General features: G+C 41.7%; 4 protein-coding genes across 10 annotated transcripts in view; 1 reads left to right on the top strand and 3 right to left on the bottom strand.

Moving 5' to 3' along the window:
• The window catches only part of LOC306924014 (semaphorin-4E-like), a gene marked incomplete at both ends in the record, with an annotated part of 5,346 nt that extends 4,362 nt beyond the window's left edge, over nucleotides 1-984 (top strand). The window contains 2 exons of the mRNA XM_079502357.1: nucleotides 1-706; nucleotides 958-984. The exon at nucleotides 1-706 is cut by the window's left edge and continues 975 nt beyond it. Coding sequence (XP_079358483.1) covers nucleotides 1-706; nucleotides 958-984 — 733 coding nt within the window. The remainder of the gene's footprint in view (nucleotides 707-957) is intronic.
• A 3,656-nt stretch (nucleotides 985-4,640) lies between these two features.
• Nucleotides 4,641-7,216, bottom strand: LOC306923337 (zinc finger MYND domain-containing protein 11-like). Of its 5 annotated transcripts, none has more exons than XR_013790040.1 (3): nucleotides 6,187-6,671; nucleotides 5,963-6,053; nucleotides 4,641-5,775 (listed from the first exon to the last, which is right to left on the bottom strand). XR_013790040.1 is itself a non-coding variant. In XM_079501388.1 (3 exons), exons 1-3 carry the CDS (start codon nucleotides 7,199-7,201, stop codon nucleotides 5,518-5,520), a joined length of 366 nt encoding a protein of 121 aa, XP_079357514.1. In that variant the 5' UTR covers nucleotides 7,202-7,216; the 3' UTR covers nucleotides 4,641-5,517. The 5 variants fall into 5 exon arrangements, 1 of the variants encoding a protein (XP_079357514.1); XR_013790041.1 differs by having other exon boundaries at nucleotides 6,195-6,671; XR_013790042.1 differs by having other exon boundaries at nucleotides 6,191-6,343.
• An 8,144-nt stretch (nucleotides 7,217-15,360) lies between these two features.
• On the bottom strand, nucleotides 15,361-21,485 carry LOC306923112 (DBH-like monooxygenase protein 2 homolog). 3 transcript variants are annotated; one of them, XM_079501133.1, is made up of 14 exons: nucleotides 21,378-21,485; nucleotides 21,025-21,242; nucleotides 20,661-20,807; nucleotides 19,818-19,970; nucleotides 19,354-19,437; nucleotides 18,774-18,929; nucleotides 18,309-18,411; nucleotides 18,023-18,195; nucleotides 17,617-17,708; nucleotides 17,420-17,516; nucleotides 17,280-17,339; nucleotides 16,597-16,724; nucleotides 16,097-16,181; nucleotides 15,361-15,796 (listed from the first exon to the last, which is right to left on the bottom strand). In XM_079501133.1, the coding sequence occupies exons 2-14, from the start codon at nucleotides 21,220-21,222 to the stop codon at nucleotides 15,695-15,697; spliced, it is 1,578 nt and encodes a 525-aa protein (XP_079357259.1). In that variant the 5' UTR covers nucleotides 21,223-21,242; nucleotides 21,378-21,485; the 3' UTR covers nucleotides 15,361-15,694. The 3 variants fall into 3 exon arrangements, with proteins under 3 accessions (XP_079357259.1, XP_079357258.1, XP_079357260.1); XM_079501132.1 differs by having other exon boundaries at nucleotides 21,025-21,436; XM_079501134.1 differs by lacking the exon at nucleotides 18,774-18,929 and having other exon boundaries at nucleotides 21,025-21,436.
• Nucleotides 21,486-26,693: 5,208 nt separating this feature from the next.
• cry2 (cryptochrome circadian regulator 2) lies at nucleotides 26,694-68,183 on the bottom strand. Its single transcript, XM_079501961.1, has 13 exons — nucleotides 67,852-68,183; nucleotides 64,747-64,855; nucleotides 58,856-58,998; nucleotides 52,923-53,107; nucleotides 51,465-51,553; nucleotides 35,673-35,813; nucleotides 34,988-35,113; nucleotides 34,242-34,427; nucleotides 33,743-33,894; nucleotides 32,656-32,858; nucleotides 32,456-32,536; nucleotides 30,779-31,384; nucleotides 26,694-29,502 (listed from the first exon to the last, which is right to left on the bottom strand). Exons 1-13 carry the CDS (start codon nucleotides 68,007-68,009, stop codon nucleotides 29,447-29,449), a joined length of 2,235 nt encoding a protein of 744 aa, XP_079358087.1. The 5' UTR covers nucleotides 68,010-68,183; the 3' UTR covers nucleotides 26,694-29,446.
• Nucleotides 68,184-72,089: the final 3,906 nt, after the last annotated feature.

The raw sequence follows: 72,089 nt of genomic DNA, 5'->3' as shown, positions 1-72,089 counted from the left end.
GGAAAAGTGGGTGACGGTGCCGGAGGGTGATGTGCCCAAAAACAGACCAGGAGCTTGCACCAAACACTCATTGGACCAGGGAGACATTCAGCAATCCCAGATGTTCATCAAGGAAAGGCCCATCATGGATGAAACTGTTCGGCCACTCACAGGGGGCCCGCTGGTGGTGAAAGAGGGGCCCTTGATGACACGGATTGTAGTGGATACTGTGTTGGCACTAGATGGAGAGAGATACCCAGTTATGTTCATCGGCACTGAAAACGGCTACATTCAGAAGGCTGTGAACTACGCTGGGGAGATGTTCATTATTGAAGAGATTCAGCTGTATGAGGATCCTAATCCTGTCAGGACTCTACGCCTCTCTTCCAGCAGGGGCCAGCTGTACGCAGGGTCAGAGTTTGGTGCTGTTCAGATGCCACTCAGTGACTGCAGTCGCTATGAGTCCTGTGTGGACTGTGTCCTGGCCAGAGACCCTTACTGTGCCTGGGACACCTCCTCCGACCAGTGCCGCCACGTCTCCAGCTTGTCTTCCTCTGATGCTGCCATTCAGAGTCTAAAGAAGGGGGACATTTCACAATGTCTACACGCCTCAGAATCAGATGCTGGCTTGTACACCTGTGACTCCATAGAGAAGGTCAACGAGAGAGTCTACAAGAGGACCAAGGCAGTGTATCGACTACAGCCGCACACTGATGGTCGTGCTGCAGTGGGTCTTATAGTTGCCGTGGTTCTGCTGTCTTTGCTGGTTCTATGCCGCTGCAGAGGATATATTGGGAAGCCCACTACTCCCACTACAATTTGCAATTTACAATTTAGGCATTTAGGCATAACCACTACTCCCTACACATGCAACATTTAATGACACTGCTGTGAAACTGAAGGGAATGACCGTACTGAGACTATAAGGATGGTTTCCTGTCCTCATGTTTGATCCATGACCTGTTGTGAGCCTTGCAGAACTGTTGTACGACGCAGCACAAATAAGGCATTATACAGTATACAGCAGTGTGGGGTCAGGACCCATTTTTGATTGATGACAGCATTGATTTAATTGTAATGTTTTTGTTCTTATTTGTCTTTTGGGTGCTGTACAGGAATCGTATGATAATGTGTTGTATATAGCTGGACTGAAAAAATAAATAAGGATTTGTGTCTGAGCCCATGTTTTTTTATGTAGCCTACTGTACATTACAGTAATTATTTTGTTTATTTTTATAATAAAAATGCTTGTTCCAGTGAGCTGAATTGTTGTGATCTGACTTCATGCATAATGAGTTGTAGGCTACATGTCTGCATAATAGACTACTTTTACTTTTTAAGAAGCAGAATAGGGATAAAAGGTTGGTGCCTTATGAATTTTGGCTAGTAAGAAATAATAATTATTGTCTCACTGGGAAAATATAAAATGCTGCATTTTATCACAGTGCGGATGTTGACGCCCTCCTAGCATAGTGTTAGCTCCGTTATTTTTTGCCAAATTTAGAACTTCCGATGTAGCCTATACTTCCGCATTAGGAGCTGGCAAATATAAGAAATCTGGTTGCCTTCAGAATAAGGTGTTGTATTAATGTTTTTTAAAACACATACATTTATTTCAAAAATGCATTTATGATATATGTATTTTTGAATGGCTTATACAAGACTACTTATATGTGCCCTAAAAGGTTGTTACCGATTTAAAATGTCTGTACCATTAGCTTGCATTGTGGGGCGTCATTTAATAGTCTCTCGAGACAGACTCTGTTGACTTGCATCAACTAAAGCAAAAGAGGGCGCTGGTGATGGATGATGGATTCTCAGATTGCCTATATAATAAGGCAATTATTATTATAGTGGTTTTATTATAGTGGTTTTCAGTGGTCCATCAGTGGTCCTTGAGGGGGTGCCAGGTCAATTTTATTTATAGAGCAAATTTAAAAACAGCCAAGGCTGTATACCAAGAGAAAAACAAGTAACTATATACACAATATAAAATCTCAGTTCACAAAAATATCACATATTGCTCAACACATATTGGTTATAAAAAACATCAGAAAACCCAAAGAGTAATGGCAGCAAACACAATAAAAGTGAGTGCATCAAATACAATAAAAGTGAGTGCATCAAATACAATAAAAGTGAGTGCATCAGGCATAAGGCAGTAAAAAAAGGGTCCAGCCAATTTCCAAAGAAGGATTAAAAGTCCTGGGAGAACAGGTGAGTTATTTTTAGTCTGCTTTTAAAGGTGTCTAGGGAGGGTGCAGATCTGATAATTAGCGGTAGGTTGTTCCACAGATTTGGAGCGGCGACCGAAAAGGCTCGGTCACCTTTTGATTTGAGCTTAGTCCGTGGAACCTTAAGGAGCCCCTGATCAGTTGACCTACTGTAAGTGGTCTAGGGTTATCAGGGGCAGGAAGAAGCTCACGAATGTAGGGTGGTGACAGCCCATGGTGGGCTTTATAAACAAATAGTAGGATTTTAAAGTTAATTCTAAATTTAACTGGGAGCCAGTGGAGGGAGGCCAACCTTCTGGTTCCAGTCAGGAGTCTAGCTGCAGCGTTCTGGACAAGCTGCAGTCTAGAGAGGGAGGCACTTGAGATTCCGGCGTATAATGAATTGCAATAGTCTAAACTGACTTGCCGTAATTGGAAGAAGGCTCCTTTGACAACAGCATTTATTTGTTTATCAAAGGGCAGAGTCCAGGATAAGCCTATGTTTTTTACGTGAGGTTTATTTGTCAGCGGGGCGAGGGAGGTGGTGATATTATGTGTTGGGTGTGGGGAGCCAAAGAGTATGATTTTTTTTGTCGTTTAGCATAAGGAAATTATCTGACATCCAGGATTTAATGTCAGTGAGGCAGTGTAACATGGGATCCAGTGAGTGAGTGAGGTGAGGTGGTACCCAGCTAAGTGATGGAGAGTTTTGCATTTTGGCCTCCTAAACGGAGCAAAACATTAACAGAGAGTTTGCTTTCAAGCTGCGTTTAAAAACAAAAGACACCGTTTTGGAGGTTCGTCATTGAAGTCCCTGCTAAATGTGTTTACTAATACTACAGCATAAAAATCTGTACTTTAACCACTTTAACCCTATAGTCCAGGGGTGCCCACACATCTATGACGTGAGATGTACTTTCAAAATGACCAGCTCAACAAGATCTACCCACTGAAAAAATAAGTGTACCATTGCTGAAAATAGTTTAAATATATAATGTACCTGGGGGGGGGCTTTGGAATAGGGAGAAATTATGACAGGCAGTTTCTGCTGTCAAAATATGTCCCCCCCCGTATTTAACTTAAACGCCCAATGCATTCTCAATGGCAATAGCACAAACTTTGGCATGCTACTAGTCCTACATACTAGACCTACACCTAGAAACCCCATTCAAACCTATTTAGGTTCATCTTACGGTGGACATGTTTGCCTGAAAAGAAATCTTTGAAATGTTTCATAGTTTTAGAAATATAGTGTTCAAATTTGATAAATTTATAATGGGGCTCAATGGCAGCTCTATGGCACGTCAAAAAATCACTTTCACCTAGAAACTCCATTCACACATTTTATAATTCAGCTTACTGTGGAGACACATGCTGGAACTTTTTACTTTGAAATGATTTGTACTTTCTGAGTTATTTAACTTAAACGCCCAATGCATTCTCAATGGCAATAGCACAAACTTTGGCATGCTACTAGTCCTACATCAGGGGCGCCCACACATTTATGACATGAGATCTACTTTCAAAATGACCAGCTCAACAAGATCTACCCACTGAAAAAATAAGTGTACCATTGCTGAAAATAGTTTAAATAAATAATGTACCTGGGGGGGGGGCTTTGGAATAGGGAGGGGGGAGAAATTATGACAGGCAGTTTCTGCTGTCAAAATATGTCCCCCCTGTATTTAACTTAAACGCCCAATGCATTCTCAATGGCAATTACACAAACTTTGGCATGCTACTTGTCCTACATACTTACACCTAGAAACCCCATTCAAACCTATTTTAAGGGAGATTAAGTAAAAATAATGCAGAATGTGACTGCACTAAATCAATGTGACCAGAAGGTGGCAGTCATAACCAGTTTCAGAGCTTCAGAAATCATGGTTTTGCCCATGACTAGGAGACTCTCATTGGGACTAGAGTAGACAAACTAATAATTATAAAAAAGGTTATCGTACTGACAATTCACATATCTGACTTATAACACAAAGTCACATACCAGCTGAAATACAGATAATGTTCACAATCTTAAGGCAGCCTAACTGAAAATGAGTCTCCATTGATTGAACAACATTCAGTGTGCAAATTTGGCCTAAACTTCACATATTTGGCGAAGTTTGTGTTAAAGATGACATGCTTTTAAGCTAAATCGAGAGCATGGTTATCGGTTATATTTCACACGAAAGACCAAACTGAGCGTCATCAGGACAGTGTTTGCTGAACAGCAGCATTCTCAGATGAGAAGTCTGGATATCCTAAATATATATTTTTAAAAAAAAGGTATGCTTTGGAAAATAGTTTAAAATAACATCTAATTAAGGCCTAATATTGAAGTGTACATTTGTCTGATAATGTACCATGTATCCTCAAATCATTGAGCTGCACAGACTTCTCAGGTGCCCACTCTTCCAGGATCCAGGGAAACATTCCATGGACATAGATGCATTGAAAAAAGAAAAGAACAACATTGGATTTCATGACTAAGATGAATGTATCTATCATTTAATGTTGGCAGTAGAACGATTTAAAATGTCAAGACATATGAACTTCATTAATTTACACTGTACTGTATAATTTGATTGACTAAGTAATACAAACATGATTTTCACCTAAAAACCAAAAGGTTGTGACACTTAATAAAATGCAATGCAATTTCAAGGAGAAAAGAAAAAGGAGAGAAAAGAACATGCAATGCAAAAACAAACAGAAGACGGCAACACACAATGGCTATATTCCAGCATATTAATCAGTGGGAAAGTATCACATATAAACACAATTACCCTGTGTCATGTCTTAGTGTATTATTTCTGAATACAGGGCTTAAAGCCAAAACAAAGCCCAAGACTGAAAATGTTTTTTTTTGCAAATCTGCACTGATCTCATTAAATTACCTCTATGAAATCCTCAGGACTGAGAACTTAAAGCCCTGTGAATAAGGCCATTTTAAAACTGAAACGTTACCCAAATAGCTTGTTGCACTCAAGGCAAATTAATCCTAGCATGCTTTTCATAAAGATACAATTGTCACGGTGCAATACATTTATAATTATACGCTTGACAAACAAATCAACAAGCATTATGGAATAAGAGAACCAAACAAATATGACTGTTAATTCAAACGGGCAGTAGTTAAACTTAACAAAAGGTGTTACTTAAAAGTGATACATTTAAATGAACCAACTGATGGCACTTGCCAATACATGCGTAGCAAGAGAGTCCAGAGGTGGGTAATGAAGAAATGATTGAGCGGCATAAAGGATCATATAATAAACTAATTAACCATTTCTCTGTTCAACTCTTCATAACTGAGGGTTTTCCTCAGTCACAGGGATTTAACAGTTAACACGTCACACATTAATTCATACTTTGTCTTGCTCGTCATGTCCTTGACGTCGTTGAAGATCTTGGTGTACTTCTCGTGACACATGTTCCGACAGGCTCCGTTGCTGCTGGTCTGGGTGCTGCGGTGCGGTGCGAGGAGACCCCCCCCCCCCACTGGCCTTCTTGTTCTGCGTTGAAACAGACAGCTTCTCAGGCTGCTGGGGGGGATGCTCACTGCTTCCATCTCAGGCTCTGGATCCTTGGTGGGATGGAAACAAAAACGGAAATGTAGTGCGCATGTTTGACATTATCCATAACTTCGATTTGGAGTAAATAATTTTTCGACATAGTTCACATTAAGTAGTAACGTATTCCTTCAGTAATTTTATGAGTAGTTTACATGAGGTGAGCTGTAACACACATGGTCATATATGAGTTATAGTTACCATTGTGGCACTCGGTTCCCCTTTAGGTTCAACTGGTTGATTGCGACATCTCTCCTTAGCCTTGGGTTGAGCTAAGGCGCTCTTGGTTGAGCTGGACAACACAACACAGGATGACATGATTAACATTGGATGGGTTTGAGCTGAACACCACAACACAGGATAACATGATTAATCATAAACAAGAGACAGCTCTAGACTGCAATTATGATGCAACATATCCATACACACACACACACGGCTGTCCATTGATTTCGATGATGACGTTACTCCAAGCATGGGTTATTGAGGGGGGTTGCGACCATAGACATATATACATAGACGCCCCTTCCGGCTCTGAGGCGTGTGTCAAAATTGAAGGCACTATTTTCCCGACATTCCTTGCGAAGAATAGCGGAAGCAAAGCGGAAGCTTGTCAAGCTTCCGCGTGCGTAACATAAGTCCCGGAAAAGACGCGCTGTGATTGGCCAGTAGTCACTTGAGTGACAGCGAGAGACATGGAGGATTCACATGAGTGACGTCACTCGGGCAGCGACGCAGTCGCCTTCAGCAAATGCCTTCAGCACTTCTAAATAAGAAAGCTGCGGAGAACTGTTGCTTTGTGTTCACTCTTTTAATGTTTTCTGTTAGTAATCTAATCCCCCCTGGCTCTGATGTTGTATTGTTAATAACTTTGTTGTTTGTGTTTGTTTGTCTTGTTTTGTAATGTATATTGTCATGACTGTTATAAAGATTTGTTAAAAAAAAAAAAAGCCTTCAGCACTGCACTTCCGCCTTCATTGGGATACACGTCGCTCCAATGAACTGCAGCGGCAAATGAGGCGTCTATGTATATATGTCTATGGTTGCGACGGTGCCATTGCATGTGGCTATGCAGGCCAATGCGTGACTAGAGATGGGATTTATGGCTCTTTGAAGGGAGCCGGATCTCTGGGATCCGTTCCTTTCAAAGAGTCGTTCAAAAGACTGGCTCTTTTGAACGACGTTCCCGATGGGGGGGGGGGGGGGGGTGTGGGGAGGGGTGGGCGGGGGTGGAAGGGGGGCAAAAAAAAAATGTCTGCCCAGTGTCCCCCCCAGTGCCTCCCCAGTACCTCCCCAATATCTGCCCAGGGCCTCCCTAGGGACTCCCCACTCCCCAGTGCCTCCCCAGTGTCTCCCCAGTGCCCCCCCCCCCAGTTGAAACCCCCCTGCCCCCCTCCTCCTCTAAAAAGGAACGGCTCCCTACTGTGAACCGGATCCCATCGTTCCTTTCAAAGAGCCGTTCAAAAGATCCGACTCGTTCACGAACGTCACATCTCTATGCGTGAGCCGTATGGATTGCCACATGTGGGGCAGATGAAGTCCTCAGATGAGGGGAGGTCCCCTGCAGCACGCTGGTGTCGCTGTACGAGTTGCCGTTTTCTCCTCTCCGTGGTCTGCTCCTGGAGGTTTGGGAGACAGACAGACATGAAATGAAATGAAATCTATATTTACCCAGGGTATCTGGGCTAAGCTCAAGAACTTGTTTCCAGCCAGGCCCTGCTCATAGAACACATTTCATCGTAGTGGTTGATGCCTTATTCAAGGGCATTAACTCATGTCAAAACGACGTCAACATCGGACCACATATCTATTTATATGTTAATAGTGACCAGCGGTTATGGTAGGGCCAATGATCTTGAACTTTTACTCAAAGGCAACTCCTGCCAAGTTGTATGCTTAGGATTTTCTGTAGAGTCAAAACTGACTTTGGAAAACAGGCAGGGGAACAGACAAAAGAAATCGAGTTATCCTTTCAAGTACCTTGGCGCACGCGTATATCTTTTCTACGTCCGAGCATAGACATGGTAACGCCCCGCCTGCCTCTGATTGGCCTACCAACACTGCCGGCCTTACCAGAGTTTACGCTGAGGTGGAAGATACATGCTGCATAGTCTGCTGCGAGGTTACTCCGTCGTGGGAAATAAATAATACGAGAATGACAGCTATTCTAGATATTGTATTTAGATTCTTATTTTTATCACACCACCCCACTACTGAATGTCAATCTTAAAACTCTTCCACCAGAAGGTAGCGCTAATGAACAACAGAAAGGCTTTTGGTACATTTGGTACTGCCTATATCAGAAACAGTGTTTGAATGAGGATGTGCATCTCCTGGTCACCGTTTTAAGTTTAACAAGATTGAGGCAGTAATTACATAATTACAGACAAGTATTTCAAATGTTATTGAATGTTTACCAGATTTTCCATAAGATACTGCACTTTACACTCCATTTAGTAAATATGAACTGGGATCTGACTGTTATATTGTGTTTTTGCATTTTGTCTATTAACCACTTACATACTTACATAATTTTGTCCCTACGACAATTAGCAAAGATCTACAAACTTAGGACATCACATCAACCTGTTGTAAGCCTGTAGATCTGCCATTTTTTTTGGAAGAAACGTCACCTACAGTATAATGACATTAGGGATGCCAGGTTGAATGTTGTAAATTGCATAGCGGTTGTTGTTCAATGCAGCCTACAGTAAGTGTGTTTTACCAGATGGTTCCACACCAAGAGCTTTAGAGATGTAGTGAGCCTTCTCCATGTCTTTGGTGAAGACAGCATGCAGCTGCCAGGCCGTCTCTCTCCACAACCTCCTCCAATGTCTTGAACTTCAGAATCTGCTTGACTGGTCCAAATACACTCTAATTCTCAGATTCTCAGAGCCAGTTGCACCATCTCACATGAAGTTCAAACTTAACGTAGTCATAGCTTAACCCATTTAGACCAGAGGCCGTGTCTGTGTCGCCTTATAGCCTTTAACCATTATTTTAAACTTTAGCTGTTGGAGAAATAGCAGATCTACAAGCTCATAGCACAGCACTGAGTGCCGTGCTACGAGCTTGTAGATCTGCTATTTTTTGAAAATCCTGAAAACGTGTGAAAATCTTTCAGATGGAGGTCGGTGGTCGGGGGTTCTTGATATGAGAACCATGCACTGGCATAGAAAAATAGGTTCTCCTAGCATGCTCCACGGTGGTATCTCAGATACCCTTGTGGTGATTTCTGTAACACAGGTTTGTTCTATCTACGGATTGTCCTTAGTTGATCTCTTTACCGTTTAAGCTGTCCGGCATGTACCTGCGATGACCTGCTCTCTGGGTAAGAAATACATAAGCTCCTCCGCCAACGTCAAGGCGACAATCCATGGGAGGAGACCCAATTTAGTCATCGCCAATTCCCAATTGCCCCAAGTGTCCTTGAGTCCCTGTTGCTGGCACCACCACCCCCACGGTATAAACTACTGTGTGCATCCTCCCATACACACTTGCAAGTAGCTTCTGCAGTGCAGCAAAAGGGACGGTCACTTGATCCATCGCCAGATTAAGTTCCCACCCGTAAACACGGCCAATTGTGTTTGATGGCGCGCCAAGCCAAGTTGGAGGCACCGCAGTTAATGCTGCAGTGGTGGGCGAGTACTTTACCTCTTACCACACCCAGACGCCCCATAGACAGATGTTGCTAAACACTCAGGCGCAAGACGCAACCTAGAGCCTGGCCAAAGCCAGTGACCATCACAGGGTTGAAGGGCACCTCAAGCTAGCCCGCCAGACGCGAGGCCAACTGACTAGTGACGATGATCAGCACGCAGGACTCTGTCAGTAGAAACCTGTGGACAAACTAGACATAGTTAGTGCAGAAAACAGACAGGCAAACATTACTTTTTTTGTTGATACCATACTGGTCAGAATACTGCTCCATTCTGCTGCTCTGTGGAGAGAGAGGGGGTTTTATTTGTTTGTTTTATTTGCGACAATTATTACTTGATGTTAAAAGTTAAACCCTATATAGAGTAGAGAGACAGTGTCAAGTTTCTCTGTGAGGCCTAGCACATGTGGAGGAACAAGATCTATGCCTCCAAGATCCACTTCCTGCTGAAAAGGCACCAAACCAACCTGTACCAGGTCCTTAAGAGCTGCTTGTCGTCTAGGAAAGGTCACTTACCTGGTCGATCCTCTCACAAAGTACTACTAAAAGCATTCCATATTAATCAAATACAATACACAATTCTATATGTGTAAGGTATGAAATAAAAATGTCTGGCCCTCAACTTAGCTGCACGTCCAGAGATAGACGGCTCCTTGATCAACTTGATGCACCCCCGTTGTTGAGGAAAAACCCTGTGCATGCAGCTGCTACAATGAACACCGCACCCCAGGTCTGTCTGAGTTACAGTCTTAGACCAGTCTTGCTTCGAGGAGGGCCTCTGTCGATGGTCACATCGGCATTCCTCTTCAGCAATGGAGAAGGGGAAGGCGCCCCGTCACTAAAGACGAAACGCCTCCGTACCTTTTCTGCGGGGAAGCTCAAGCTACAGAACACGGACAGCTGCATCTGTCCGTCTGACCTATAGACAGTCACCCTCCACTGGTGCTGGACTGGCCCTCCGCCCAGCTCCCATGTGGCGGAGACACCTGAGATGACTCTGGCCAGCTGCTGACCGTTCACCTCCACGAGGTCATAACGGTTGCCACACCTGAAGGGGGGCGTTAGGGTTTCAGGGTGGGGCCGAGTCACCAGTGACCCAGAGAACTCTTGGAAAAGGACATTGCTCTGGGTGGTCACCACCGCGGGTGGCGGCGTGCGCCGCACTGGAACCCACGTCTTAGTACTGTGGACATAGCGAGTACAGAGACACCGTGGGACTGTCCGTATGAAAGCTGGTCTCCACTGCTTTCTACGGTGGTCATAGCGTGCACGCACCGGCCTCCACTCGTTAGTGAGGTGGTCATAGTAGCATGCACAGGGTCTCTCCTCAACAACGGGTGTGACGTCCTTCGGAGGTCTCAGGAGCTGCTTCTCAACTACTACTAGTGAGGAAACGTCACTTACCTGCTGGTTGAACTGGCGGTACAGTTCAGGGACACACGCTGTGATGATGGCCTGCAGGTCGTCCTCGGTCAGGGGGCAGTTCCTCAGGTTGTCCACGTGAACGTCTACCTGCCTTCTGGAACGAGCCCTCAACTTACCTGCACGTCCAGAGACAGACAGCATCAACCTGATGCGATACTGCTCCATTCTGTGGAGAGGTGCTGCTCTGTGGAGAGAGAGAGAGAGAGAGAGAGGTGCTGCTCTGTGCCTGTGGAGAGAGAGAGAGTACTGAGAGAGGTGCTGCTCTGTGGAGAGAGAGAGGTGCTGCTCTGTGCCTGTGGAGAGAGAGAGAACTGAGAGAGAGTACTGAGAGAGAGCTGAGGGTTGTACAAGGCGAGCTCTGATAAAACTGTGAAAGAGAAATGTAAAAAACAAAACAAAACAGATCTAACAGAGTATTACTGATGCTGCAAGTGGTTAGCTTAGGTCTGGTCTTTAACAGACGCGGTGACTGATTTGAATGACTGCAGCTATGTTGTTATAGTTTGATTCAAAATGTAATGGCCGAGCCACAATTTTAGTTAACTTTTAAATGTAGGCCGCCTAACTAACTTAAAGTTTTAAACCGAGTACAACGGCAATAATTAAGACGGGAACCTGACGGTGCAAAAAACAATTCAGACTAGTATGATGAGAGGGAGAGAGGTGGTGGAGTTAGTTTTTTGCCACCCAGTAGGGCACTGTTTTTTTGGCAAATCTAAGCTAGCAAATATAAGACTTCCGGTGGACGATCTCTTCAAAATAAGAGTACCCTCTAGAGTATTGAAAAAAAGATTAATTTGCACATTAATACTACAAATTAAGCATTTAAATGATGCTATATGATGCTATAAGACACATATTATGTTTCTGTGTAAAAATAAGTAATTAAATAACGTAAAAAAGTTATCTAAATGGATAAATGCTATTCACTGGAGTGCATGGACTTTATAAAGTGGACACTGGACAAAAGACGGCTCCGCGAGACAACTGTTGTGACATATGCACGCGTTCAGGGAGATGTCCTCTACCACACCCCACTCTCTGCTAAGCGGGAGAGGTGTAAAATTCCGAGCAGCAGACCTACTGCTGTCAAATGTAAAAATTGTGCCGTTTCCAGACCCAGAGTGGACACTGGACAAAAGACGGCTCCGCGAGGCAACTGTTGTGACATACGCACGCGTTCAGGGAGATGTCCTCTACCACACCCCACTCTCCGCTAAGCGGGAGAGGTGTAAAATTCCAAGCAGCAGACCTTCTACTGCTGTCAAATGTAAAAATTGTGCCGTTTCCAGACCCAGAGTGGACACTGGACAAAAGACGCCTCCGCGAGGCAACTGTTGTGACATACGCACGCGTTCAGGGAGATGTCCTCTACCACACCCCACTCTCCGCTAAGCGGGAGAGGTGTAAAATTCCGAGCAGCAGACCTTCTACTGCTGTCAAATGTAAAAGAAAGTGCCGTTTCCAGACCCAGAGTGGACACTGGACAAAAGACGCCTCCGCGAGGCAACTGTTGTGACATACGCACACGTTCAGGGAGATGTCCTCTACCACACCCCACTCTCCGCTAAGCGGGAGAGGTGTAAAATTCCGAGCAGCAGACCTTCTACTGCTGTCAAATGTAAAAATTGTGCCGTTTCCAGACCCAGAGTGGACACTGGACAAAAGACGGCTCCGCGAGGCAACTGTTGTGACATACGCATGCGTTCAGGGAGATGTCCTCTACCACACCCCACTCTTCGCTAAGCGGGAGAGGTGTAAATTCCAAGCAGCAGACCTTCTACTGTTTCGTAAAAGCAACACTTTTGTGTTTTTGAATGTGGCCTCAGAAATAGCTGTGCTTTTCTTACTCAGGTTTATTTGTGCAGCATAGGCTCCAGAGAATCTCTGCAAATCACCTGAGAGGAGATCTGACCATATTGGAATAGTTGAGAGCATCTTGAACAGCTTGTTTAAAATCAGTTCCCCATGGTAGGTATTTTCACCTGTGTCATTGGTGGTTTTCATTGCTTTATTGGCTTCAGTCCTTACTGTTTCAAAATGTTTTTTGAAGGGAGATGTACTTTCACTGACATCCTCAAAATCACCAAAGAAGTCATGATCAATCACAGTGTCATATAGACTGTCTTGTCGATCATGCTTTGTATCAACATTTCCTTTCTGTGGCAGATGCTGTGTCTCAGACATGATGGTGTCAAGACTGGCTTGCACCACGCTGGAGTTCCTTTTGCTACCAAGTACAATACAAGCAGCTTGTACTATTGTACTTGCTTGTTGTAGTGTTTTGGCATTAACTAAAGTGCTGAAGATGTACATAGTCAAATGATACCTCTTATCTCTGTGTATGTACTGTTGTTTGCAAATGTGACTTGCCTGTTTCATCAAATGACTCTTACATGCCCTTATGGTACAGAAGGGCATGCCTTTCCTACCACTATTCTCCAGCAGCGTAACAAGTACATACTCATGCTATCTTGATTGAAGATACGCATACTGGCTTTTAAAAGCACTATGGACCTGTCACTATTAATCTGAATCGGTGTTGTGTTTGTACCAAATATCTCCTTCTCTTTGCATCTCAATTGCGTGAGTAATTCCTCTATAGCCGATTGAGTATGTTCTTCAGAGATCATGAATGCAACAGGAGTTGATGAACTAAATGAACTTACTATAATTTCATAATACAAAATCCTTTTCTCTGTTAGTTTAGTCTTAATGATCCCCCCTGTGGCATCCCATGATGCGGCACATTGTGCCGTCGCATTGTGGCACAGTTTCACTCCTGCTTCACTAAAACATATAACCTTAAGGGGACTAACTTTAATAATTTGAATGAATCCTTTTACAACAACACTGTCTGTGTCTTTATCCTCCCATTCTTTTTTAAGGTCCATCAACGCTTTGATCTCACTGTTATCCTTCAATCCTTGTTTCCGCTGTTCATGTTTGACCTGCCTGTACAAAGAAGTGTCTTTGCCAACTCCACTACGATTTCCAGCTATTAAAGACTTTGGGTCTGCATTGTTCAATGCCTCAATGTAAGCAGTATGTGCAAATCGGTTCTTCATTGATCTACCCAAGTTTGCACACTCTGTGGTTCTAATGTATCTACCTCTCAATTTGTCCTTTGTGTGATATATGTTGATTGCCAGTGTAAGCTATATGAAATATGCCGTCTTCGAATGAATGGAGATGTATTGTGAGGGTCATCTCACATGAAGTATGCCGGCAGGCGCCATTGATTGTCAGACATGGCTTGCTTGATTTTCTAACGACAGCGGTAGAAAAGTTGTGATTAACAAAACGGATTATACAGTATGGATTAGATTCCTTGACTTTGCTGGCAAACAGCTCTTGCCATTCATACCTCTTAAAATATTTATTTCCTTTGACTCTTAAGGAGTTTACAGTGTCCCATTCTGAAGACTTCAAAGTAAAGGTAGTAGGTTCAATGGCACTGTGTTTGAAGGGTCCTAATGTAGTAATGTATGTCACAACAGTTGCCTCGCAGAGGCGTCTTTTGTCCAGTGTCGGCTGGTCCACTCTGGGTCTGGAAACGGTACAATTTTTTACATTTGACAGCAGTAGAAGGTCTGCTGCTCGGAATTTTACACCTCTCCCGCTTAGCGGAGAGTGGGGTGTGGTAGAGGACATCTCCCTGAACGCGTGCGTATGTCACAACAGTTGCCTCGCCGAGCCGTCTTTTGTCCAGTGTCCACTCTGGGTCTGGAAACGGCACAATTTTTACATTTGACAGCAGTAGAAGGTCTGCTGCTCGGAATTTTACACCTCTCCCGCTTAGCGTAGAGTGGGGTGTGGTAGAGGACATCTCCCTGAACGCGTGCGTATGTCACAACAGTTGCCTCGCGGAGGAGTCTTTTGTCCAGTGTCCACTCTGGGTCTGGAAACAGCACTTTTTTTTTTACCGTTGACACCAGTAGAAGGTCTGCTGCTCGGAATTTTACACCTCTCCCGCTTAGCGGAGAGTGGGGTGTGGTAGAGGACATCTCCCTGAACGCGTGCGTATGTCACAACAGTTGCCTCGCCGAGCCGTCTTTTGTCCAGTGTCCACTTTATAAAGTCCATGCACTCCAGTGAATAGCATTTTTATTTAGATACCTTTACGTTATTTAATTACTTATTTTTACACAGAAACATAATGTGTGTCTTTACAATAACTGTAATGTAATAATAAAATGTAATAATTATTTAATTAATGTCACTTTTATTCTGAAAGCAACCGGATGTCTTAAATTTGCTAGCTGTCAAACAGGAAGTTCTAGATTTGCCAAAAAGACGGAGCCAGCCAGCTAGCCTTCACACATTCATTCCCTGATGATAACCAACCAGCCGTTCTGTTGTTGACAGGGACATGCAATGCAAGCAAACTAAGGAGACAGCACCCCCTTGAGGAAAATCTATACATCAGGGTACTGTGTGTTACTGAAATAGGCTACAACATTTGATATTCGGGTTTATTTTAGAACTTTATTCATTATAAAACAAAAACAATAAACAAGCACCAGGCTAATATCCTCAAGCATCCTGTCTGTGCATGAATTAAACAAATCTGTTTAAATCAATTGATAAATGTGAAAGAAAAAGCAACTGGATTTGCTCAACAAGACACCCATAACCTGAATTTAGTAGTGAAATAATGTAATTTAATCTGTCTGTCTGTCTGATGTTTTTCTTATAACTAAGATCCAGTCTCATTTCTCATTGTGTGTGTTTTTGGTTGTTTTTCAAGCTGACAAACGGAATGAGCTGCCCTTCACAGCGCTGCAGTCCACAGCAGCAATAGTATTAATCCTCCAGCTGAAGTCATAACCCAGGAAGTGCTGAGTCCTCTAGGAGCCAGGCTGTTTAGAGTGGCAGGAGCGTTGCGACAACTGACCGAAGGTGTTCATCATATTTCTCACAATGCCATTAGTGTACACTTCGCTGTTACTCTGCGGAAAGGAAGAATGAACACGCTTTGAAGTGCTTGTAATACTGTCTACTACTAGGCTACTACTACATAAAACATGTATCAACAGTACCAAAACAAGAACAGTGCATGACACACAGTCTATGATGACACATGAAGAAATGATCTAGAGTAGACATCAAATCAATATCAGATCTGGAATTACACAACACATTTACAACACGATATGTTATAAAAATGGTTTTCCTTCACATAATGTTTGGATAATGGATGAAGCAAAGAAAGGAGACCATCTTTTCATACAAATTTTGCTGCCACTTACATTGTCGGAAGCCACCTGTGTTTGGGGTATACTCTTCAGCAATTCCTCATATGTAGAAATAGCATCCAGGTCCAAAGATGTGGATCTGCCAGCACCAGAAACAAGGGACTCAGGATAACTTTTTTCAACACATAATTAAAAAGGCTGTATCTTAGCTCATGTAAGATCTGGGCAGTACTTAGTTTTCTTTTTAAATAATTTTTATCCCACGATTTTTGCAACCCAGTTTTTTCACCCAGTGCCAATTATCTAATGTAATCCTGGGCGCTACACTTCCTCTGCCAACCTGGGGGGGCAGCGGACTGACCTCATGCCTCCTATGCATGCGGAGTCCAAGCTGCTTCTACTTACAGTATGTACGATTTATACTGTAAGATCTATGCAGTACTTCTATAATGCAGTACTTACTGTATAAGATATGCATAGGTTTTTCTGTAAGATCTATCTAGTGGTTCTATACGATCCAGTTAGTGTGTTGATTGTGGAGTGTAGCTTCTTACTGTTTATCTTTCTCCAACATGGCAGTCAGGTTATCCATGTTCGGATGACTCACGCAGGCATTGACATCAATTGCAGGGTAGTAATATAAAAAGACAAGACACATTTCATCTGTGGTTGCAAAACCCATCTGTAAGAGAGGAATGGCCATTGAATTATACTTAGTAATGTACTGTATTTGCATTTTTCTAAATTTATTTTCTTGATTTTACGCTTATCTATTTGGCTGCAAATTTTCACGCCAATTTAGTTGTGGCCAATACCCCCCGTGTGTGCATTGCCAACGACAGTGTCCTTCTTCGGATCCCAATCTCCGGTGGCTGTGCCACCCATTCCATTGGAAAGAATAGTTTTAAGGTTATCCCGCAACCAACCATTATATTATATATTATGTCAGACAACGTCATAGCCTCATGTGGACCCCAGGAAGACTAGCGACCGCAGCAGCGGAAGCTAATGGGGATCCAAATAAAGAATAAAGTATAAAGTAAGTACATATTTTTCATGAAACAGTCTGTTGGTGAGATATAACACAAACACAACTAATACTTTTACTAACTGGGACAACTTTATAGACAGTTTTTTCTGATATCTCTGTTGAATTTAACATCCATATTCAGTAACTACTACATTCCAGTGTAGTAGGTCATGACTCATGAGATTGTTTCACATATTATTCACCAACCTTAGTGAATTCTGTGCGATTGATTGTGCTGTATGTGCACTCCACTACAATTTCATCCCCCTGGCGGAGAAAAGTGGTGTTAGACCTTATTTATAGTCACAATTTATTTTTTTCATTGCCTTCGACAATAATAGGCTTACTGGCTTGATTGTCTTGATGTTCCCCACATTGGTCACCTGCTGCATCTCAAAGTTGTAGTTCTCACCCACGGACAAGAAGTCAACCTGGCTTCCATTCCTGAAGAGGTAAAAAGTGTCAACGACATATATCACATATACTGTACAGTTTGAGTCAACCAACTATCAAACTTTAAGGGCAAATAATATATAGAGTCCACCTGAAGATGCCAGCTCTGATCTTCCGCCCAGCCAAGTGTGTGTGTAATAACAATGAGAATACATGAAGATCAGACACAGGGCCATCCACAATCTGTGGGATAGAAAGCAGCTTTTAGGGCATATCCGTGGTCATAATGGGGACATGTGTTATAATAAACATATTATACCCCCCCACTCTCTGAAATGAATGAAAATAGAACAACCGTATTGCATATTTCTCACCTAAAATGTAAATATATGTATATGAACATCAAATGTGATTCTCCTTGCCTTCCTGTCACCTGTCTTTGAGTCACCTGGAGCTCATGCAGCGGGAACACTACTTGCTTATTAATGGCGATATACAAAATCAATTTAAATAACCATTGCTACACTACTGCAACGCCACAGTGAATAATTGCATACCTTAGTAAAGAGAGAAGTATTACATGTGCCATAAGTGTGGAAATTGGCTGCACTTGGAGGGATTTTGTAGCCCAGCCTTGGATCTACTGTTAGGCCTGTCATCAATATGCCTATATCATGTGGTCTGAGATGGTCTGTATAGTACAGTCTCATCCCTGAGCTGTCCGTCCGACCTGCACATAGGAGACAGCAAAGGTCAAAGGCATAGTATGTAACTGTGTTTACCAGAGGACTAAGGTTTGCGCGCAAGAGAACTTTGTTGTATAGTAAAAACAAAATGATGTACCTGCTTCACTGGTTGGATTATTGTAGTGGATTTCCAGTCTGTAAAACATATCACTGTCCTCACCTCCGATAGGAAGCCCAGCATTTTCTGGAAGCTCGTAGTCCTATGAGGTGGTGAAGTTTCAAAGAATCTTTGAACTATTGAGAACAATTTGTTTTCTCTCCAAAGAAATATAATGCATAATAAAACTCTTGGATCTTTGATTCTCAATTATGTTTTTCCTTTGCTTTTAAAATGTAATAATAATAATAATAGTAATAATAATAATAACAATAATCAAATAAAGACTTATAACATGCATTTACAACTATAAAGGAGGGTGTGGATGGGAGGCAACATTGTTTTGGACAAGATATTAGCTTACACAGCATCTACTGTATGTTACATACTGAATGGTCAGAAGGAGCCTAGAAGGAACAAGAACTGTGTGTACTATATAATTAAGCACAATTGTCTTTCACTCACCCCTCCACCCACACCCCAAGTAGCCATCACTCTGAAGCAGTGTAACACTTTGATAGCAGTGTAACACTGCCCATTATAAGTTTCAGTCACAAAAGCAGGGCAGCTATATAGAACCATGTGGTGAACAAGGTCCACGTGATCAATAACTGGTTCAATCTGTAGACAAGTGGGAGGAGAGAGGGATTTGGAGAGGATGAAAGAAGGACAAGAAAAGAAAGAGGGATAAATAAACATGTATATGACCTGCACACCAGTACAAATATAGTCAAAACTAATAGCAAATTACACATTTTCATTGCCGTTATCTAATTACTTGTTTTACTTATATTGTTACTACGTTTATAATACTAATATTGTAATAGAACAGTCCTTTTTCAGTAGTAAAACTGTGATTTTAGAAATGTAAGTAATGCTATATATTTTTTATTATGATTTCAAGTACACTTTTGAACCATTTTATCATTGATATTTCTAAGACATGGAAACCAGAGATGCTTGTTCACGTCACAGGCGATGATGAAAAGATAACGGAGATATCATATAATATTGATATAAGAATATATTAAGATGTGATCCTCACCAGATAGATATGATGCTTCCTGTTGAGCCTTGGTAACCTCATCACATTGCAATGGTAATAGGTATGTATAGGAGGAATAGTGATCTGTAATCAAATCACACACTATATTTTTATTTGCACGGTATTGGCTACTTTGTTTTGATGAAACCTCTTATTAAATAAGTTTATTTAAATAAACTCAACATACTGCAAATACTGATTCACACACCTGTAACCTTCATCTAATGTTACCATAAAACATGGTAACATTTTACTTTTTTTTTACATTTTTCATTTTGCAGGCAACAAAACGAGCTACAGTACATGGTCGAACATCCACTCAAATACTTATTATACTACTTATTAACATTCTGTTATCGGAAATAACTGATGTAAAACTGGAAAGCATGATACATGGTTTTCTTTCCGCCATATGGTCAATGATCATGTATAAATTAGCTTGTAACTTCTGTGATGGTTCTTACATTGTCCACTCTGATGTCCATGTATTCCGTGTGTGGCAGGCTGGCCCTGGGCATGTACTTAAGCAGGTTGACTTCTTTGGTGCCTCTACGGGTTCCATGGTAGTTGATGTCATCAGTGGTTCCATAGGCATAGATCAGTTTGACAGGGCTAGCCTATAAAACATAATATAACTAGTCTATTTTTCAACTGTTGAGCAGACATTGAGACAACAGCAACAACATAGAAGGAATAATATAAAGAAAGAAAAGAATATAAGGAAATAGGTTACAAATTGGAACATTGGAAATGCTTACTTTTAGTTTTTTTAATGATAACCGGACAACAAATGTAACTTAATAAAATAGCCTACATGTGTGTACACACTGTATATCGTTCAGTATGTTTGTAAAAGCTAGAAAATTCCTTGGCTGGTAATCCAGTCTGGCAGTGTGCCGCGGGTTCGACTCCCGATCCCGACGGCCTTTACTGCATGTCACCCCCTCCCATAATTCCAGAACTCAAAACTGCATATTGTATTACAGAAGTAGCAGCCTGTCATAGATACCTTTGACCCTCCACATCCACGAATAACAAACAAGAAGGTAACACAAGATTTCCACTGACAATGAAAGTGCAACAAATACAATAGGTACATATAAAATGTAATCAAGATAAAAGCAAAACAAAGTAGTTATAACCTGGTCACCCTGGTGATGTTAATCAGGTGGAGAGAGAGAGAGAGAGAGAGAATATATGGGCTGTGTGTGTGTGTGTGTGTGTGTGTGTGTGTGTGTGTGTGTGTGTGTGTGTGTGTGTGTGTAAGAGAGTGAGGGTAGGTAACTAACGGTAATTGAATGTCTTACGGTGATGTGGAAGTCCTCCCTGTCGCAAGATTGAATGGACCTCTGAAAGGTCATGATTGTGTGACCGTCATTCTCTGTCAGAGAAAGGAGAGTGTAGCTTTGTTGCTTGTCCACCAGTGGGAGGGAATTGCCTGTGGCATAACGATCCTAATGGACAAGAATTGAAGAGGAAACGGTTTACTGGCCAAGTATGTCCATATACGAGAGAACATAAAGCTTGAACAGTTACAGGGTTGCATTAAACTTTGAGCAAATGAACAAGGTTTAGATTAGACTGAGACACATTTACCCCAGATAGTGTTAATCCCTGAGCCTATAGCTATTCATCAACAGTTCCAGCAAGTAAGATTCAGTGATGACTTACTGAAAAGTATTTGCCATCGGGACCGATTCCTCCAATGACAATGTCTGACCCTGACATGCCTCCATTTGGACTGAAGCCGAAGCCCACCCAGCCTGTTGTCCTGATGCTCAGTCTGAAGGTGATGATTCCCTGGACATCGTTAAAGCCCCACTGTAGGGTGACCAGTTGTTGTTGGTCTAGGTGCTCTGTGAAGGGCATTTGAGGGTCCTCTTGTCCTCCTGTTCCCGCAGGTAATGCCAGCAACAGTGGGATGAAAGGAAACAGATGATTCATATTGCCGCTGGATCTAAGTCATCACTCAGACTGTTGCTGAGTGCACAGTCCACAAAACACAGTTGAGTAGAGTACCTCACCTGAGTCAACTTCTGTAACCAAGTTACAACCCTCCTCCGCCCCTGTTCAACGACAACAAGGAAGGTGTGAGAGAAGCGAGTGTGTTTATTTTACTCATTATATACACGTCAACACAATTGACACATCCGGCATCCCGGTTTCAGTATAAAAGCATATATAAATATACATACAATGACAATGATATATTTATATACACAGGCAATTAATGATCATTTTTAATACATCTCAACACCCCCACTTGATCGTGAATTGGTAAACATAAAAATAAATAACCAAACAAAAAAAAACAAAGAACCCTTGAAGAAAAAAAAAACTTTGGACTGTGTGTTATTCTCCAAACATGAAACCCTCAAAATGTCTCAATTGACACAGCCTGGCTGGTTTTGTCGGCAACCATTTGTTCAATTGGACAATACTCGAGAATCACTTTACCATCATTGACAGTTGATCTTACAAAGTGGTATCTTATGTATCCCCCTTAGACAGCACTTCTTAGACTTATATAGCATTTGAAACAGACTTTGACTTTGAAACAGACTTATAGCATGTTCATGTAGACAGCACAATAAGTGCATTGTATGTAGTCATAGCACTTCATAGTATATATGTACAGCATAGTATAGCATATATGTATAGTTTATATGTATAGTGTCATTATATAGATATGTTCTAGTTATAGTTTATATGTATAGTGTCATTATATAGATATGTTCTAGTCACGTTCTTAGCTTACGCATGTTTCGCGATAAATGCATTTTACATATGTGATGTATTCCCATGCTTTTTGTTCTTGCTTAATGTAAATCGCTCTGGATTAAGAGCGTCTGCTAAATGCCTAAATTGTAAATTGTAAATTGTAAATTGTTATGTCAATATGTTTTGACCTCTGTCTCTGTACAGGATTTTTAGCTAACGCTATTGTACCTTGATTGTCCTCGTAAATCTTTGGCTGCATGTAATGAAATTCATCAATACATTGTAACAATTGAATCAAATACAAACACTCTTGTAGAGTTGCCGCTAAAGCCATGTACTCAGCTTCACAAGTTGAAAGTGCTACGGTGTATTGCTTTTTAGACCTCCATGAAATCAAAGGGCCCTCTGGGTTTAGGCTGACACAATAACCACTAGTGCTACGTCTGTCACTTGAAGAGACCAACTTCAAGTGAAGAGCAACAGAAGAGCAGTGGATCACAGTGAAACATGTGATATCTGTTATTTTCTTTATATACGGTACTTTATTGTCCAATATTACTTTGTGTGTGTGCGTGCGTGCGCTCGTGCGTGCGCGCGTGTGCATATTGTTTCCATTTTATTATATCGTCTGTGTGTGAACTCCAGCAACTATAACATTTGACTACTATTTTTATTTTTTATTTCCTGAGTTGATGTTTGGCAACACATACTGTAATGTCCAATTTTTTGTCTTATTGCTTTCTGTATGTCTTTGTCTATTCTTGTTCATGAAAAATTAATACAATTTAAGTTGAAAAAAAAAATGATTGGGAATGTAATACTATAGTGAACAGGTGAACACAAAACCTTACAGAGAAATTATGCAACATAAACAATGATCTGACAATAACTGACTGGGGAACAACACTAGTATTCAAGGTGCTGCCACACGGTCAAAAGAGCTGCGCACGTTCTCGGCTGCGCGTAGCTTAAAGCTTGAGTTTTTAGACAGCTGGTGGATGGAAATTAAGCTCCACCTCCGCGGAATTCTTGCACGACGGCCAGATTCCCGGAAACGCTCTCCTCCGCTCAAGTCTTCGGCGGAGGTGGAGCTTCTTTTCCATCCACCAGCTGTCTAAAAACTCGGAATTTAAGCTGCGCGCAGCTTAAGAAGTGCGCAGCTTAAGAAAGTTTTGCGCTATGGTGTGGAGACGGTGACACCGTCTCCACACCATAGCCGTCCATGGCCGTCGCGCAAGAATTCAGCGGAGGTGGAGCTTAATTTCCATCCACCAGCTGTCTAAAAACTCAAGCTTTAAGCTGCGCGCAGCCGAGAACGTGCGCAGCTCTTTTCATAGTGTGGCAGCAGCTAGTAACCAGCTGTTTACACATGGGAAACAGCTTGGAGGACAAGAACATAGAACCAAAACAACTAGAACAGAACATAGGAATACAACACCTAGATACTTTCACTGCTAATGGGAGACGGGGTCCGAAGGACAGGTTAAGGGGCTGAAACCCCCCAGGGCATTCTTCCACTGCCAACGGAAACAGGGGCCGAAGCCATGCTGGACATCAGGGTTTCTAGCCCCATATGTGCCCTCTCCCTACGCTCATTCTGTAGCTCCGAGATGAGGTCACAGAAAGAGCCCCTCCCACCCCGTTCAGAGACGGCGCATGTTTCCACAATTCCCCATTGCTTACCCTTTTCTAAACAATTAACCAAAACCTTGAAGTGACGTTCCGGGTTTACACTAATTCAACGTCAACAACGGAAAAGAAAATCCAACTTTAAACGGTTACGAGCGTTACAGCGGTTGGTTTAGTCAGCCGCTTCCATGTTTATCAAGGGATTGGTGCGTGTGCGCGGGCATGTCGAGTGAACTGAAGTCAGTTGGACATTTTCGACCAGGGGAGGCGCTAAAGCTTTTCAACTTCCTTGAAAAACATGCTAAACAACCGCTGTAACGCTCGTCTAACCGTTTAAAGTTGGATTTTCTTTTCCGTTGTTGACGTTGAATTAGTGTAAACCCGGAACGTCACTTCAAGGTTTTGGTTAATTGTTTAGAAAAGGGTAAGCAATGGGGAATTGTGGAAACATGCGCCGTCTCTGAACGGGGTGGGAGGGGCTCTTTCTGTGACCTCATCTCGGAGCTACAGAATGAGCGTAGGGAGAGGGCACATATGGGGCTACAGGGTTTCAAGTGATTGCCAAAAAGACGGAGCCACTCAGTAGGCATTCCAGAATAACTTCCTGGTTTGATGATGATGTCACGCGCATACCCTCTATTGTTATTGTGTGAATTTGACTTTTTTGCATTTATTTAGCTGTTGCCTGTTATTATTATACTGTTTATACATTTGTGGAGTTATTGTAAATAAATTAGTGTGTGGAATTAACATTTTTGCTTTTATTTTTACCTGTGAAACAGATTACTTGAATACGGTACGCTAACAGCCTGAATAACTCCATTGATCATCAAAATGGACAGTAAACAACTCTGTGGATACATTTCATTATACAGCAACTACCAAACATAACATAATAGGACATGAAACATGTCCCAAATAATATAGAACTGAGCGACTTAAAAAAGTGCATGGTTTGAGAAGGTGAACTTTAGTCAACTAACAAAATTTAAGTGGTGCATTGCAAAACATTCTCCAACACAACTGGGATTGGGGGATGTGAATGGCTAATTGGGACTCTTGTGGAATACTGCAACAATGTTGATGAAGGCAGAACTAAAGTCCAAAAAGAGGATCCAGGCATACATTTTAGTAAAGTCCATAAAGGGGATTGATCAGTACTTGTTGGTAAAGTCAGGTGCCGCAGGATGTAGTAAAGGCTCATGTTATAAACATCCTCAATTTAGCGGTTCATGCATTTTTTAATGCACATAACGGTGAGATGAGTTGAAAAATATTCAGCTGTAAGAAATGAGGTAGGTAGGTCATCTGATCATAAATAGTGGCATAGTGCAGTGGTGGAAAATGTACTCACATTTCGTACTTAAGTAAAAGTATCATCAATACCGCAGTGTAGACATACTCTAGCTGTAATACAAGTAGGCCTGGAATTCAAAATGTACTTGAGTAAAAGTACAAAAGTATTGGTATCTATAATTACTTAAAGTACAAAAATAGAAAGTAGGCTTACTCATTATTGCAGAATGTCTCATTTCAACTTTTCAAATGTTTAAAATATTTTGAAAATAGCAGATCTATAAGCGCACAATGCGTCGCATTGCAATGCATTGTGAGCTTGTAGATCGGCTATTTTCAAATGCCCGAAATGTATATAGGGCTGAAGTTGTACTACCCTGTGTTTTGTAATAATAATCCACATTTTTCAGTATTATTTGTAAAAAAATAAAATAAAAATAAATTAAAAAGCCTATAGTGCACATCCCCGAAATAGTTCGTTTATAGGCACAAAGATAAAACATATTTTTGTTAAAACAGCTTTTTAGGATGCAATTTGTCATCATCGTGAAACAGAATCAATGGTCAAGGCTGCAGCTTTAGCTAATAATATGCAGGACCTGGGTGGTTGTATGTAGCCTAATCATTTCATTTTCTATGAGGCCTCATCAGTGATAAGCATGTGATACAATCCCTCACAGTGTACAATGCAGCCATCAAATATTACAAAAATGAAAAAAGCACCACCATAAGCCATATTTCCATCTCAACTTTAATGAAAATACACTTTTGTACAATACTGTACAAAACAAATAAATAAAGCCATATTATGTAGCCCACAGCACTCGGGGAGACAAGCAGAGCATCACAGAGCATCACTGATATCAGTGTGATGATCACACTGATATCACTTGGAATGTGCAGCAAAACACAAGCACATAATGTGGGCGTATTATGTATCATTGGTTCCCATAACTGGGACTTTTCTGAGCAGAGGAAAGGAGTGAAATGAGAAGTGAACATGAAGTCAGTGTTGATGGACATGGACTGATTCAGCCTCTGGACACTATTTGGTTTCACATGTATTGTTGTACTGCCATTTAGAGGCCACATCTCCTAATTAGCCTACCAGTTATTCAGAAAGAATACCCATTTGGACTCACATCTCCATCAGCTTATGCAAGTTCTCTGGAAGTCCATGCATAAACCGGGGTTGAGCATTGTTGTACTTCAAAATGTACACAAATCATAAAAGGTCGGGTTAATCAAAAGTAGAATGGAAGATCTCTTTTCATTATTAATGCAGGTTTGTGTATACTTGATAAACCAAGAACTTAATGATTTACTGGTCAACATGAACAAATTAGGCTATTGCACATGTTCTTTGGCTGATGTAGCATGCAAACTTTAGTAATTTAGGTATTCTATCATCTAACTCCAGAAAGTAGGTTCTGGTCTGGAAATTTTTGACTTAAAGACACAGAGATGGTGTGTTTTGAGTCTTTTGTATGATGGCTCCTTCAGTGTCAAAGGACAGAAATCCATTTTGCTAAATTAAAAAGCTTTCAGTCAGAACTAGTTGCATTACTGACATCACTCACAGTCCCAATAGTTTTGGCAAATCTCTGTCACAAATTACTGAAACTAATAATTTAGCATTAGCACCTATGACATCATGGGCCCACCTGGAGGTGTGGCCAATGCTGTTTGGCCACTCAACACAGCCAAATAGCATTGGCCACGCTTCAAGGTCTTAAGTTAAGTCATAAGACCTGGTATTAAGACGGGCAAATGGGCAAAATATTTGCCCATCTGTCATTAATGAGACAATATGCAAAGTGTAGTGCTAGTTAATGCTTTGCTTGTGGAATGATTTAATGGACCAAATGTGACAGAGAAGTATCGCTCAAGTGAACGTTAATGAAACGCATGTAGAATCGATTCCTGGGATTTGGGGAAACATCTGCCTCACAACTACAACGCTTTGGCAATCCAACTGAGCTTTGTGGAAATCCCTTCCGATAACCAGATTGTCAATTAGACAGGAAAGAGAAAGACAGTTTATGGTTACATAATTATAATATATAAACAAGACATAAGTGCAATTAAATATACACACACAGGAGAGAATGAGTTTAACACATTAGCGTTTCCTCTACATGAGTAGTATCCACTGTCAAAAGAACATATTTCTTTATCATCCTTCTTTGTGGAGAAAATAGCATTATTTGCCAAATATAAATATGTATATTGTGAGCATCCAAACAACAGTCCCACAATCCAGAACTTCATGGCAAGTACTGTATGATTTGGAGCTGCTGTAAACTACCTTACCAACATTTCAACACTTCACTTCACTTGAATATGTTACAGTAAAAGCGAAATACCAGTAAAAGTGAGAAAAACTGAAGAGGGGTCGTCCATTTCCCAACATACCCTCTGCACATATTGGGCATGTAGGCCTACAGTGCACATCTCCCGTTCACCGTCTTTTTTTTCCTTTCAACCGGGGCCGCCGGCTCGCTTGCCCCGGCCACCCACATCCCCACACACACCCCCGGCTCTGGCCCACAGCCCGAAACCAGGCACTTCTCGCCCTGTTTTCTTTTCTTCCCTTTTACTAGTGTAACAAATACTACAGTTGTAGAGAGACAATAGCAGTGGCAATGTAGTTTCAGTTTGTGAATTGTTGTACCTCTGCATTTGTGCATGTCTCTGTGTGTGTACACTGTGTACTGTATGTGATGCTCCTAAATCAAAACATCATTTAGTGGCACAGTGGTAGATGGAATACAAATATATTTTTCAAATCAGGGTAAAATATATATTTTCCAAAATAATCAAATTAGTCATTTACATATTAACACCATGTACAGGGCTTCAGTATATGCTCTATGAGCTTCAAACTTTTCAGTTTGAATGTGGCATCAGTAAATGCATCAGGGTCACAACAAGGTGAGAAACCACCTATTCTCTTTTTAAAGATTATATGGGGAGGACTTAATCTGGAAAGACAAACCTCACCCATGACTTCAATTCACTTCCATCATTCAACACACTAGGATCTTTATATCTCCGTTTCAGTTAAATGAAAGGTGATCAGACCGACTGAAAATTGTGACCAAAAATGTAAAAACTTTTGTACATTCCTTCCCTTCATTTTTCTGACTGGCCAAAGAACTTTACGACTACTGGAGCACCAGGTGCTCTCTGGAGTGTTGCGCTCTTGGAGCTGTCACACAATTCAGGTTGTCCAGAGTGTCATGGAAGAGAAGTCAATGCAAAATGCGATGGTTGCAGCTTTTTGGTATTCATGTTCACCATGCTGAGCCAGCGCCGCCTCAGGTGGCTTGGCCATGTCCACAGGATGGACCCCAGCCGGCTCCCCAGGGTATGGAGAGCTGTCAACAGGCTCCAGACCTCTTGGTCGCCCACGCCTGCGCTTCAAGGACGTTTGCAAACGTGATATGAAGCAGGCAGGCATTGACCACAACAACTGGGAGGAAGCTGCAAAAGACCGTGGCGTTTGGAGGCAGACTGTCGCTGCAGGAACCCGCTGGGCCGAGGAGAGACACATCTCCTTGTTGCAGGCGAAGAGACAGAAGAGGAAACTGCGTGAAGCAGCCCCGACTCCTGTGCCAGTCCCCTCTCGTTTTGTCTGCGCCAACTGCGCTAAAGACTGTCACTCCGGAGCAGGGCTGTCCAGCCACAGCCGCCGCTGCAAAAAAACATGACCACTCAGGCGCAACCCATCGTCAACACTGACGGACGGATGCCTATGATAGACCACGTACACTCATACATATAGGATTTATGTATGTAACTAGTGAAGTAAAATAAATATTACCCCTAGTAGAGTAGTAGTACTATGAGCATGTGTTACATATTCATGTGTCGTATCTGCTTTTGTATATAGTGTACATTGTTGCACACATGGGTATCAATTAATGAGTGATGACTCCAATTTAAAACTCCAATTTTCCTGTGGAAAACACATTGCTCATGGGCGGACGGTACATGGATAAATATACATATTCACATGTGTGTGTCAGAGGTGGAAAGTAACTACTTTATATTATTGCTTTAGTTACTGTATTACAGTACAAGTACAATAATAGCATATATTTTATATGACACATTAAATATGGTCATACAGGACTTTACAGTACCTGCCATAACTGATAGAAATATTAAATTGCTCACCAGAACAATGCCACAAGAGGTAACCCATGAATCTTTGTGGGCAAAACCTGCACAAAGAATTCCATCTGAACGTGCCACTGCCAGTACAGTATACTTATTTAGGCAATAGGGTATTTATTTTTTAAGTAATACGTATCTTTCCACCTCTGGTTCAAGGGTGTGTGTTTTAGTAATCGACAGTAGACAAAATAAATGTCCTGCCCATGAAGTCAAATTAAATCATTCAAACACTAGGAACAGAGGAATATACTGTATACGAGGATTGTTAGTCCAGACTCCAGTGGGAGGTGTCCTCTGTCTTCTGTTGGACGCAAAGTGTTCCTGAAACACACACACACAATCAGGGTTTTAGCCATGGGTACAGGGTATGCACACACATAACCTGTCCTTAACTGTCATGCAAAACATTTTTATTTGAGGTTATGGTCAAACGCCTTTCATAAAAAGCCTGGAAAAGTGATTAAAAGGCCACATTTGGCACATATCTTTTATGATATTAAGTAAGTGATTTTCTTTGTCTAAAATAAGTGTTAAGTAGCTCTTTATTCTGATAGTACTCATTGCTAGATTATTTGTTCAGGAGTCTCCATGTCTCTCCATTAAACAGAAAATGCATTTTCAGGTCAGGACACCAATTGTATCCAATCAGGATACAGATTAAACGAGTGCAATTGGAGATGATGACAAAGAAATAAGCAGACTATACTGGAACTGGAACACTATAAAGATGAAGCTGATAAATGGGTTCTTTTTTGATTGGCTGATATTTTGCAACCCACCTGAAAAGGTATTTTCTGTTTAAAGAGCTGGAGAGATGGGGAGACTCCTGTTACTGAATAAACACTCACTCACTCAGTCTATAGTAATGATAACTATCATCAACTATAGTGCTTTAACACATTTAGTTTTTTGTTTTTTTTAAATGAACAAAAAAATATCACTTACTCTACCTTTTTATTTATTTGTATTGTTCATACCAACAGCAGTTGTACAGGTAATGCAGTATCTCGCAGGGAGAGATACCTTATAGCAGGGGGCGGACTTGTAAAGATTTGGCTTTTGGTGACTAGTTTCTGAATTTTGGTGTAGTGTTAGGAATGGGTATAAGGTTTTCAAAAAGCTGTGCAAACGCGTTGGGCGCGCCCCCTAGTGGTCTGTTTGCACAGACTCAAATATTGGATACATATAGGTATGGTTGAAAACCAAAATAAGTGATCAAAGAGATTTTTCAATGGATTCTGGTACTTTTGGGTGTGCTAAATAACATATTACAATTTTAGGAACAACGAACAACCAGAAAGGTATCGTTTTCAAGATGGCGTCCACGGTGATGTAAAAAATCATAACAATTATGCACTTCGTAACTACTTTTTGAATTTTGGCACCCCCCCACTTAGGAATAAGTACAAACAAAAGATATCCACCACAGTTCCAGAATAAACCTGAATAAAACATCCCCCCAGTGTCACACACACACACACACACACACACACACACACACACACACACACACACACACACACACACACACACACACACACACACACACACACACACACACACACACACACACACACACACACACACACACACACACCTGCTTTGAGGAGAGCATTTATTCTCTCCTCTGTGATCCCTTCTTCCATCCGCTCATCCTCTCCCAGTTCCTCTTCCATCTCCTCCTCTCTCCTTCCTCCTTCCCTGGTCGCCGCCACGTAGCTCTGTCTGTCCCGCTGCCTCTGGGTGCGTCTCAGTTTTCGGTACTGGCCTCTCCTCCTCTGACCTTGGCCGGGCGGGGTTTGACACGCGGATAACGAGGCGAGTGTAGGATCTGGAGGGCTAGCAGCTGGGTTGGTTAGTGGAAAAGTGAAAGGGGAGGAGGCGGTGCAGGCCTGATTTAGGGCCAGGTTTGACACTTGGATTTGGATTGCCTTGTGGTCATGGGATGTAGTGGATGCAGGAGGGACCGTGCGTGAGGCTGTGATTTGACACGAGTGTGCCGACGGCGTCTGGGACGAGTCATTCGTTGTGACCGCGACGTGCCCCAGGTCTGCATGTGATGTCACAGCAGAGGAGACAGCGTCTGGGGTGAGACGCAGGGAAGGGGCTGTAGGGGATGTGCGTACTGTGGAAGAGTCAGGAGCTATAGCAGCTGTAGAGCAGCCTGCTGCTTCACTGTCAACTGGTGCTCCGACAGGGGAGTCTGGAAAACACACACATGCACAACTTTAGTTTTTTTCAACCAAGGTTCAAGTTTTAGGTTGTTATTAGAGAAACTAAAAGGTGAGTGTTAATTTTCTTTCATTTGCTGCTTTGTTTTGTTTTAGGGATGTTAGCAGTTTTTGACAGGGGGGCAGGGGCATTCGAACATGGGGCTAAATATGTATTCTTTTACAACATTTTATGGCGATTTATTTTTGTATTATTTACTATAGTCCTAGTCCAAGAAATTACATCTGGCCACAAAACAGCACAGGATCTATTGAATGTGACAAACTGACATATTGAGCCTATACACATAGTATAAGTCTTCCCCCAGTAGGCTACCTTCATATTCAGTAGATCCTGTGATCTTCTAATAAAAAAAGAAATCACGATAACATTTTGTAAAAAAATACATATTTAGCCCCATGCTCGAATGCCCCCGCCCGCCTGTCAAAAAGAGCTAAAATCCCTAAAACGAAAGAAAGCAGCAAATGAAAAAAAAAAGAACACTCATCTTTTCCTTTCTCTATTAAACAACCTAAAACATGAACCTTGGTTGAAAAAAACTAAAGTTGTCCTTTAGAGGCTGCATGGTTACTTCACTTGTACAAAGACGTCCATCAAAACATGTGAAGGCAAAAATTTGACACATTCTAATCGTCAAAAATTATAATCGAAAACAAAAAAATCAGTCGGATGCGGTGCTTTCTACAAGTGCTAAACACTGTACTACATTTTAACCCATTTTGGGCGGGAACCCCTTTTGGTGTTTTAAACATTATGTTATAATTTAGCTATTGAAAAATAGCAGATCTACAAGCTCGTAGCGCGCCACCGAGTGGCGCGCTACGAGCTTGTAGGTCTGCTATTTTTGAAAAATCGTGAAAATATTTATTTCAGAAAACTGGAGGATTTAGAAGATTTGTTTTTAATTTCGAGGTCAGGCCTAAATGGGTTAAAACACAGGGTACTTATTAGCTGTGTGCCGGCACACAGGAAATAGCAGATCTGGGATCTGCTGTTTTCGGTGAGCCACAAATAAACCAGGCAGTATAAAAACTGTTCTCACCAGGACCACTATCGGTCTGGGAGTCGTCAGTCATGGGTGGCTCCGCCTCCTCTTGAATAGTCGGTACCGAAGCAAGAAGACCTGCATTTTTAATGCAATCAATGTGTTTGTTTTAATTTAGGGCACATAGGGTTTAATATGAAAACGATTATGGTTATGGTAAGTTAGGGTTTGTTTCATTATGACAGTCGTTTACTTACTTAGTCCTCTGTAGTGTGACAGTTGCTGGTAGACCTGTTTCATTCTCTCTATATTCAACCTGCTTGCCCCGGCATGGTTTATCATGGGTTTGGGGTAGTCCACTCCCACCACACAGTTGGCAGCCTTCTGGACTGAATGGGGGGCGTTCCAGGGCTCATGTATGTACCGGTTTGGGTAGTCCTTTAAAATGGGGATGTAACGCCTGGGGACAAAAAACCTTTGTTTTACATGCTTCTTTAATTCAATGCTTACTTAATTTGAAGAGCAGGAACAGCTTAGCGGGTATTGTCAGAATGCACAGTAAAGCACAAATCAGAATGACCTTTCTCAACTATATAAAGTCAGAGTTACAAGGTCACAAAGTTACAACGTCTATTCTTGCTGATGCTTGTCGCCTCCTGTTTGGTGAGTTCAGGTTACTTCCATTGGGTTACAGATACCATGAGCCAAGATGGAGGAAGAAGAGATATAATAATAATAATAATAATAATAATAATAATAATAATAATAATAATAATAATAATAATAATAATAATAATAATAATAATAATAATAATAATAATAATAATAATAATAATAGATTGTATATGATGCTGGCTGTGCAACAAATAAAGTTGACCTTGTCAGCTCTCATGTATATTATTATGACCTCCTCGACTGTCATGTTTGCTGACAGATGTTTGAGTCTGAACTGCCCTCTGGTGGATGTATTGTGGATGTATTGCCAACGTAAAGGACAGGTATTTACAGTATTTTAACAGTGATGGTAACATTGTTTGAAACTGACATATTTCCGCACGTAAACTAAACAGAGTATGCTATAAAGGGATCATGCTTAAGTCATGCTGGAAAAAGCAATTCAATTCACAGCAACAAACATCCCTCCACTTTGTAATAGCCTCTGTGCCGTGCAATATTCCTCAATAACTGCACCACTTGTCATCGATTATGCCTTACATAAACACAGCAAAAACATCTGATCACGTGAAGATATAGAAAATGGTTGACTATGCAGCGATAACTTGGCAATAACTTAGTGCACCAGGGTATATCCATAATGCAGTATACTATACAGTAGATCGCTACCTGATGAAGTCTCCCGAGGGGTCTGTGCGCCTCCCAAAGCCAACGGGACAGTAGCAGTGGAAGAACTGTTGGAAGAAGGCACTGCAAGACAGCCACATCCAACTCCCAGCATTCACACTCCAATCCGCATCCAACAGCAACTCCTCAAACACCTGCATTAAATGCACACAAGAGTCAGATAATAATGGAAGAACTGCTTCTTAATAAAAAAAGTACACAGGGCAGATATGACAAATAACTGAAATAAACCAAGAAATTACTGGCATTTTTATCCATTTTATACTTAAAATGGATTGATAAATGTAATAATAGCTGATCTACAAGCTTGTAGCAAGTAGATCTGCTATTTCTGCTTTTTTATGTTATGAACATTTTGCAACATGGACACGATTATGACCATTATGACAAATTATTTGCGATTATCTCAAATAATTGCAATTAGACGATTATGTAATAATAGTGACAACCCTGTCCATCTCATCCCCGTCCTCTCTCCTACCTTCATGCCGCTCTCCCAGCTGATCCAGAGGTCTCCCCTGGTGAGGAAGCATGCCACGGCGTGCCGTGCCAGGTGGTGGATCCAGCCCTCCTGTCGCAGTTGTGTCATGATGGCATCTATCCAGGGGAACCCGGTTCGGCCCTCTGCCCATTTAGCCAACGCCTCGGGGTTCTGGTCCCACGGAATCTGGAGAGACCACGTTAGAGATTAATTATGACTTCAACTCAATTCTAACTGGAACGCCCTACCAACAGTCATTAAGAAATGCAAATCCCTTGACTCCTTCAAAACCGCTCTCAAAGGGCACCTACGGATGGCTGCAATTCGAAACTGGCCCCCGTAAAATCTGAATCCCCCCCCACCGCCCCCCCCCCCCCCTTTTTCCCTCACTGTATATGTTTCTTTTCCCTTTTTTCCTCCATTATGATGAATTCCTGTTCTGTTCTTTGTCTATATAGAAGTGTCTATTTGTATGTCTCTAAATGTTTTGATGAATTGAACATGGTGGACCCTCTTGTAAACAAGTGTAATGCTTAATTGGGTCGTCCACTCACAGTTAACAGCCTTTGTATTGAGTTTGAAATGTACTGTAATTCTGCAAACTGTTAATAAATATTTCAATCAATCAATCAATAACTCACAACAACAATTCATATCATGGCATTACTAATAGTGGTTAGCATCAACGAGAGCGATCATGGCATTAGGCAAGTATTTTACTATGTCAGAGCCGTGATGTCACACACCTGGACACAGATGGGGTTTCCCTCCATGCGATCAAAGTTTGGGTTGTTGGTGGCAGCTGTATAGAAGAACTCCCTCCATAATAACTGACCAAATAAGGACAGTGGTGGACTGCAGCGCTTACGAAGCTAGTGGCGAGGGAGAAGACGGACAGAAAGTACAGAGAAAGTACAGAATGAAAATTATATAGAGAGAGAAAACTAGTATGCATGCTACGTAGCACATTAACAAACGCGAACCTCTACCAAAGTGTTGATCTACAAATGGAACCAAATGGAGGTGTAAGGGTCAATTTTTCTGGGTTCATTTCTACACTCTTGTACACTCACATTATGTACACGCTTCTGAGTTGAATTAACCCATTTTGGGCGGGAACCCCTTTTGGTGTTAGCATTATGTTATGCTTTAGCTATTGAAAAATAGCAGATCTACAAGCTCATAGCGTGCCACCGAGTGGCGCGCTACGAGCTTGTAGGTCTGCTATTTTTGAAAAATCGAAGAACGACTGACATAGAAACATAGCTTTTTCAGAAAACTGTCAGGATGTAGAAGACATTTTTAGAATCTGATCTCAGGTCAAAATGGGTTAAGTGTGTGTGTGTGTGTGTGTGTGTGTGTGTGTGTGTGTGTGTGTGTGTGTGTGTGTGTGTGTGCGTGTGCGTGTGCGTGTGCGTGTGTGTGTGTTACCTTCATATACAGCTCTCTGAGGTTATAGTAGAACACCCTACAGGACAGACATCCAAAGCGAATGTAGGGGCTGAGGCCTGTCGGACTGGCAAACAGGGAACACGAGTTGATCCGTGGGTGCTCAAAGTTAGCCACCCACACCTACACCGAAAGACAGGACACAAAGCAGAATATCAGTGAGAAAATCGGTATGGAATTAACCTCCCTGTAAAACACCAAATGTTTTAACAATATGTCCCATATTATAGCTTTAACAGTAGTAGCATGTTAAAGGACCACTTCACCACTTTTCAACTTCTCTTCCTATAATTGGTCCTAACTAATGTTCATGATAAAATACCACCATTTTTTCCTACTCAGTATGTGTCTCATAGGAGGGCTGTGGGCAGTTCAGAAACCCATCCACCAGTGACATCATCGATGGTGAATCCAAGCTAATAGAAGCGGCAGGCTTTCTTTTCCTGAAAAGTTGCAATGCAAAAGTTGAAGCCATCGTTCTCACGATAATAAAAATCTAAATATATTTTAAAACAAATCTTGTTTAAAAAAAAATCTGCCTAATGATGATGTCACTGGTGGACGGGTGTCCGAACTGCCCAAAGCCCTCCTATGAGACACAGACTGAGTAGGAAAAAATGGTGGTGTTTTATCATGAACATTAGTGAGGACCTATTATATGAAGATGTTGAAAAGTGGTGAAGTGGTCCTTTAAAGGTCCGCTGACATTCCTAGAATTCCTATTGCTGGTATTGTACATCACGTGGTCTGACTGAAAACAGTTTGAAACCACGCGCGACGCGCTACGGCGCTAGCAACAAGTGGCTACTAGGTCAGGCTAGCGTTTTTGACGGTACATTTAGCGTCATATTGGCTATAAATGTAATTGGAAAAAAATATTTTTTCGCTCGAATCTCTTAGTTAGAATGCAACTGAGGTTGGCGTGGGGTTTTTTAGGGGAACTGCAGCACAATCGCAAATTTCGGGCTCGAGTCCCACGTTCCCCCGGTCACCAACACCCCTGTCTGCCCGCTCTGAGACCCGCAGCCCTGCAGCGTGACTACGGACTGTCTGCTGTGGGCTCTGCCCGCTCTGACAGCTCTCATCGCCGCAGCGCCTGTCTAATGTACCGCTGTTCTCTTCCCTTCCTTTCGTCCCCTCTCAGCCACAGGACGAAATGTATACCCTCTGCAATACCGTCCTTAGTTACCACAACATTGTTCAAGGGAACTTGTGTGTTTGTTTATTCATTGTAAATAATAATCAATATCGCTATTATCGCCCTGGTTGTCCGAGCCGCTCCGCGGGTTTGAGGCAGTTTTGGCCCGGGGAGGCTGCGTTGCCTCTCGTCCCCGCAGTGAGACCTGATCATGCAGGCATACTGTAACACACACATGGGGGGGCGGGACCTCTCTCTCTCTCTCTCTCTCTCACACACACATACACATCGCATCTTGCAATGGAGGACGGACTCTGGCACCATTAGCGAAGCGTTATTTGAAGATGGGGACTTTAGTGGAGCAACCATCATTGCCCTACCAGTTTGAACCCCTGGCTTCTGGCTCAGCAGCTACGGAGGCAGTTGATGGAGCTGTCGGAGGTGTGAAGCCATGGCCGCTGATTATCGCATGGGTGACAAAGCTTGGTAAATAAACACAACTCTTCGCGTTCACAACGGCTACACTATACAGGCTAAAACATATCGATATAATCAACTTGGTAAATGAACGTCACCCCCACTTGATCTAGTAAGATTATGTTCCAACGTGGACTTTGTGAAATACTGTCCCCCAAAGAAAATGTGTGCTGTAGCCCTTACTTTTCTATGGAGAGCCAACACAAGCACAGGGGAGGCTTGTGATAACTGGCATAAGTGTTATAAGAGTTTTTATATACAAAACGTTTAGACATTTTAGTCCACTCACAGTGACTCACTCACAACATTTATACACAAAGTACACCCTGGCTTCTGTCTGGGAGATATGTGTGTTAGTGCTTTGATTCTAATTATCATTATACACCCTGAAGTGAAAGGAAATACATTTTGATTGATTGATTGAATCAATCAAAATGAAGTGAAAGGAAATAAATAAAACACAAAGGTCATGTATTGCCTTTAGACAATCAAAACCAGTTAGAAATATTACAATACAGCATTGAATGTGATATGTCACTTCATGTTGATATGACACTATCAGGAATAAAGCCAGAATTGGAGATGAGTAGCCTACCATGTTTTGTTGGAATGTAAGAATACTAGCATTATGAATTTCAGGCAAAAATACCTGCCAATTAATTTTATTACCCACCCATCTATGTTTAAATTAATTGCATTACTAAAATCTGAAGAACAAAAAGTCATCTATAAATTCGGTGCTTTTCTGAAAAATGTTCTTCCACTGTTAAAATAGTGAATCTGTGCTCCATACCATGTGATTGTGGTCGTGATAAAATGATGATGAGGAAATGAAAACATGTCAAAAAGGTTGCAGATCCATGCACTTGACTGCAGCAGGTCACCCCCATGACCTCAATGCTGTACTGTCAACATAATACATAAATGTTTTGAGTATAATAGACAAACTAATTTTGTATCATGATAGGAAATTGAAATGTAGTACTAGTATATGATGAATCTAAAAACATGTCTCTCCAAATACAGGTCATGCCGCTATTACAGGCACCTGGGATACAGCAAATTCGTCCGTTGGTGTTGGAGTTACATGGGCTGCTTTGTCCTCCCATCCTGTGTTGATTCGTGTGAGACATGAAATCCCCAATGCTCATGATTCACCATAGAGGTTTTTTGGCCCCTCTTGGCTTCCAATAACAGTTTTATAAATTACTCTTCAGTATTGTTTACTTTCAATTAATTATCTAAAAGTATTCCTGTTTTTCATTCATTGGTAGAATGTTCCCACACTAGTGAAGTTTGTAAAGGAACTACAGCTAATATTTCATGTTGTTGCTGTCCACCTACCGTAATTCCTTTATTGATTGTATGTTGGTTATCTCTGCCCTACCAAGCTTATGTAGATTATATGTTGGTGTGTTGGTTATCTGCAGCCTACCAAGCTGTGGATTCTGAACATTTATTTGATTGAATATGTATTTGTTTCCCTGACACAAAAGGGGGAAATAACTAACTAAATAAACATATCAATATCAGTATTGGCTAAATTGTTATCGGTATCAGCCAAGAATTTCTTGCATCCCTAATCAAAAATCATTATTTATTCAGAATTTGACCCAGACTACCATTTGAGATTTTAGCCTCTCAGATGACCCAAGACATAGAATATTGTCGTTGTTGGATAAAATGTTGTTCACATTTCCATGCTGTATTGATGTGTCATTGTAGGAGAGATGACAGGCAAACGTTGAGCAAAATAACAATTCTACATCATACCCATTTAGGACTGAGACCAAAACCTGTTTCTATAAAAGTGGCTTTCAAACTATTTCATGTCAAATATGTATGTAATTGACCGTGGACCCCCATCTCAAAATGTTGTTTCAGGGACCTCCCAGAAACGTTCACTGTGAATGAATATTATATTCAAAGATTGGCACTCATTTTCATGATTTTTCAAAAATGCCAGATCTACAAGCTTGTAGATCTGCTATTTTTAGTTTGTTTTATGAGCTTGTTGATCTATTCTATGCAGATCTGCTATTTTTCAATATTCTTCAAAGTATAACATAATGCACCAAACAAAGTATAACATAATGCACCAAACAGGGTTCCTGTTCTGAATCCTGAATTGTAATGCATGTGCAATAATTGTACTCTTGAGAGCATAAAATGAAACCAAATGGACCAGATCTAAAAAGGGTCCATTGGTAATGGTTACAAACTCTCCATTTAGCTGGGCCCATGGGGACAACCTGGAATCCCCTCAAGGACCACTGGTGGTCAGGGCCACTGGTTGAAAACCATTGCATTGGACTATATGACATTATAAATGCATAATTTCCGTACATGGTATTTTATTACAATAAATTAGGACTCTGGTAGAGGGGGCAGGTTGAAATGCTTGGAGTCCTTGGATCCAACATAAATAACAGAATATTCGTGAAGACGCATGAGGGAACGACCGTTCTGATGAGCTGCTCTGCCAGACATCCCTAGCACCAACGGACAAAGTTCCGGTAGGCTGTGTACCGGTACTGCCTATTGGGCAGAGAAACAGACTGTGAAACATGATTTACTGTACATGGGCTTTGATGGTACAATTTTTGTACAACTGTGATATAATGACTTGAAACGACAACCACATGCACTCTGGCCACGTTCAGGTGTTTAGACAGATATCTGGTGTTGTGTTCATGATGTGATCATGCAATGGTTCAATTATTGACATGGTTCTGTTAGTGAGTGACATGTTGCCTCAATGTAATGGTTCACTGGACCCAGGGGTGGTCGTTTAGATGGGTCCCAGGGACATATTACGAGTCCTACTTCAACAACGTTAAGAGTACAGTATTGCATCCCAGAGTCTAAGGATGTCATTTTCACTTCAAACTGCAATGATGTAAATAGCCTGCATCCTGGGCTATTTGCATCATTGCAGTTCCAAGTGAAAATGACATGGTGTATTTTATTGACATGCAGATCCATGGTTCCTTTATTGATAGGCTATATGTGAGACATGACAACAAAGGTGATATAAGTGAAAATTAAATAGTTTTGTTTGTAAGATGACTGTTAGTTCGTTCTATTGGAATAATGGCATGGTTCTGTGGCAAAATAAATAATAGCTTATGCAACAATTCTGAATCATTTACATTGTTCTGGGTTGTTCTGGTATGTTCTTAGTCAAATATGTTCAAAATTGGAATAATGGCATGGTTCTGTTGTGAAGTTACACCACATAGTTGCAATGTGATTCACATGACGTTATACATCATTGATTGATTGACATTTTTATTCAGCTTGTAGAATGGGTAGGCCTACATTTCAAGCACAAGTGAATACAACAAGAAGATGAAACCAGAAAAGCACCAAGACTGGTTTGGTTGTAATCAGGGATGAAGTTTCATCCGAGTCACATTCAACATTAGCTCTGGTCCATAGCTCTAATGCCAGCAAAGGGCATTAGGGCTATTGACCAGAGATAATTCAACATGCACTATATATACTATACACGATGCAATACTGAATATGATAAAACAGCATGGTTTCTACATGTCACACTTTACCCCCATATATTATTATTATATTGGTATTTTTTAGCCTGTGTAGCATAGGAGCAGGACGATATAGTTGGCCATGTTGTGTTTATTTACCAATCTTTGTTGCTCCACCCCGTTGATATCTTCCACGTTCGATATTGGGATGAATGATGGGGAGTCCTCAACCTGAAATGTCGCTTCGGTGCTACCGAGGCACAGATTCTGTGCGTGGGTAAAGTGCGCGGGGCATCTGAGGGTCCCTTCGTTGAGTGTTTTTTTTTTGCAAAACTAATGCTTGGAATGGATTCAGCATCATGAAAACCCCCTAGTTTGACATGTCACATGCTACATGCATGATGACATTTTTAATATTTTGCCTGCTATAGGTTGTAATTGGTATGGTCACATATTATGCCAATTATGAAAACATGTGCAAGTTAGCATCCGGCAGTTTCTACATGCTGGGGACCCATACTAAACATTTCTAACATAAAACGTTGAAGTACTCAACATGTCCGGGTTCACTTTTTGGCTACTATGCTATTTTTAGAGTGTTTATCCATGGATGTGGATATGTACAATATATATGATTTCAGAATAGGGCATTTTTAGATATTAACCCCTTCATGCTTAAAACAGCAAAATCCCATAAAATACAATATAAATAAATCAATGCAAATGCAACACATTTTCATTGCAAAATAAATGTGGAAGTGGTCATATCTCCTTTCCACCACAACCCCTTGATGAATTAACTCCTTCAGCCCTATTGTGAGCATTCTACACCAAAACATCAACAGAACATTGTGTGCATGACAAACCATATATAATCATTCATACTTATACATTATTATTACACATAATTATAAAGTGTGCATGCTGCACACTTTATAATTGCACAAATGCCATCTGGGGCAGGTTTGTATTCTTCAGGTAGATTGTTAGGGCTCAGTGGCCTGATGTGTCTTTTTCCATCCAAACTACTCTGGGTCCCATGCCGGTGGACTTGGCTTTCTCAATTTGCATCCCATCCTCAGTGAACATGGCGGTTAAGATTGGTGCCAGCTCATAGGCGAGGGCATCCTCCACATGAACCTCACAGTCACTAGACAGGAGTATGATGACCCTTGAATAGATAGCATTTAGGTCATACACTTTGAGTGTATTATTTGAATGGATTTGGCTGTTGTTGCCACCATCTTCACTTTAGATGGGATGGTCTTGTGAAATACCTTTGACCAGGACATCTTTTCTAAATCTTGAAAAATTGTGTTCCCACTCTTTATAGTAGCCTCGCAGTGGCCAGACACAAATCTGCTCAGGGCCAAGGTATTCACGGTCCCTTGCTTCAAGGTTATTCTAATAATCCATTCTGCACTGTGGCCGTACCTCATGAAGGTGAACCCTATGAACTGGTTGGTCCACCGACAATTTCATGGTGTCACATAAAAATACCTTTTAACATGTGGAAGTAGCTTTTCATGTAGTGGGGTTCCGTCTCAATGTTAAATTTAGTTGTCATTTACAACTCATGTAAAAGTTTAACTTTCACTACTAATTTGAAGGTGAGGGTCTATAGAACCATTTTGGTTCAGTGGCAACCACCCAGATAAAAAAAATTGGCCTCTAGGGGGCGTACCCCCCATTAGCAAAACATGTTCTGTTGTAACTTTTGATTGAATTATCCAATCTGAACACATGAGATATGTATGGATTCACAATCCGGAGTAGCATTTGGTACTTAGACCATATTACACATATAATACCCCCCCCCCCCCCGTATTGGTGTATATCCACAAAAATAGCAAGTAGTCCAGCATCTATGTGCAGTATTTTGATGGAATTGTGCACTTTACAATAAAAGCATGACATTTGGCACACAGTTGGAGCATGCCATAAGGAACATTGTTGACTATGGGGCCATCACAGATTTGTCCCGTGGTAACCATGGCAGCCATTTTCTAAAATGGCCGCCGCCTGCTGTTAATTTACCAATTCAGGTTCTAGACCACCTAGGATCTTGATTCTGGTGACTAATCCTACATTGTCAAGGATGAGGAATACAGTGGTACTATTTGTCCTGTGACCATGGTAGACATTTTTCATAATGGCCGCCACCTGCTGTTATTTTACCAATAACTCCACCACATGAGGTGTGGTGAGGGTCTATTTCAGGTGCAGGTTGAGTTTAGCCTGGCGCAGCCAGGTTGAGTTGCTACTGACAGGACATACAGGAGGTGGGCTTTCTGACCTTTGACTCGTCCCTTTAAGGCACAGTGTTTTTGGTGGAGACTTGCCTGATGACATCGTTGCTGCGGCAGTGGCACACTCTGGGTCTCTGGGGCATTGTATCTTGGCGGCCTCCTGTCAGTGTTTCTCCATACTTCTCAATGAGCTCTGTGTTCTGTGACATTCTGACATGATAGGGACACAGAGAACGACACTCATGCCCCATTCAGTGTCTGCACATCCTGCCTGATAGTTCTGAGGGCAGATCTTCAGGTGTTCGGTTGAGGCAGTGTCTTTCCACTGCAGCGGGAAGAAGCATTGTGCGTTCTGACCCATCGCCAAGAAGGGCATAAGTGTCGAGGGAACAGTCACCGTCGTGAAATATAACTCAAGCTACTTTGAGTAGGACCTTTTTCCCGTCAACTGGCTTGTCAAGGTACAGCACCTCGGCAGTGGTGTTCACCAGACAGCTCTCATCAGGCCTCAAGCAGGACTTCAAGGTGTTTGCCAATGCACAGGCTACATGGCCTCCTGAGATCACACTGGGCAGCTATAGGTGTGATATACCACAGCGCCAGCACCACTTCTTGGTTCGAATCCATTCTGTGATCGGTTCTGTCATGAGTCTCTAGTACACTGAAGTGTTCGTTAATCTCACATAATGGACAGTATGCATTAGCTTTCCCTGTCTCTTAGGGTGGGGTTGCAGCCTCGCACTCCGTCTTCAGAACCATGCAGAACTGTGGCATATCTGCCCATTTTCTGAGGTAACCGCTGGGTGACGTTGGATGGCAGCAGGTTTGAGTGATAATTTGAGGCGGGCAAACTCACTCGGGTCTCTGTTGGTGAAGTCGGGGATGGTAGGTCGTGGCCCCCTGTATTGCTGCTCCACTGTGTTATCTGGTGGGGGGTACAAGGGCTGGTGTTCTGGCAATGCCGGATACTGGCAGTTCAGGGGCAGAGCTGGTTGGCCAGCTGGAAGGGGGTCTGGCTAGGAGTACACTCCTGGTGTTATGACCTCACTGGGTACTGGTGACTCAGGGGCAGAGCTGGTTTTATTTGGAAGGGGGTCTGATGAGGAGTAGTACACGGAATACACCGGCTGATGTCCTGGGCTCACTTGACTCTCACATGTCAGTTTGAACACATGTACTGTACAGTACTACATCGATATTACACATTTTGATGTGCATGTTGTAAATAGTACTGTAGCACTGTATTCCTCATCCTTGAAAACCTGAATTGGAAAATGGCGGCCAGGTCACCACGGGACAACTCTGCGATGGCCCCATGTTAGCCAAAAATGTCCCTTATGGCATGATTTAACTGTGAGCCAAATGTCATCGTAAAGTGCACGATTTCCACGGGTAGAGGCTGGGCTAAGTGGGGTATTATATTCCAATATCTAACTTTAGTTCCTCACATACTGTATTGTCTCATTTGTGTGAAATATAAGAGATTTTCCAATCATATTTAATTTTTATACAATTACTCATTCATGATAACATACTGTAGGTATAGGCACTAACCTCACCATTCTAGGTTCAACAGAACAGAAGTTAGATGTAATTTGAAGTAATTTGATGTACATTGGTGGCCATTTTTATTTCTTTCCCCATATCAGCATATTCAAAACATTTGAAATCCAGTTAATTCCTCACACAGTATTGATTTGATCATCCAATATGGCCGCCCCAATATTAGTTATAATGGGGGGTGAATAGGGCAAAGTTTTAAACTGAGAGATATTTCCACGACACTTCTCAGGTTGATCAATGATATGAATACGAACATTTTTTGTATTGCAAGTTTCCATGAAATCCAATATGGCCGCCCCAATATTAGTTATAATGGGGGGTGAATAGGGGAAAAATTTAAACTGAGAGATATTTCCACGAAACTTCTCAGGTTGATCAATGATATGAATACAAACATTTTTTGTATTGCAAGTTTCCATGAAATCCAATATGGCCGCCCCAATATTAGTTATAATGGGGGGTGAATAGGGCACAATTTTAAACTGAGAGATATTTCCACGAAACTTCTCAGGTTGATCAATGATATGAATACGAACATTTTTTGTATTGCAAGTTTCCATGAAATCCAATATGGCCGCCCCAATATTAGTTATAATGGGGGGTGAATAGGGCACAATTTTAAACTGAGAGATATTTCCACGAAACTTCTCAGGTTGATCAATGATATGAATACGAACATTTTTTGTATTGCAAGTTTCCATGAAATCCAATATGGCCGCCACAATATGGCCGCCACAATATTAGTACCAAGAAAATAGGTTTTGGCTCTAACTTCTGAACCAGATGAGCTAGAAATGCAAACTTGGTGTCTATTTCATGGTTTCTGACCATGAGAGACTCAATGGAATACCTATTTTTATTATTGGGTGTGTCTGGACCCAATGGTCTGGTGGCTACCCTGGTGGTCTGGTGGCTACCCGAAATAGTGCTTTACCATGATTTCTACCATGATTGTTGACTGTTTTGGCAAACACAAGCAATATTAGTCCATTGGCTAAGAAGGGACATATATGCTTGAGCTTGCATATTGTCAAAATGGCTGCAAACATGAAAAAGAAAAGAGACTTCCTGTCAGATTTTGGATACCTGCATTTGCCATAACATCAAAAGTTGTCCACCAGAAATATCTATGACCCAATAGAATCAAAAAGGGGTGGTTTGCCCCCCTGGGTAATAGGATCTTACAGGAATTGTAATGTGTACAATTTTGCCCTATTCACCCCCCATAGGGGCTAATATTGGGGCGGCCATATTGGACGTTCGCCCAAAACTTGACCGGGTTGTCCATATAGGTTGTGATCCTACTGGGTCATAGATATTATTTCTGGTGGACAACTTTGTATGTTATGACAAATGCAGGTCAACCCCCTTTGCCCCCTGGGTAGTAAATGGGATATGTGTATGTACTGCAGATTCAGCATTGTTGCATAATATTTATTTTGCCACAGAACCATGCCATTATTCCAATAGAATGAACTAACAGTCATCTTACAAACCAAACTATGTAATTAGTGTGGTTGCAACCAGACTATTGTAATTGTAACACTTTTTAGTGTTATTGTTATTGTTATTGGTAACATTTATTTATCGTCACCTTATTAAACTAATTGCCTAAGTCATTTTTTCAAGGTTTTCAGGAAACACAAAAAACTGTGCCAAATGTAGAATATATTATATTTCTTAATTATTTAAATTCCAAAAAATATGAAAAAATATGACTATTGACATACAAATAAAGTTGTATGTCAATCATGTAACATGTAAGGATAAAATGACTTAGGCCAATATCTGAACATGCCATTTATGGCAATTATAAACCTTATTTAGGCCAAATTACTTACTGCAGTAAGTGACTTAGGCAAAATGTTTTTATTCCAATTATTTTTAATAGACCATGGTTTAGGGTCAGCCACAGAGTGTTTAAAATTATATCAGAGCACAAAGACATTTGATACTGAAGGGGAGTGAATGGGAGTGAATGGGACTGAATGGGAGTGAATGGGACTGAATGAGAGGTACTGTTACTATGGGACTGATACTATGGGAGTGAATGGGACTGAATGGGAGGGAATGGGAGTGAATGGGAGGTAGTTACTATGGGAGTGAATGGGAGGTACTGTTACTATGGGACTGATACTATGGGAGTGAATGGGAGTGAATGGGAGTGAATGGGAGTGAATGGGACTGAATGGGACTGAATGGGAGGTAGTTACTATGGGAGTGAATGGGAGGTACTGTTACTATGGGACTGATACTATGGGAGTGAATGGGACTGAATGGGAGTGAATGGGAGGTAGTTACTATGGGAGTGAATGGGAGGTACTGTTACTATGGGACTGATACTATGGGAGTGAATGGGAGTGAATGGGAGTGAATGGGAGGTAATGTTACTATGGGACTGAATGGGAGTGAATGGGATTTAATGGGACTGAATGGGAGTGAATGGGAGTGAACGGGAGTGAATGGGAGTGAATGGGAGTGAATGGGAGGTACTGTTACTATGGGACTGATACTATGGGAGTGAATGGGACTGAATGGGAGTGAATGGGATGAATGGGAGTGACAGTCCCATAGTAACAGTACCTCCCATTCACTCCCACTCACTCCCATTCACTCCCATTCACTCCTCATACACTCCTATTCAGTCCCATTCACTCCCATTCAGTCCCATAGTAACAGTACCTCCAATTCACTCCCATTCACTCCCATTCAGTCCCATAGTAACAGTACCCCCCATTCACTCCCATTCACTCCCATTGTATCAGTCCCATAGTAACAGTACCTCCCATTCACTCCCATTCACTCCCATAGTATCAGTCCCATAGTAACAGTACCTCCCATTCACTCCCATTCAGTCCCATTCACTCCCATAGTATCAGTCCCATAGTAACAGTTCCTCCCATTCACTCCCATTCAGTCCCATTCACTCCCATAGTATCAGTCCCATAGTAACATTACCTCCCATTCACTCCCATTCAGTCCCATAGTATCAGTCCCATAGTACAGTACCTCCCATTCACTCCCATTCACTCCCATAGTATCAGTCCCATAGTAACAGTACCTCCCATTCACTCCCATTAAGTCCCATTCAGTCCCATTTTGAAAGGTGTGTTAAAATGGCCTAAGTCACATTTTATTATGACTTAGGCAAAATAAAATGGCCTAAGTCTCACTCTTGACATAGGCCATTTTTTTAATAGGGTGTAACAGGGAGGCCTTTTACGTTAGGGGGCGATTTTACCAGAGGTGGCCAGCATCACCAGGAGTTGATTTAGGCCAAAAACTCATTTTCGGCAAAAAATGACTTAGGCCATTAGTTTAATAAGGTGACGTTATTGTATATTAGGCCTATAAACTTTATTGTGTCACGCTACTCCTCCCAGTTTTTGCCGCACCCACTCATATGTCAAAACGACCGGCTTCATCGGGAATCGTGTGCTATCTCCTTGCTAAGACATTAATTAGTTAGTGAATTAATTTTCCCCATTCACGTGAATGGGAAATGCGAAACTCACATTCACGTATTTTTTCCTCTGAGACCGGACAGGATGCAGGCTATTTGCATCATTGCAGTTTGAAGTGAAAATTACATCCTTAGATTCTGGGATGGAATACTGTACTCAGTAGGCCTACTGTACTCTAACGTCGTTGAAGTAGGACTCCTGGGACCCATCTAAATGACCATCCCTGGGTCCAGGGACCCATTACATGGGAGCAACATAAAAATAGCAGATCTACATAGAATAGATCAACAAGTTCATAAAAAATAACAAACTAAAAATAGCAGATCTACAAGCTCATACACAGAGTGCACAGAGTAACGATCTAAGCTTGTAGATCTGGCATTTTTGAGAAATCGTGAAATGAGTGCCAATCTTTGAATATAATATTCATTCACAGCGAACGTTTCTGGGAGGTCCATGAAACAACATTTTAAGATTGGGGTCCACGGCCAATTACATACATATTTTGGGGTCCTTGACATGAAATAGTTTGAAAACCACTTTTATAGAAACAGGTTTTTCAGAAAATGATTTAGAAAACATTTAGTAGAATCTGGTCTCAGTCCTAAATGGGTATGGTGTAGAATTGTTATTTTGATCAACGTTTGCCTGTCATCTCTCCTACAATGATACATCAATACAGCATGGGAAAAAAATCAGAATCTAGAGCTTGGTAGGCTGCAGATAACCAACACATCAACATATGATGTACATAGCTTGGTAGGGCAGAGATAACCAACAGAATCAACTAGAAAAAGTGCCCTTCTGGGCACAGGTCTCCACCAGGAGGATAGGAGTGTGTGTGTGTGATGTATGGCAAAATGTTTAAGAGCAATATAGTGTGTGTGTGTGTGTGTGTGTGTGTGTGTGTGTGTGTGTGTGTGTGTGTGTGACGCGGCTTGGCCTGTTGTAGCGCCACCATGAGGCTGATTTGAAAACTGTCAAGTGGCATTTCTTCCAAAGCCTAGTGGGAATATGCATGCACAGTTTCACCACAATCGGACGCTGCGTTGAGTAGTTGTGGCGATTTGTACAAAACGGGTACAAAGCGGGCTACTCCTGAAAAGTTTAGAAGCCAATCGTAGCCAATGAGGGTGGATTATGAGAAATCAAACAAACCCGTCTTGATCACATGACTATGGAGAGCATGTGTACCGATTTGCGTGAAATTTGGATAAAATCTGAAGGAGTAATATTAGAAAATGTGTTTTACATATGTCGGCCTCTTGGTGGCGCTATAAAGAGCAGATGTGAAAAATTCCAGCAAAGGTTTTTCGTTGGCGTCTAGGGAGTTGGCATACAAAGTTATCCACAGATCCGTGCAGTTAGAGGTAAAAACACTTTTCGGCCAGTTATAGCGCCACCATTAGGCTGAGTTGAAAATATTCAAGTGGCATTTCTTCCTCGACCTAGTGGGAATGTGCGTGCAAAATTTCACGGAAATCACACGATGTGTTCATGATTTGCAGCATTTTGTTTGAAACGGAGAACTCCTGCGAACTTTGGAAGCCAATCTTAGCCAATCAGGATGGAGTCTGAAAAATCTGAAAGACCCGTTTCGTTGAATGGCTCTAGAGAGACTGTGTACCAATTTGCGTAATGTTTGGACAAAATCTGTAGGTGTACTGTCAAAACATTTGTTTTGCACAAAGCGGCCTCCTGGTGGCGCTATAACAGGCCAATGTGAAAACTTTGGGGCAGAGGTTCAGCTCTGGCATTCAGGGTGTGTGCAGAGTATGGCTGCGATCAAGCCAACGGTGCCAGAGATTAGCTGTTCACAGACGGACGGACGGACGGACACACGGACGGACGGACGGAGTGCAAAACATACTCTCTCCCCATGCCTTCGGCCTGGTGGAGACAATAAAGGAATTACGAAGGTGGTTTCCTCGTAGACAGCAAGAACATGAAATATTATCTGTAGTAGTTGCTTTACAAACTTCACTAGTGTGGGAACATTCTACCAATGAATGAAAAACAAGAATACTTTTTGATAATTAATTGAAAGTAAACAATCATTGTGCATGTTGTGCGATGTGAAAATGAAGTGTGTGTGTGTGTGTGTGAGAGAGAGAGAGAGAGAGAGACCATATCGGTGTGTGTGTGTGTGTGTGTGTGAGTGAGAGAGGTCCCGCCCCCCCATATTGGGGTGTGTGTGTGTGTGTGTGTGTGTGTGTGTGTGTGTGTGTGTGAGAGAGAGAGAGAGAGAGCTCCCCCCCCCCCATATCGGTGTCAGGTTACTTGTGCTCACGACACGATGAGCCCCAGTGCAAATGCCCCGGTGTGGCATGATCTGATTGCCGGGAGACTACATGCTTCAGCCCCGCGGAGCGGATCGGACAACGAGGGCGATAATTCATCATAGCGACCCGATATTGACTATTACAATGAATAAACAAACACACAGTTCACAATGTTGTGGTAACTACGGCATTTGAAGAGAGAGAGAGAGAGAGAGAGAGAGAGAGAGAGAGAGAGAGAGTGTGTGTGTGTGTGTGTGTGTATGTGTGTGTGTGAGTGTGAGAGAGAGAGAGAGAGTGAGTGAGTGAGTGAGTGTGTGTGTGTGTGTGTGTGTGTGTGTGAGAGAGAGAGAGAGAGAGAGAGAGAGTGTGTGTGTGTGTGTGTGTGTGTGTGTGTGCGTGTGCTATGAGCCTATGAGTACTGCAGCCTGCATGACGAGAAGAGGGCCGGCTCACGGGCTCAGTGCCCCGGCGGCCGGCGGTGAGAGGGGGCATCTGAGACGGGCTAGACTACATGCTGTCATGCGGAGCGGCGCGGCGATAAATCATCATAGCGATATTGATTATTACAATGAATAAGCATAAACACACAGTGCACTTGAACAATGTTGTGGTACATGAGATATTTGAATGACGGATATGCATTTTAGCCCGCTGCAGTGCTGCTCAACCTGTGAGCAAGGCTCCGACCGCAGCAGGCTGAACTTAGCCGTGGTTGAGGGCATGTCAGCGGGGGGGAGACAGAGCTAGATGGCCGGGGCATGGGACTCGAGTGCGAAATTGCGATTATGCAACAGTTACCAAAAAAAAAAAACACGTCAACTCAATGTCATTGTAACTAACATTTTCGAGCGAAAAAATAATTTTTTGAATGAGACTTTCACCCAGTATGAAGCTAAATGTGACACCAAAAGAGTAGCATAAGTTGCTATGCTACTTCTGCGAGCAAGCCCGCATAGAAGACGGGGAAAATTGTATTGCCTGGCTGACGTCATAATCACGTTAGCATGAAAAATAGCCGTTCTTATCTCCCGAGGGGAATGACATTCCCCCTTTAATATTGTGTGCCACTCTGATACGTGCAGATTGAGCTTTAAGTAGTGTCTTTACCTTTCTGTCCAGGTGCTTGTTTAGTCTGTCCAGGGCTTCAGACTCACCTCCTCTCCACACAGCAGGAGGTAAACCCTCCATCTTGAACCCTAGTAAGAAAGATTGATTGATTTACAGCCTGAAAGTAGAAGGGAATCCTATTTCTGCCATACATTCTTTATTCTTATGATTGACTCTCACAGTCCAGCTGATGCCTAATTTATACACCGCTGCACGACGGTGTCACTTGCAAACGAGAACTGATATTGAAGCCAACGTGTCAGAGTCATAGGTCCTCATTCACAAAGGAGAAATACGCCGCAGTGTAACATATGCGTAAACAGATACTTAATATCATCGTATTTATCCGTCCGATCAAGCTGCGATTGGCTCCCGTCTTATTCAGGGAAGCTGGTGTAATCACTTCATTTGTGCGGATCGCCGAGTGTATCCTTTCCGCATTTTTCCCAAGCGATTTGCCTGGTGTCGCCTGGTTTGATGGTCGCGCATGCTAGAAATATCCTAATAAATAAATAAAAAGGTGTCGTGCTTGCGGGGGCAGTTTCTGTATGGGACTCTAGGCTAACTTGCCTCTAGAATGCATGCATTTAGGCATACAAGTGATACTTGGCTTTTATATAAGATATCATTTTTTTTTTTTTTTATCTGAGGTTTGGGGACTTTTAATTGATTCAGCATGTAGACTAAAGCCTTCTTAATAAATCTACGCAAGCCGTACACGACCATAAGAGCTGGCGCAGCTTTTTGCGGAGTTTCCGACCAACCAACGTCAGCGTCAAGTTCACGTTCAAGTTCATGAATTCCCACGTAATGTGGGAATCCACGTAAATGCCTGTCCGCTCACGCTCTGCTCACGTAACTTTATGAGCGTAAACGCCGTTGTGAATGAGGACCATAGTCTGTATTGTCATTTGCCAATTCAAAGACCTTGAGAACAGATTAGTGCAAGGTCTGGCCATCTAAAAGGAGTTTGAGGAGTTCTTACAAATGGCACTAATTAAGTCTCATATGGGAGGACCACATCTCAGAAACGTGGGGACCTACCATTGGTCACAGACAAGAGAGAAAAGGATGAGGCTGGCTGGACACCGTGTCAGGCACCCGGAACTGGTGGAAAGCAAACGGACACTGTGGGAGCCAACCCATGGCAAAGCCAGAAAACTAAATAATCGCACCACCTATGTAGATACACTGCAGCGCAACAGTGGACCTAACAGGGCAGCGATCGCATCGATTTAACACACGTTCACAGATAGGCATGGTATTCATTTAAAAGATTGACTGATTTCAGTTCGATCAGAGCCCCCTGACTTCCAATATTATAAAATTAAAGTTACATTTCAGTACAAAGTACAAAACATGTACGGTCCAGCAGTTCGCAAAATTAGCTCCAGGCACACAGACATGCACGCACGCATGCACACGCACAAATATGGCCTGCCTCTTTTGCTCTCTCACCTAGTTCTTCCAGGGACGGCACACTGTAGTGATGGTCATGGTTTTCAGCTATGTGAGTTCTACATGTGTCCATCTGCTGCTGGCTGATGGTAGGCATAGGTCTCCTGGGAAGCTCCAGTCTGTTCACAATGGCCTGGAAACGCTTGAATGTTAACGGAGGACTGTTGTTGTTTATCTCTATGATCCTGTAAAGGAGAACAGAAATGGATTGGTACAGTGATATGTGAGCACATAGTATATTGTGGAGCTGTCCCACAAGAGCTTCCATATTGTGGGAGATCTTGTGGGACAGCTCCAGTCTGAAGATGGATGGAAGTGATTCAACATCAGTGGCGTTATCGATTTCCTATAGACATTAACTGCAAAATATACCGTATATTAGGGGTCCAGAAAGTACAGAGAAAGTACAGAATGAAAATTATATATAGAGAGAAAACTAGTATGCATGCTACGTAGCACATTAACAAACGCGAACCTCTACCAAAGCGTTGATCTACAAATGGAACCAAATGGAGGTGTAAGGGTCAATTTTTCTGGGTTCATTTCTACACTCTTGTACACTCACATTATGTACACGCTTCTGAGTTGAATTAACCCATTTTGGGCGGGAACGCCTTTTGGTGTTTTAAACATTGTTATAATTTAGCTATTGAAAAATAGCAGATCTACAAGCTCATAGCGCGCCACCGAGTGGCGCGCTACGAGCTTGTAGGTCTGCTATTTTTGTCTGGGGTCCCTATTTTTGTCTAGGGGTCTGCATGCCAAATGCAGGATGTTGTGGCATATACTGGTGGTTAATATAGTTTTCCCTTTGGGGATTAATAAAGCTATGTTTTCATTATAATTTCATTCATTTTACTGTGTATCTGTTTGTATTCTGTGTATTCTTATTTAAATATATATTTTTCCCTATTGCACTACTGATAGGTCGGTTTTATCTGCTTTATCGATCAATAATTGCTCGTATTTGTAACAATCCTGCATAAGCCCAAATCATGTATGTTTTTTGTACCGTTTAACTCATCCTAGTGTCAGCTCTCGCCCTTTCCTCTAGAAGTCAGGGTTTGTGTTTTACTGAAGGAGAACATGTCCTCCTGCCTACAAGGTCATTGATAAGAGGAACCCGTCAATAACAGCTCAAACTTGGCCACACTATAACACAGACTTGACGACTGCCGGTCAAGAGATACAGTTGGGTGCCACCGATATTGTCCCTTATCATTTGACCCATTTAGGCCTGACCTCAAAATTTTAAAAAATCCTTCTAAATCCTCCAGTTTTCTGAAATAAATATTTTCACGATTTCTCAAAAATAGCAGACCTACAAGCTCGTAGCGCGCCACTCGGTGGCGCGCTATGAGCTTGTAGATCTGCTATTTTTCAATAGCTAAATTATAACATAATGTTTAAAACACCAAACTGTCCTTTTGCGCAGATCACGCAAAGAAAAAGGACAATATCGATGGCCTCCAACTGTAATATGCCTATTCATCAGGCACATCATCCTGTCTCATCCGATAAACTGGCACCATCATGTCATCTTCTCTTCTCTGCATCTGTCATAAAGAGCCTATCATTATTCATTTGTACTGTTTGTTAGAGAAACCTTTGTACCATCCAGGAGAAATTGACCGTGTCATGTTTTGTGTTGTCATGGTGATATGTTTTTCTGTGCAATGTGTTGTTTTGTTGTGGGTGTTTGGAACAGACTGTGAAGATGAATATCCTTCGAGACAATAAAGATTGTTATTATAATAGCTATCTGCCTGCATACTGTAACCTTGTATCTTTTCTCTCTGAATGGAATGAACCATTTGTATTATTTAAACACACCGTATCTGCTGAGTCTTATTCTTTTGTTAATATACTTTTTGACTTTGAGTTCAAACAACATTTTATCGGGTTCCATACTCTACAACATCTTTTCTTTGTGTGATCTCCATTTCCAGAGATTAAACCCATCAACTACAATTTTGACACTGAAGAGAAACTGTCAAGTGCTTCAATATTATTACTATTCTGTGCAAAGAATTAACATATTTTCACACTGCAATTAAATTACAGGAATGCAGTGTTTTGAGCACTGCTTATGCATATGGGAATTAAGCTGAAATATGTTTTTTGTTGGGAGTGAAATGAAAGTCAAAAAGATAAAATCTGAATACAGTTTACATAAAAAACGTTAAGTATTCTGAGTGAGATAGGTGAACCTGTTTGAAAATGTGAACGTTTACAGTGGTGGTTGCCCAAAATATGAGATGTTATGGATAATATTGTTTGGGGCAATATATCAGATGACAGTGTCTGTCAGTTTCTCTATCTTATACAACACATTTCTATATGTAAGTCGTTTCAGAATCCCTATTGGTTCATTGCAGGAGCGGTTAGGTTCCTATTGGTCACTTTATCGCAGGTGAAGTTCAGCCAGCCAGTGTACTCACAGAGCACGTACGTACAGCCTCACATGTCAATCCCCACACAGCCCTCCATCAAAACACAAACACCTAACAGATGAGGCCTCATCTCTCCTCTTTCCCCTCTCTGACTCTCTCACATAACACAACTAAGCTCCCCCGCGCGCGCGCGCGTGCGTGCGTGCGTGCACACACACACACACACACACACACACACACACACACACACACACCCCCCAAACACACACACACACACACACACACACACACACATGTCTGGGAGTGTGATCTGTAGTAGCGAGGGGTGGCCACTTGATGTCACTGTTTGATGTGCTGCAGAAACTCTTGCTTTCATTTCAAGATGTTTATTTCATTTCTCCAAGAGAAGTCACTTGAGTTCACAAAGCAGGACTGGTTTCATAATCTGCCTTGAACTGTTAGCAGCTAATGTCTAAAATGTGCTTAAGAACAGTTCTGCTGGTGGCATTAATTAACGTGTGAACCACAATGTCCCAGCTTGATCCCAGCTTGGGGGCCTGACTGTACTTGGTTGCAACAAGTATAGGTGTTGTGCACCAAAATAGCAGCATGTCTCTCCTGATCAGAGAATAGAGTACCAAACAAATAAAGTTCTTCTTCCATCTATGTGTATCTCATGGTGGTCCATTCACAATTAAGACAATTTAGCTTAAACTTCTTTACACATATTTACACTGCAGGAAGAACACGATAGAAGCATGTTACTGTATAACTGTGGCATAGACCTTACAGCACCATCTTCTAGCTGCATTTGTGTTAAGGCTGCTGCCTAGATATCCATTGGTTAAAATAAAGTGTCTTCTTGGCCATGGAATGGATGCATATTTTAGTATGATTTGCTCAATGCCGGTGCACTGGTAACAATCAAACACTCAGTGACATGCACTAGTACCCACTGATACACACAGCAACAAATTGAGTCTGCATTATTTGCAACCACAATCAAAACCTTATCCAGAATTATGCTTAATTTAGACTCCTGCAATCAATGTGTGGTGAACTTGATAGTAGATTAAGATTTTCAGCGGATTTTCAAGGAAGCCTTGGCTAGTAAATGAATGTATGGCTTTCAAATGGGGTCGGGGTCAGTAGTTTAAAACTTTCCATGTCCATCCATTCATTGTTATACATTTATGTCTGGATGTTACTCATTCTCACTCAGTGACAAAACCAACCACAAATCTAGTCATTTGATACATTGCAGGTGACTACTGATTGAGACTCTGATACACGGGCTGAGAGAACACGAGAATCATGCCAGGTATTGTTCACCACCTCCAGGCTGGAAGGAGACGTTACGCTGTTACCCTCCAAGTGTGTTTTCACTTTGGCCTTGATATCAGGTGCATTGTTAATCTGGTTAGACCACAACTGCTGCGACTGCCATCACTTTGGAGGCACACGTCCTCATTTTGTCCTGCACACTTTTACACATACTGTATGAACATGGGTGTCTGGTGTCACGTACTTGAAATGTCTATATACACTTCCGGTAAGTAAAACTAGCGTTGACCAATGATCATTACAACTTACAAGTGGCTCTTATTTTGAAGAGGAAGAGGAATACCATTTCAGTTGTAACCAAGCTGCCATGACAAGTTGTAATGAATCATTACTGACGCCGTTCGAAGCTAAAAGCAAAGCAAAGTTCTTTGTTTACCCAGGGTGAATGGACTAAGCTCGAGATGCTTGTTTAAAGCCAGACCCTGCTCATAGAACATTTCATGGTAGGGGTTCAATGCCTTGCTCAAGGGCACTTCAGCGGTGGTAATTTTAACGTGCCGGTCCGGGGATTCGAACTGGCGAACTTCCGATAACAAGACCGCTCCGCAAACCGTTTGGCCACCGCTGCCCCTAGCTCTAGTCTAACCAAGTGAACAAGAACCCACGTGGATTAAACACAAGATTTTAGCCAAAGTTATGATATGAAAAACACGCACCTGTGACTTAAAACAAGGTACACACTTTGGAAGTACATTAAACATGGCACCTCCCGGGCATTAGGGTGATAGTTCATTTTATCCATCTCATGCTGGCTAAACTCTCAGGTACAGGCTTTAGTTGTCTCCACCAGGCCGAAGGCATGGGGAGAGAGTATGTTTTGCACTCCGTCCGTGTGTGTGTGTGTGTGTCTGTCCGTCCGTCCGTCCTTCCTTCCGTTACCAGCTAATGTTGCATACACACTCCCTAGAGGACAAGGACAAACCTTTGACCTGCATTTTCCGCATCTGCCTTTTATAGCGCCACCAGGAGGCCGACTTTTGTAAAACACATTTTTTGATATTACTCCTCCAGATTCTGTCCAAAAATCTCACAAATCGTTACACAGTATCTCTATGGTCATGTGCTCAAGTCGGATCTGTCCGATATTTCATATTCCATCCTAATTGGCTATAATTGGCTTTCACAGTTTGCAAGATTGCCCCGTTTTTAACAAAAGCCTCAAATCATGAACGCAGCATGCAATTTACGTGAAATCTTTCACACATTTTCTTACTAGGCTGAGGAATATATCCCACCCTTTTCACATTGGCCTGTTATAGCGCCACCAACAGGTTGATTTTTGCAAAACACATTTTTGGAACAAAATGCCTCAAATCATCCAATTGCCATCAAAGGCGTATGAAGAAATGGCACCCTTTTCACATTGGCCTATTATAGCGCCACCAGGAGGCCAATACCTGACCTGGCTTGGTGGAGACCTGTGCCCCGAGGGGCACATTTTCTAGTTTAGACATAATATTGGTCCGACTGTCATTAGACCGACAACTTATGTCAAACCCTAACCTAACCCTAACCACAAGCACGAAGCAGCGCATGTCCGACCACATGTCCGACCGTTGTTTCTGCATGTCGGTCCGTTGGTGTGTCCAATTTGCGTGTGCGTCCCGGCTAAAGTAACGTTGTGGTAGAGTAGAGACGTCCGCCAGCAGTGCGTACCAAGCAACATCTCCAGGTGCTCCCCTGAGAACCAGCCCTAAAACGTTATGTGCACCCCTGTGTGTGAAGCTTTTTATCAGGTCATAGCAGAGGGTGACGTGGTGGATGATGTGAATGTTGTGCCTATTTTGTTGAAGATCATTTTAGGTTGAACAAAATTACATTTATTTTTGAAATGCGCTTCGAGAAAATGATATGATCTCTTTGATTTGGTTGAATACACTGTTCTGAGAGGTAGGCAAGAGGCCACTGCAAATGTGACAAAAGAAATCAACCAGGGCCAGGCTACAGTTTTTTTTCCTTTTAATTTTTTTTACAAACATTACCAGGCATTTTAAGATAAGGTAAGGCTCAAACTGATCCCAATCTTATTTATTATAATTTTTGGGATTTAGATATATATATTTTTAAGATTATCCAGCTTAGTTTTGATTTGTTGATCCGAACATATCAAAGTGATCCCAATTCAGTTTTTGGTTTGGTTTTCAACAATCCTAATTGTTTTGTGTGTGTAATGTGTGCATCGGAAATATGTCAAACCTGTCCAGGTTGTAGAGAGTGTGACAGTTTCTGACCACGGTCTCCACACCAAACTCATTGGCCATCTTAATAATGGCCCCATCCCTTTCCTTCCCATAAGGCTCTGGGTCATACTCAAACGTTAGCCTGGTCACCTTCCACTCCTGAACAGAAGCCAAGACAGAGGAGACACAGAAAAACAAGAGGGGAAATGTATTAGAGAGGACTGGTACAGTTACAGTAGTATTTTGTCTTCTGCATCAGAAGACAAAATATTTCATGAGTCTGCAACCAACCAAACCACAGCTAAATTCCAAAACAGATGTTAGTGGGGAAAAACTTTTTTTTTGCCATTTTCTGAAAAGCTGTTTGTATGTACACAATGAGAAAAACCTTTTCTAAAATCATATTAAGTTGCTGTGTAGAACGAAGGTCACTATTCCATACAGTTTGATTACAATTTGTAGAAAACAACTTTTACAATAATATTGTATATTGTCAATATATTATATTGAGGGCATAGAGGGCCTGGGGAGGCCCTTACTGTGTTCTCTGTATCCATTGCTGAGACAATACAAGGGTGTCACTGTCACTGTCAAGTAGAATATAAAAGAATATCGGTGTCAATACTGTCACATGCACAGATTCTTTCCTAAAGCTATGTGCAATCCACATAGCCAGCCCAGCAGCACACAAGAGACTTTGTTAATGGGGCTCGAAATTGCAAAATCTTTTGTTGCAGATGATCAGGAAATCTAATCTGGGAGTTTGCATGTTCTCCCCGTGTCCCCTAGGGTAGGTACCCTCACAAAAACATGCAGTAATCCTGGTCTCTAAAACTACCTCCCCAGGGCCAGCCGGGGCGCCTGATGGAGGGGAAAGGAACTGGTCGGAATAACGTGTTCCTTCCACGCGCTACGAAATTCCCCCCCCCGTCAGGTGAAAAGAAGCAGCTTGGACTCCTCATGCATTGAAGGAGGCATGAGGTCAGTCCGCTGCCCCCCCAGGTTGGCACAGGAAGTGTAGCACCCAGGATTACATTAGATAATTGGCACTGGGTGAAAAAACTGGGTTGCAAAATCATGGGATAAAAATTATAAAAAAAAAGATAAAAAGGAAATCTAATCTGTGTGACCTCAAAATATAACTGCCATTATTTGTGCGAATGCAAACAATTCTCTGGTGAGTTTAAAACGGGAGGGACATTGCGTGAACAACAGCGAGAGCTCCCCTTGCTCCGCATTGTCTGCAATCTGCAAAAATATCCGTGCCTTCAATGCCCAAGTTGTGAGCTGACAGTACTGTAGGTGCTCTGGTGATGATATACGTAGTAGCGTGGAGATAAAGTAGTTTGATCATTGGCATGACATTGGCATCTGCTAAATGTCTAAATTGTAAATTCATGACAGCGTGGACACATTGTTGAGCTCTGGATTTTCCAGTTGAGAAATTAGATGACTCGATTGCATGTATGAGCACCGCCGCACCGGTGTGTGCTTATGCATGCGTGTGTGTAACACCCGGGATTCGAACCCAGGTCTCCCAGGTGGAAAGCCAACATCTTAACATCTTAAGACAAAGGGAATTCCCTGTTGCTCGGGGGGAGATATTAGACTTTTAGGTCATCTCTCCATCAGGCTGAGGTTGTAAGCTACACCTGCAGGCTTTGTGTTGATTGAGTATTGATTTGAAGATTTAGATTATGGCTACAACCACATCAGAACATTCAAATGACCAAAATCTAAATAAGCTCTCAAGCTTTTTTGTGTTTTATCCTTTTGACAGATGTGTACAAATATGGTCAGGTACTGTACATTATGTTTTTCTATATGATTTATTGAGTATGATCAAAGATTGTATCCACGGACCAAACAATTTGCTGGAAATCGTTCAGGTCAACTATTTTCAAATATTTTGTCCACAGAGGGCTTGAGGTTGTTCTAGTTGCTTTGTGACAATTGCAGGGACAATACAAATAAGAATGTCAAGGAGAATATACTGTAAAAGGCTATCAAGTGTCAACACTGTCACCTGCACAGCTTCTATCCTAAAGCCATCGCCATCCACACCATGAATGTGGTGTTCCAGCAATATATTGCTGACAACATCCAAGTTTGACCTAGTTTGACCAAGTTTGACCAAGTTTGACCAAGTTTGAAAACTACAAATGTAGCACACTCGGAAAAAGAAAAGTCATCCACTTCTTTACACCTGTAAACCTGTGACACGATAATAAAAGCTAATTCTCATTCTGATGACAGCTACTGTAGATCTAACCGGCAAGTAAATACTATGTCCTCCGTCCTCTTTTTAATCACCGTCAACTGTACACAGACTGATAAAGAATGACGAGAAATAATTCCATAAAAGCGAGTATTCTTGTGCTGGGTTAGCCATTTTAATTCGGACCACCGTTTTTTATATGTTGGCATCAACAGTACTGACTCCACCACCATGCATTGCGTAAAACCCAACAATTGTGCCGCCGATAAACATCAGCCTCAAACAAGAGGCCATAGAGTTCAAGATCTTTTTATTTTTTTTAATGTATTTTTTTTGTGGCTTTCACCTTTATTTTATATATTTTATGGAGGGACAGACAGTAGGCTGACAGGAAATGGGGAGAGAGATGGGGGGGAAGACATGCAGTAAAGGCCGTCAGGACCGGGAGTCGAACGCGTGGCACACTGCCAGACTGGATTACCAGCCAAGGTGCCTGGACCACTGAGCCACGGCCCAGGCCTATTATTTACGTCAGAGAGAGAGAGCTTAGCTATGTGAAACAAATAAATACAGTCAGTGTCTATTATTATCATGGTGTGAAAGAGGCGGTGGCAGTAGTACAGCACTGTTTTGCTTAATAAAGTGGAGGATGTTCAGTTTATTAGCCTTGTGATTCTGGAAGGTCAGGTACAACAGCAGCACAGCTTGCTGCACGTGGCATACCCACTGTCATGAATGACCTCACAACGTGAGGCTGTGCCAATTCCCACAACCCATTTGTAACATAGTAGGCACTATGCAGGCTCAAACAACTTGCATGTACAGTATGGAGCCATTTGTCTGAGTCCATAAGAGAGCTCGAGCTGAGACACAGGTTTCAGACTGACAGCAGACCAGTACAGACTAGGGGCTCCATTTTCGTCACCGCTAAACCCCTTATCCCTAAACTTCTTTGCCTTTTTTTACTATTTTGCAAAACATTTTTGAATAGTTAAAATAGCCAGTCTACAAGCTCACAACGTGTCAATTTAGATTGGCTAGTTGAACTATTCAAAAATGTTTTTCAAAATCGTAAAAAAGGCAAAGAAGTTTAGGGATAAGGGGTTTAGCGGTGACGAAAATGGAGCCCTAGATCTCTCTCTCTCTCTCTGGGGTAGAGGCTTTAGTTTAGACACATTGGTGTGTCTAATCTGCATGTGCATCCCCACTTCCAGTCATCCCGGTTCTCCATACATTTGGATCGTTGGTGCTTTGCTCTCCTGCGTCTTTCTTGAGCACATCCACATACGTTAATGTTTGAGTACATCCACATATGTTAATTGTTAATGTGTGACGTCCTCATGCCCGTGTGTTGGTTCCCACAGCACTAGTTTGCTGGCTGGCAGCTCTTGGTGTCTTTGGCATTGTCCTGCTAGTCTCATTCATGTAGACATAGCACTCTATTGTATACGCATAGTCATTCATTATATAGATATTCCACTGTTAGGTTCGTATGATTACGTATGATTCTTGATGACTATTTTTTATGTATTTGATGTATTACCATGTTTTGTTATTGCTTAATGTAAATCGCTCTGGATTAAGAGCGTCTGCTAAATGCCTAAATTGTAAATTGTATTCTCCTGAGTAGATCGAGATCCGGACGATATAATATTCATATTCATTCATACGAGACCAATGCTGACCATATATCATCTGAAATTGGGACTGGCCCCGAACGTCTAAAGCTTCAAAGGTTTGTTCGTTATACTGACATACGGATCTCAATTAAACATTCAGAACAGATTTTTGGTTATGTATTTATTCTGGCTTGCTAGCTAGGCTACTCACTCTGCATTTTGCTAGCCACTTGGTTTAGAGAATACAGAAACCGTGTGTGTGTCCGTGCATATACAGTATGTGTTCTAAAATTACCGTACATTACAGTAGGTAGGCTATAGACCGGATATGAGCACAGAGCAGTAAATATAAGTTTAATGTTCAGGGCCCTAATTCACACAGTCCCAGCAATGTCCATGAATCCCAGTAATAATGTAGCATGATGTACTGTATGTGGAAGTGCCTTTTAGCTCATGTTGTTTGTAGCTCTATCTGTGGTGGTGAGACATGATGCATCACATACTTGGTCCTATCATATGATCTATGAACCGTGCTACAGAGTTTAAATGAGATGCGTCTCTCCACCTGCTCAAATCATATTCGAAACTTGTTACATGGATGCGCTCCTATGAATACACGTGTAGCCTAATGTTTCCCCCTCTATCTATATAACAATGACAACATAACATAACTCTAATGTCGTATTTCGTCTGACTCTGAGCAACGCCTGGCTGCATGCGTCACTCAAAACGAACTCGGACACTATAGTTTATTAAATTAGGCTGCTCCAACCCAGACCTACACTGTTGTGTCATCCAATGTGTAATTTAAGTAAATATTGTTGAGCTCCCAGTAGATCATTTTTAGGCTATCCATTTTTCACTCAAGAGTATAAATGTAACCTATAAGCATTTCCTCCTCGCCTTTCAAACTCACCGCACGTACCGCGTTGTGCTGTTTTTGTCAAAAAGACATGGCTTTGGATCTTATTTCGTTACCATTCACAAGTTATATATTATTTTTCTGACTGCAGCTTAACAAATGAAGACTGGCCGACATGTACTATAGGTTGGAATGTGAATCGATTTAAAACACAATAGAACCACCTGCCGCAGGTGGGAGAAGGTGTCGGGTCGCTTAAGCTCTGGGGGAGATAGTGGCCAATGGGATCGCAGAAAAAACATGCTCAAGTTGACCAGAAAAGCATCTGAAATCCGCTCGTGTAGTAGGTGGGTTTCTAGCCGTCATGCAAGTGTTAATGAACACTAAAGACATCAGGATTTGGTTAAACCTGGCCGTTAGCCTGGTCCAGAGCAGGCTATGTCCACAGCATTAGTTTCCATGGCAACTAATGTGGCATTGCTTTCATGAAACCAAATCAAGCCTCAACATATCCAGGTTAACTGGCTAAATTAAACTGGCAAGATTAATCAGCTTTCATGAAACCGGTTGATCGCTGATGCAAGATATATTAAACCAGGATATCTGTTAAATCCCGGCATAATCCCTAATCCAAGTTTCGTGAAATAGGCCCCTGCTCTCTCGTTGGGAGCACAGTTGTCAAATAAATTGCGCCGTCATACATATTTATTTCCCCGATTCCTTCAAATACGGCCACAGACAAATATGGCCACGACAAGTGACACGTCGACTCGCAAAATACCGAGTCGTTCACATCCCTATAAGCGATACAACTTTGGAACGCATTCGATTTGTTTTAGCCTTTGTGATTTACAGCTGACCATATCTGTGCCTGTGACAGGGCTCCCTTGTAAAAGAGATGTTTAAAACCCATTTTGGGCCGGAACCCGTTTTGGTGTTTCAAGCATTCTGTTATACTTTAGCAGTGATGTAAATAGGTTTTCAATGTAATGAGTCCCGGAATGCAGGGATGGTCTTTTAGATGAGTCCCAGGGACAAATCTTTGAATAGGTATATATATTCTTTCAGAGTGAACGTTTTTTTTATTTCGACGTCAGGCCTAAATGGGTTAAAGGTACATTTTCTTAATTGCTTTAACCTGTGGCAACAAATGTCAGGTTAGCAGCCCCCGGTGTGGTAACAAATGAATTATTAATAGTAACACTGACCTTAAACAGCCCAGGGAAGACATCGGTAGGTTGCCCTCTGACTACAAACAGTCTGGAGTTGAGTTTCTTCAGACTGTTATCCAGGTCCTCAAGAGACTCCAAAAGAAATCTGACGAGAGACATGTGACACGGGGGGGAATGTAATTGATCGATCAAACTGAGACAGATCACTGACAAATATAATAAATAATAATCAACCAATACCAATATGTGTCTCAATGTACAGTATGTTCAACCTTCTTCTTGCAAAAACTAACATAACATTGAGTGTTTTTTTGAGTGGTGCAACCACTCCAAGGAACCGCAATGTCTGTGACGTTAACCTATGTTTGTGACTATGTTTGTGTGTGACTCATGTGTGACTCATGAGTACCAGTAGGGGCGCTGTTGTGCCAGAAACAGAGAGAGAGAGAGATAGTGCTGCACTGTTGCCTGCTAATGAGAGAGAGAGAGAGAGGGGGGAGGGGAGTTTCACCACTCAGTTCACACGGGTGTGATTTTTTAATATACAGTATATATATATATATAAAATATGTATTCACTGAACAGTTTGGCACCTCAGTATCTCTCTGAACTAATAAGGGTTTATTATACTCCCTCAAGGTCAATGTGGTCTTCAGGCCAGTTGAATCTTGAGGCTCCCGCGCCCCACCATCAAAACTTTTAAATCTCACCTTAAGACCCACCTTTATACCTTGGCTTTTGATTCTGTTTGAGAGTTCTGTGGTCTATGTTATGTCTTTGTTTGGCTTTAATTCCATCTGAGAGTTTCTGTGTTTCACTGTCTGTGTCTGCTGACACTGCTGCATTTTGTATTCTTCAGTGATGTGTCTCCCTTGTTGTTTTGGTTTTTAACTGTGTGATCTTGCTGTTGTTTTCCGTGTTTTAGCTTATAGAGTGTATTTAGATTTTAATTTTCTGTACAGCACTTTTTAAACATCTAGTTGTGAAATGTGCTATAATTGCTATATAAATAAAGTGGATTGTGTTATTAGTACATTACCACCTCAAGGTTACGATTCGAACAAAGACCTATAGATGCTCAATCACCTTTGTTAGAATGATTCGGTGTGCAGACTCAGTTTTTCTGTATGTTTTCATGTGTTCTTCTGTATAGCACTAGCACCTGGTATTGTTAGATGTGTATACAAATAATACCTACAACATTGAGTTTCAATCTGTACTAGCAATTCAATTAATTCCATTGACTAACCAACACAGTATTTTAGTCTGCATCATATCAGTGTTTCCGTACAATTGTATTTGTAAAAGTAGTTGTTTAGGTGTACATAATATTTTGGCTTTAACCCATTTTGGGCGGGAACCCCTTTTTGTGTTTTAAACATTATGTTATAATTTAGCTATTGAAAAATAGCAGATCTACAAGCTCAGCTGAACTTGTAGGTCTGCTATTTTTGAAAAATCGTTAAAATGTGCCTCAAATCTTTCAGAAAATTGTCATGATTTAGAAAACTTTTTTTTTTTATTTCGACGTCAGGCCTGAATGGGTTAAAAGGAAATAAAATACCTTAACTGTTCATCTTCGGTGTTGTTTGTAAAATGTGTGTCAAGATGGATGCCTTCTCTGCAGCAAATCAAATGTACTCATTGGTACAAATAAAGTAACCTGAGCTTAACCCAAGCCTGAACCTCGGGAGGCTACTGAAGCCCCATTTAAAATGCTTTTGTGCCTTAGAAGACTTTAATAGAAGACTTTAGTAGTAGGCTACCGAATTGTCTGAATTGTCTGTCTGGAGAGAGTGAACCCTCTGGTCGGAATACTTAAGACATTCTTTTTTCTTTTTTTTTTCCATTTTTTAAAATACAAGACATACAAGGAACATGGTACACAAAAAACAAAACAAAACAAAAAAACAACACCATCAATGACAAAACAAAACAGACAATAACACATACCCACCCACCCACCCGCTAGGCATGAGGGGAGAATAGACTTATAGAAAAATGTACAATAATGAACAATACTTGAATAATTGGGGGGGGGGGGGGGGGGGACTTGTAGGCAAGAGATGACCATATAAAAGAAGCTAGGGAAGAGAGGGAAATTAATCAATTGTAGTTAAAGAATTAATATATAAAAGAAAAGGGTCCCAGGTTCTAGAGAAGTTATTCAATGAGCCTCTAGTTGAGAATTTAATGTTTTCTAGGTGAATAAAGGATGATAGGTCTTTTAGCCAGGATGTCGTGGCTTAAGACATTCATATACATTTCTCAATGGGCTGACTTCTATCTAGCCAGTGAAATAAGGATGAAATTAAACTGTTGTTCATTTTTGCTGGGGACCCCCTGAACCCCCTCATGGACACCTGGGTGTGTCCCCCAGATGATCCTACTTTGAGAACCCCTGGAACAGATAACATACAGTATAGGCCTATAGGGAAGTAAAATGATACCCTGTGATTTGGCAGCGCAAATTGTCTAATTATCAGCTAAATTCTGTAGCCTAATCATATGGCTAAATTAGCAGACAAGATTTAAAAAAAATGAAACTGGCTGAATCACAAATGACTGCTAATAATGATCATTTAGTTGGAATAATAAGTCGAGATCATGAAATGATAGATTTAAGTTATAAACTGGCATTACTGTAGCTGACAACTGTATTATAACTGAATAATGCAGTAATATTCTATAGCCGTTAAAGTGTAATCATCATCGATAACAAAAATAACTGCACTTTTAAGTTTTAACCAAGCAGTATTTCATGCGTGCGCTTTTGCATGAGGACAGAACACTTGCTTCAAAGGTAATTTCAACAACAGCAACTAATAGTCACTAAGAGTCAAAATAGGCTCATGTCTGTCACAACATAGCTATTAGCTAAAACATGGAGACTGGTGGGAGGCCCAAGCGTTGCACTGCACATAATGTTTATGGTTTGCACATATACATAACCCTGCAACCAGCTAGCAAAACCCAACAGGCAAAAATAAACAAAAACAAATCACAAATTACATATTTAGGGAAATGTTTACTTGACGAAACGTATTATCATCAATTTATGACTGATGTGTCTTCAACACTCATTAAATCATTTAGTTTGTATTTATTTATGCATTAATTGTATAATAAATATTCCCAGACCTCCATCGGTTGACTCCCAGGTTGGCGGAGCCAGCGAACCACGGGTCCAGGATATAAACACAGCGCACGGTGTCAGCCCCGTTCAGCGCCTCTTGCAAAGCAGGATTATCGTGCAGCCGGAGTCCTTTACGAAACCAATGCACCGAATTCACCACCATGATTACTTCTTCAAGCCCATCGTTGGAGCGACGATTAGGAAAAGCTAGTCGGAAAATCGAAAATCAGATTAAAAATGCAGTATAATGAAGCACCCTTGAAGCCTCTTCAACAAACTTCACCGTTCCACTGTTGTCAACAACCCAAACAGCAGTGGGCGTGGTCGGTGTCTGCTCCAATGTCACATAACAGGCGTCTTGCGATTGGCAGGGAGGGCGAAACGTGTACCACGTGTGGCGGGAATTACAATGACAGTGGCCGCCAATTGGTCTAACGGCACATGTCGGCAAGAGGGAATCACACGTTTCATGGGGGCAACATCTCCCTAGCCCCAATACGTTCCCTCAGTCCCTACACTCATTATGTAGCTCCGAGATGAGCTACAGAATAAGCGTAGGGACTGAGGGAACGTATTGGGGCTACATTCTCCCCTGTAGTCAATAGTCATGATGGCTTTTGCAGCTTGCTGACCTGTTCTGACATTCCATATGTTGATCTGACCTCATGAAACCCTGTACACTCAAGACACGCTCCATCGAACAAAGCCAACTCGGATCGTGACAAATCATTATCATGACATCCATCCATCCATCCATCTTCAACCGCTTATCCGTAGTCAGGTCGCGGGGGCAACAGCTCCACCAGAGTGTTCCAGACTTCCCTCTCCAGAGCAACGTTAGTGACTTCCTCCTGGGGGATCCCGAGACGTTCCAAGGCCAGTGAGTCGATGTGTTTCCTCCAACTAAGCCTTGGTCTGCCCCGGGGTCTCCTCCCAGTGTGGGACGTGCCTCGAGGACCTCACCACCCTAGGGAGACGCCCGAGAGGCATCCTAACCAGATGCCCGAACCACCTAAGCTGGCTCCTTTCCAGGCAAAGGAGCAGCGGTTCTACTCCGAGTCTCTCGTGTGACTGAACTTCTCACCCTATATCTCTAAGGGAGATGCCAGCCACTCGTCGAAGAAAACTCATTTCGGCTGCTTGTAATCGCAACCTTATTCTTTCGGTCATGACCCACGCTTCATGACCATATAGGTGAGAGTAGGAACGAAAATTGCTCGGTAGACAGAGAGCTTTGCCTTCTGGCTCAACTCTCTTTTCACCACAACAGTGCGGTACAGCGACTGCAATACCGCCCCTGCCGCTCCGTTTCTCCGGCTGATCTCCTTCTCCGTCCTCCCCTCACTTGTGAACAAGATATGTTGTTAAGGTGATTTATTGATAGAAAAACAAGGTCCAAAAATGTACTGAAAGGGTTGATAAAATAAACGTATAGGTAGATTAGTCTATAAACGTAAATAAACGATCAAAACGGTCAACAGAAAATAGAGCTCACCCCCATTGTTCTCTCACTGAATGCCACTGCCCAGACACACAGCTGACATAACTATAGGTCATGGGTGGGCAACTTTGACGATGGCGAGGGCCACTGTATTTCCACACTCACTCCAGAGGGCCACATTGCATATTATACTATGTCTCATTACTGTCGTACTGTTACATATTACTGTCGTAAAACGCGTCGCATTTTGAGCTTGTAGATCAGCTATTTTTTCTATATTTGAATTGAAATCCTGAATAACTTTTTGCTATTTTTGAATTGGAATCCTGAAAAGTCACCTTTTTTATTTAATTTCAAATGCATTTAGTTATAGTTATGTTAACTTTGTGAACTAAATATAAATACATTGGACATACAAAAAAAAGACAATAACATTTTAATACTAGTAATTAGCTGAAATCAATAATATATCTATCAGTATTCTCATATTAACCTGAGGGCCACATTAAGTGAAGGTGGGGCCGCATGTGGCCCTGGGCCGCCAGTTACCCATGTATGCTATAGGTGATTAGCAGACACACAGCAGGAGCTCTAGCCTGGTTAATAAACCAGACCGAATCAGCCGTTGGCAAAAAAAAGTTGCCTACCAGAATATACCGCGACAGTGTTGTGTGATATTAGTCTGGCTTATTAGCCAGGCTACAGGAGCTCATCAATTAGGGTAGGAAGTGGAACATCAAAACCCAAGCGTGGGAAAACAAAACTAGAGAAAAGCCTTATAGCTAGAATATAGTTGGATCAGGTTGGTTGGTGTGCCAGGTCACCAAGTAGCAGTTATAAGCCTACTAAAAAGATGAGAAAATAAAAAATAAATAGAAGGGAAAAAAACATTCTAAAGACCAGTTCACTATACCAAGATAGGGCAAGGAGGTTGTGGAGCTATACAAATAACAAGAAGCTAAACTGTTCTAATCAGTTGCTCTGCCTCTCTGATGGGATGGAAGATCACAGTTAGTGGCTGAGATGAGAGTACTGTACCTGGCACAGCACCCACAGCACTGCCATCAAGTCAATAAGTATAGGGTAGATTTCCTTTTAGTCCTTGAAAAGATTTTGGGGTGAGTTTATTGATCTAGTTGGGGAAGAAAACACCAGATTTAAAAAAATATATATATATATATATTTGAACCAGAACATCTTAGCTCAGTGCTGTGGTACAAAGGAATACGATGGATGGATTTAGAAATCAATTCAGATCTATTCAGACAACAGGCATTCTGATTGGCCAGTATGAGATGATGCATGATGATGTACGATGATAAGAGCGCCTCTCACTTCACACTGATATGGAAACGATTGACGATTATGCAAAAATAATGCGATTAGATTAGGCGATTATGTAATAATTGTGACAGGCCTCGTGGTCGTGCATGCAGTAATATATGAATATATGCCCTCTCTCTGGAGATCAGGCTCGCAGTCCGTCCCCCGTTTCAAATCCCTCCTGAAAACTTTTATCCCTTCATTGTTATTATTATTATTATTATTATATGTAATATAATATAAAATGTATGATCACTAGGATACATAAACCTTGATAATGCACCAGTTTAGAGATCCATCCATCCATCCATAGGATGCTGATGGATTACACAATAAATACCATGTCAAGGTTACAACAGTGATCCAATGGACCCCCCCCCACACACACACACACACACACACACACACACACACACACACACACACACACACACACACACACACACACACACACACACACACACACACACACACACACACACACACACACACACAGGGAGAGCTAGTGTATTGACAGTCAGGGTGTAAGTGATTGGCTCATTCATTTCTAAATGACTCATGTCTACTGATGAAAACAGGTCACTTCAGATCACTACAGAATTAGCTAGTTTTTTTTGCTCAATATTATCACTCCAGTTGAGGGGCAAGTGCACAAGAACAAGATGACACCACCACGGAACTCCATATGTGGGTATAAACAGGACACAGACCAATACTGAGATGCCCATGAATAATTGAAATGCTTATTTTATGATAAACAGGCATAAAAGGGACATATAGGACAACAAGGACAACAACTGGAGTACTGCCTATTGTGTCTATTGCTTCCCATGTGTGGCCTGACATAAGAACTGAAATTCAGCTTCACTTTTTGTCTTTGTACTTTTTTTGGGAAGCACAAATCTGTTTTCTCATTTAGATGCACATATAGAACCAGTCACCCCTGAAGACACTTAGGATGTCATTTTTGTTTCGGATGGTGGTAGATTATGATTTTCTGAGTATTGTGCTCCGCCCAGAGTGAACCATACAGTATAGCCAGCAGGCTGTGCTGTTCTCTTATTTAAGACCATAATTATTTCTGGGTAGACTATATGACAACATGTAATGGAGTTTAAGACAGGTGTAATCAAAGGAGTACGATCAGAAATGTATCTATAGATTTGGATTTTGGATTGGTCTATTCTTGTAGAGATTATTTTTTATTTTTCCTTTCTTTTAAAATAAAATAGAATTACACAGGATAACTCAACTCATTTTTGGCCTTCATGTGAAAGTGACATGACAGGGACAGAGAGCAGCTGTGTTTTGCCTGGTTAAAATCCATAGAGTTATAAACAAGGTTAAAGGGGAGACATAAAAGCTGACCTGCAATATGTGTTTCTACTGGTCTGACCGTTTTGCCTCTATTGTCAGTATTCCTTCTGTATTGTATATAGGCTACGGTCAGAAAACTAGAGAATATAGTTGCTATATAAT

Source organism: Electrona antarctica (assembly GCF_951216825.1).
Source record: "Electrona antarctica genome assembly, chromosome: 5".
Classification (NCBI taxonomy): Eukaryota; Metazoa; Chordata; class Actinopteri; order Myctophiformes; family Myctophidae; genus Electrona; species Electrona antarctica.
Note: the sequence above shows the minus strand (reverse complement) of the source record. Positions and strands in the feature narration are given on the sequence as shown.

Excerpts from the sequence above, each read along its gene's own strand:
- cry2 (XM_079501961.1), bottom strand. The coding sequence starts at position 68,009 with ATGGTGGTGAATTCGGTGCATTGGTTTCGTAAAGGACTCCGGCTGCAC. Across the intron at positions 32,859-33,742 it reads CCCTCGGGAGACTTCATCAG|GCGTTACATCCCCATTTTAA; the intron begins GTAGCGATCTAC and ends TTTTGTCCCCAG. Across the intron at positions 31,385-32,455 it reads CCAGACCGATAGTGGTCCTG|ACTCCCCTGTCGGAGCACCA; the intron begins GTGAGAACAGTT and ends TGTGTTTTCCAG.
- LOC306923112 (XM_079501132.1), bottom strand. The coding sequence starts at position 21,297 with ATGAATCATCTGTTTCCTTTCATCCCACTGTTGCTGGCATTACCTGCG. Across the intron at positions 19,438-19,817 it reads TGGACATCAGAGTGGACAAT|ATCACTATTCCTCCTATACA; the intron begins GTAAGAACCATC and ends ATTTGATTACAG. Across the intron at positions 17,709-18,022 it reads ATACTTCTCTCTTTACTAAG|ATTGTGGATGGCCCTGTGTC; the intron begins GTATGCAATTAT and ends TCTATCCCACAG.
- LOC306923337 (XM_079501388.1), bottom strand. Across the intron at positions 5,776-5,962 it reads GGGAACCGAGTGCCACAATG|GATCCAGAGCCTGAGATGGA; the intron begins GTAACTATAACT and ends CATCCCACCAAG.